The sequence below is a fragment of the Ambystoma mexicanum genome, chromosome 1q (genome assembly GCF_040938575.1).
Source record: "Ambystoma mexicanum isolate Mex_15411 chromosome 1q, UKY_AmexF1_1, whole genome shotgun sequence".
NCBI lineage: Eukaryota > Metazoa > Chordata > Amphibia > Caudata > Ambystomatidae > Ambystoma > Ambystoma mexicanum.
The window spans coordinates 713,766,546-713,838,634 of record NC_090922.1 but is presented as its reverse complement, the minus strand read 5'-3'; positions in this window follow the sequence as shown (position 1 = coordinate 713,838,634).

Below are 72,089 nucleotides of genomic sequence, written 5' to 3'. Positions count from 1 at the left end.
GGACAAGATGGTACCTGGCAAGATCTCCGCATTTATAATTGGGCGAAAGATAAAGTCTGAGGGTACCTTCCACTCTTTCCTCGTTATCTCTGGCACCACTTGTGCTAACACCCTGATACTGAACATATCCATGTCAATGGGTACCCCTTTTACTGCAACTTCATTTGTCATGGTGCTAATCATCAACATCACTCGTACGGGGTACACTCCTTGGGTCGAACACACTATCCCCCTTTCAGTAAAGGAGATTGTCATGTTTAATTTGCTCAAAAGGTCTCTTCCCACCAAATTTATTGGCGCATCTTCATGGTACAGTAGAGGTGCGTGCACCGTTTTTACCCCCACTGTTATGACAAGGTCTTTTGTGTAAGGAACTTTTAAAATAGCCCCAGAGAACCCCTGCGTTTCCAAATTTCTTCCCGAGAGCGTAAACCGCCCTTCCATGAAACATGATTTCTCCGCTCCTGAGTCTACCATGAAGATAAACTGCTTGTTTCCTATCGCTGCTCCCACTAGTGGTTCCTCTTCTGCACGTAGGGTAGTGGATAGGACTGGACATGCAAGCACTCTCAGTGGGCTTTCCTAATCGGCATACGTCTCAGTTCCTGGCACTGAGAAAACATTATCTCCTACCACCGCTGCGCTGCGAAAAGGTGCAGGTGCACCATTAGCAGATGTTACAAAAATGTTACTGTTCGCATTCCCTACTGTATTTTGTCTTGCCATAGGTTGCTGTATACCCCTCTGTTGTGGCTGCTGCTGCTGGGGTGGCTGTCTTTGTGGCATCTGGGGTTCATTGTAATATTGCTCATTTTGTCCGCCCCCTCCCATAGGTAACCCGATGGGACTACCCGGGTGTGGATGACTGTATTGTTGTATTGTTGTTCATTTCCCATAGGGGGCTGTCTTTGGAAGTAACCCATAGGCCGCATTCTACATTCTCTTGAATAATGCCTCCACCTCCCGCAGTTCCAACATGATCCCTGCGATCCTCCTCTCATCCCAGTGCCACCACATCCTCTATTTCCCATTCCTCCAAATCCCCCTCTTTGTCCTCTGTACCCACCTCATCCTCTTGCTGATCTTCCTTTCCATTGGGGCCCTCCGTATTGTTCTTCTCCGTCCCACTGTTCTTGTCCTCCTGCAGCCCCTGTGGCGGCCATTCTGTCTGGTGCGTTTCCTACTCTGTCATCCCCTTCACTGCTCCTATCAGTTGATGTTTCTGCATTCAGCGCTGCAACCTTCACTAACTTATTCTGCAACAACTTTGCTTCGTCTGCCAACCTTTCCTGTGCTATCTCCTTTTCTCTTTCTTTGATTCCCCCACAATGGTGCACACTTATGCTTTGGATCTCAGGCCAGCCCTTGGCTTCTGTCCCAGCTATTTTATCCAAGGCCTTCTGTACCTCCTCGGGAGCCCATTTTTAATTATGAAATAGAACAAGGCAGTGGATTGATCCCACACCGTACCCGTTTCACTTCTCCACAGGTCTTGTACCCGGAGGATGAATTGCGTAGGCTCCTCCTCCTCTCCCATTGTGCACTGCATCACTATGTGTAAATCTGGAATGTCTGGAAACGTTCCCCGCAATGCATCCCATACCTGTGCTCTAACGTTATTGAATGGCGATCCATCATGGCGGTCACAACTCATTGTCACTCCTGGGAACCCCGCCTTCACCCACACTGCGTCTGCTTGATCACCAACAGCGGACACCAACAAACTTTTCACATCCCCTATTGCTAATGGAACCCCTGCTGTGTTCTTTTCGAATGTGTGTATCCATTTCCCCGCCCGCCCGAAAGTGGGGGGAGAAGTTTCAATTTGTTCTTATCTATTGGAGCCCACGGAATGTAGTGTGGCCTTTGGGCCCCTGTATGTATTAGCGGCATTTGTAGTTTGTGTTTTCTTCCTGCCTTACTTACCGTTCCCTTCTTTGTCTTACTCACAAGCATATTTCCTACTCGTCTTAACCTCCCTTGCAACCTTGGTGCAGCCCTTTCATCTTCTTGGCTCATGCCGTTGCCGGAGGGGTCGGGGAGGGGAACATGGGCACATACTGGGGCTCACTGTATCCCACTGCAGGCCTTGTCATCAGTGGGTATATTTTAATAGTGTCATTTTCTGTTGTGGTTGTTGTGCATTCTCCCCCCGTGGCCCCACTTCCCTCTTCCGGCACCTTCTCTTGCTCAGCTGTCGTATCCTTACTTACCTCACTTGTGCATGCTACTTCCTTGAACATTCGCCACAGATCGAACACTTCCCTTCTGTTCTGTAACTCTTTTCCATTCCTTATAACTTGCCAGCAAGTGTGTAGACACTAGATCCAGTACCCTCTTGTCAAAAGACCCACCCTCCGGCCATATGGGTGTTGTGCTGTCTCCTTTTATTTCTGCCACCCACTGGTCATGATACTTCTGTATCTTCTCACTGTACAAAGGGAGCTGTTGACAAATATGTGCCAATGGTGTTGTACCCCCATAATAATAAATTTACTATTCTTATTTGTGATTACTTAATCTCCTGGGTACAGATACACAGACACTCAGTTAACAATTTCTTTGCTGTAACACTTCTTTTCAACTCATCAACTTTTGGTGCTAACAATAATTCAACAACCTTCTCACTTACACCACTTTACTGGTACTGCTAATTTTTTCAGCTGTGAATGTTCATCATTTACAGATAACCAAAATATTGTTCATTTAAGTACATATTGCATTGTCAGTTTTCTTAATTAACCTTAAATTGTTTTCAATTTACAGACACATAAACATTTACTAAGAGACCAACATGTATCACTTTTACGCATGTAAAAACATAAAACATGTACAATTTAACATGGGCTACCTGCACGCTTGACTCCCTCTTTTAATTATTTCAGTTTGTTACCCCTTGCTCTAACTCTCTCATTCACTCCCTACCTCTTACTGGTTGCTACCTCACCAAGAATTCTGCTCATACGGAAAAAGAATATTCTAAATTACTACTCCGAGTCTACTAAATATACAAGACTCCTACTTTTTTCTCTTTATCTTCACTTATTTACCTGCACTGGACGAGACAATGCTACACGGCTCCGCCTTCTACCCCTTTCGGGCTAGGATCCCTTACTCTTCTTTTACCTCTTTTATCTCCACAAAAACCTAGTGGCCATACAAAGGATAGATCAGAAAACCTCCAGTATCATTCAGACAGACCCTACCTTTCGTGTTGCTCACTCTGTTACCTGTTCTCTTTTTCCCCAACCCCTCCTTTGCCTCTTGGAAACTTTCGCAACCAGTACTCACGTGTTCAGTCGGGTGGTCTGAAAGTCACCGTTCATGGTCTACCCACGATCTGGTCCACACCCCAACCAAGCGAGACCCGCCTCGGCGAGCAGTTTTTTTTAGTTGGGTATTCGGTAAACTGGAACCCTTGGACCCTTCTCGTTGTACACACAGGCTGGTTGACCGCGGAGGCGATGGTTTTGCTGGGGGGCGTCCCGGATCTCGCCGCACGGCATGTGTCTTGGGACACCTGTCCCTAATCACGTCGCGGGGGTCACCAAATGTAAGAGCCTATCCCTGTTTTACCAGGTGCAATACAAATAAATGAGACACACCCCAGGTGGGGAATAAGGCTAAGAGGACATGTTGCGAGAGTTTGAATGTTATATCTAGAATTGGCATCCAGAGGACTCTGCTGCCCGAGAGCGCTCTGGCAAACATTACAAGTACATGACAATATAAAATGAAACATTGTCATAGATGACACAACTATCATTGTAAACCTATAAATTTCATTTGTGTTTTTACATCATTACTTATTGGGACTTATATGGGGTACCAGGTTAAGGGTCTTGACCAGTATGATAACATTGATTATGCCGCAGGTCTGGATTCATCAAAGAGGCTGAGGCAGGTTGGCGTTTGTTAGTAGTGTGAGACAATATATTGTGACAGAGGTCTGATTTTAGCTAAGGGCATGCTTGGATGGACATCATGACAGGGTCACATATCTGGTACATCAAGAGAATACCATGCAGGGACACAGGGTTATACTGGCAGTAATCTTCCAATAGTGAGGGTGAGGGAACATGGGCAGGTTTGTGGAGATGGATGAGCTACAGGGCCTGGCTCAACCTGGTTCGCACACGGGACAGTGATCTCAGAGGAAGAGTGAGATGTTACATTTGTTTTTGTTGCAATTATCTCCGGCTCGAGCATGAGAATGGAACTGCGATGCGTTCAGACACATTGAGAAAGGGTGGGGGCCCTGTGCGTGGTGTGCGCGGCGCTGCTGAGGGGAGAGAAGCCTTTTCGTATTATAGCAGTGAGGCCTAGTCAGAAAGGATGGAGTAGAGGGTGCACAAAATGGGTGCCACATGTCCTGCGCAACAGCCCCATCGACGCAAATTCCAGCCAATGCTGGTATTACAAAATGGCGATGGAGGCATTCCCAACCATTGGAGGCACATGGTTCAAGCTGTACTGAATGAATAGAGGTATGGGGGGTCTAACGGCCCCTCGCTCCCACACACTTCCCAAGGTTTAAATACCTTTTCTGGGACTGACTACTGTCTCCCAGAGCATGTAAAGTTAAATTGGCTTGACTAGTTTCTTTAAATTTACAGACCCAGCACACACTATCTTCCTATAGAGTGCTGGAGGGGTTGCCTAGCTTCTGCTGAGTCAAAACACTCATGTATCAGTCAAATGTTACCCTTTCCTACTTTAAGGGGCTGGTGGCAGCGGCTTAGATCAAATTACCAAGAATTTTCCAGACCGCAAACAACGGTAGCTAAAAATCGGTGCCCAAGACCTATCTGTAAAAACAGACTCCAGTCATCTTTTTTTTCCATTTCTTTTAGAAAAGATCCTTCTTGTGTTTGTCTCTGCGTGCCAAACCAGGTTTGGTCCCTTTGTTCATTGGCCTTTGGCTGGCTTCAGTGCTGAAGCCCTCCTCTGGCGCCTACGTGTCTGGGGTGGACAGGATGTGAGAGAGGTGCCCAAAACTCCCTGTGCTTAGTCTCCTAGGAGACCTGAATGCACTCTGGTGTGATTGCCCGGCTGGCTTTCCGACATGGACAGCCACCCTGCTGTGTGATCGAAAGCCAAGCTGGAATGAATGGGGGAAAACTAGGACTTGGAAAGTCCTGGGACTTGGAAAGCAGTCGACCACTGGAACGAAAGAACCGAAGACGAGCTGAAGGAAGAGGACTGCTGCAACTCCTGGATGACCGGTGAAGCCCTGCTGCAAGTCTGAATTGCCTGAAACTCCATCGACAGAGAAGCCCTTCAAGGTTAACTTCTTCCCTTGAGTTTGGTGGGAACAACCAACTCGTAAGCCACCTGGACACTGTCCCCTCCTGGTCAAATTTTCTCCAGACTGCTGAAAACCAGATTGCCAGTGGGAAGGATACTAGTTTGTGGAATTTAAGGCACTCACACCTTAAAACCAACATTTTGCTAAGCTTGTGGCCCCATCCCTGGGCAGTGCAGGAACCCCCTGAGGTCCTCCTTCTTGTCCCCACAACTGAAACTCAGGAACAGCGAAATATGCTGGAATTTCCAGGAACAACTGCCTCAGCTACAGCTCTTCTTCAATACAAAGGACTGTGCAACGCGGTACAGAAATCTTTTCAGCCATCGTGAAAGTTTGTGGAACTTTCCCAACTTCGAAGGCTTTTCCTTCCCTAAACAGTCATCAAACTATTCGCCCAGCCAAATTCTTCTAAACTCTGTGACAAATACTTAACCAGCTAATACCAGATCTGTGCTATCCTATACAAAGACTCTGAACCATTGACTTTGGCCCAGGCCTATGAACTGAATTTCTGGTTGTAGTTTACTGAAACCCTTTGCCCTGCCTATGAATGTATTTGGGCTGTCTATTCTTATAACTTTGTCTTTTTACCCCTTTTTAAAGTATCTGAAGTGCCACTTTGCTCCCACTTCTTGGGAGCTGAACTTGTTCAGTAACTTATTGGTTGTGTATTTGTAGTATATTAGTGTCTGATATTGAGCTGCTCTTGCTAGTGTAATGTTTTCAAATTGACTGTGTAAATAAATGTATTTTCTTTTACCAAGAAACCTTGAGTAAGTGTATATTTGAATCACTATATTTGTTGGTCCTATGCGTAACTTGTTCTATTGCTCACTCAACTCTTGAGATAAATCTGGCTGCTCTGCCACTACTACCACATAACTGTGTAGTACAGGCTTGTACCAAAGGTGCAATTGTACTGACACCTGTAGTCTTAATTGCTTGTAGTGTTCACAAAGGATACTGCATGTCATTCTGCCTAACGTGAGTAGTGTCAATGCCATGGGATATGAGAGGCGCACAGCTCAGGATTACTACAAGTGTTGGACTGACTTCCGACGCTGTGCAAAACAAAAGCGGGCCTCTAATTACTCCCTGACTCTGGTGACTGGCAGTGGGCCACTACCAGAGGAGGATGAACTCACTCCGCACGAGGAAATCGTTGCGGAGTTCATCGATTAGGGACATATCCAGGGAGTCAGAGAGATGACGGATTATGATGCAACGTCCGTTGAGTGTTGATGCTTGTGTGTCCAGCCCATGTGTATGTAGCTTGTGTGATGTGTTGTGATTTACTGCCAGTTCAGGCTATGTATTCATGAGTGCCATGTGTGACACATGCAATGCTTGACTGATGCGTGCTTGTAGTGATGCACCCTGCATGCAGGCCATGTGCTGCATACGGGGGCACTCCTCATCAGCACACATGCACCCTACTTACATGCAAGTCACTCGGCGGCCTCTCCTGTCCATGTTCAAGCTCACTGACATGTTAGCATATAGCCTGTTGTGTAGTTCCACTCAACACTCAGCCTATGTTGTCACATGACTTTTGGCTTTGTGAGGTCCCTCTGCAAGCTTCTCCTCCTCACAGGCATGCTTCCTTGCCTCTCCACCACCTTTTAGCTCACTGTCTCCATGTTAGCGGTGATTTCTGTGTTGGACTACTGCTATGGCCTGTTCCCCATTCCTGTATACACACTTCCCTCTTCAATCCTGCCAAACCTGTACTGTGGGATACTTCCTTTGTCCTTGATGCAGGGTGTCTCACTTGGACTGTGCAGATGGCACAGCCTCAGAGTGGACATGAGTGTTCATTCATGGACCATGTGAATTCCTTCCAAGCCCCTATGGGTCCGTGGCAGGCTACTCATTGTACTACATCTCCGGTATTGTATCTGTCTCATGGTATTTGGACATCCATATGATGCTCACTCAAGGTCACTTCCTCATCACGCACATGTTTAGGGTGTCCTTGTCTGTGTGGGGCATAGGCCTTCCTCTGTTACAGCCACCCTGCCTCCAGGAAACTGGTGTTGTGGCTTCTGCCTGTATAGATGTACTTTTGATGGTTCCTCATGCGTCCTGCTTTCTGCCCCCCTCTCATCTATTGTAGTCTCAGTTAACTCAGATAATGCAATTGACACCTGCCAACACTGTCTGCAACTTCACAGTACTGTCGTCAGCCATTCAGAGCCATGCACTGGCTCCCTGCCATTCCCCGGGTGCGAGAGGCGGTTCAGTGCATCCCTACAACCCAGTGGCAACACTTTGCACATGATGTCTGCACTTGTCCTTACAGTGCCGTCATGTCACAGGATTGACATCACTACGTTTTTGGTTCTGTTGATAGTTGAGGATGTACACATGTGCTGCACTGCACCCACCACTTCTGAGCCATGTTTCACCCTTCAACATGCCTTTTTCACTTGTGTGATATAATAGTGACCTGGTATGTATGTATACATGTGCCTCCCTTCACTGTAATTGAAAGCACTTGCGTTGTTTCATCCTGTGACACGTGTACTTATACTGATAATCATTTTCTTGTAGTGCATGTTGACATGCATTTTACATGTGTCATGGACACTTCCATTTGACTTACTGCTGTGGCTAATTGTGAATTGTGCCATGGCTATGCTATGTGCCATCTCTTTTATTGCCATATGTAATTTTTGGCTAGGATCTATGCCTGCCAGTAGGTTGTGTGTGATGCAGGTGATATGCAATATGTAGTACATATGCAGCCTTCACATTTGACACGTATCCATGTCTGCTTTCAGGGTCCCCTTCCATTTCATTGCTCCTGCATGCATGCCGGAGTGTGTGTTGTGAGTGACATGGCTGCTTCATGTGTTGGCTGTCAATATTGTGTTTACTATGCGTGTGGTATGTGCTGCTGACATGTGTGCTCATGTGTTTTTTTTAATTTTGTTACAGGTGATGAGGCACCGGAAGCAGAGGAGGAGGAGATGGCAGACAGGGTGGAGTGTTCAGCTCAACAACCATGTACCAATGGTGGTTGTGGGGTGGTAGGCCACGAGCATCCCTCGGTGCTCCAGGCCATCCTGTTCAGGCCTGCCTCTGGGCACGGCTCTGAGGATCTCTCTGACTCTGATGTTGAATCAGATGCTCATGAGTCTGGTAGGAAAAAGTTTAAAAAGGACATCCTGGTCTCCAACCCAGGCCTCCCTATCGCCAACACCTACATCAGTGCCTCCTCCAAGGAAACTCTCACCGACATCCTCTTTGTTGTTCCTTCGCCAGATCTATGGACCCCCCTTTGGTCTCTGTTCTCTCTCCTTTCGCCTCCTCTCCCATTAATGGTGGTACCCATTGGGACGCCCTCCTGGCCTCCTTCCTATCCTCTAAGGTCATCATTAATGTCTACTCTAATGGGACCGTCTTGGTCCAAGGCCCTCAGGCCAACCTTCATCTCTTTGATAGACGCTTTCCGCGCCTCATCAACTTCCTTTCCTCTCCTGCTGTCCCCCCCTCCCTTTCCATGGCTACCTTGCCTTCCCCCTCCCTCTCTGCCCCCTCGCGGGCGCTCTCTACACTTCCACAGGACGTACCTCTGATCTGTAACCCTCCTCGGAAGTCCTTCAAGGTGGGCAACCTTCTCTACATTGCCACTCTTAACTCCCGCTCTGCTGTCAAACACTTCTCTGATATTTGCCGCCTTCTTGAAGAACTTGACCTCGATGTCCTCGGTCTCACCAGCTTTGACACGCACCTACCTGATGGCTACATCCTCTCTGCGCCCAGGCCCAATCGCTCTGGGGGTGGCGTAGCCATTTTCTTCCCTGAGTGGATTCCTGCCTCTGTCATCCCTACGCAGGCCTACTCCTCTTTTGAATGCCTCATCTGCAGGCTCTCTCTTTCGCCTAGCCACTCCCTCACTGTGGCTACCATCTATCGGCCACCTGGTCAGGTTTCTTCCTTCCTCTCTGAGTGGGCTGACCTCTCCTCCTCACTCCTGGCCTCAACTCCTCCTTCTTGGAGACCTCAACATCCACCTGGATGCCTCCTGTCCCCCCTCTGAACTCTTTCGTGACCTCTGCGACTCTCTCTCACTCACCATTCTCCCCTCTGGCCCAACTCATTCTGCAGGGCACACTCTTGATGTTCTGATCTCTTCAGACCTCCCCCTCTCTGTCCCTCTCTCCACTCCTCTCTCTTGGAGTAATCACTTTCTCCTATCCTCTCACCTCACCCTCCCTACCCCGCAGGCCAAGCCACCTCCTTCACTGCCACCCACCTTCTCGGTCACCCGACCCATGAAGCGTGTGTCAGTTGAGGCTTTCGCCGCCACCTTCTCATCCCCTTCTCCTCCCCTGGCTGACTCCCACCCTGACACAGCCCTATCCACGCTCCACTCTTCTATATCTGATACTCTCGATATCCTTGCCCCTGTCATGAGAATCAGCCTGAAGCCCAAAGCCAAGCGTAACTCCTGGTATGACTCAGACCTCGTCACCCTTAAATGCAAGTGTAGGGTTGCCGAGAGGAAATGGCGTGCTTCAGCATCATCCTCTGACAAACTGGCATGCCGCCTGCTGCAAAGGCAATACCGGCTCTCCGTCCTCACCAAGAAGAGAGCCCATATCCAAGCCTGCGTCTCTGCGGCATCTAACAACTCGGCTGAACTCTTTAAAATCTGCAAGGAACTGGCCAATCCTGCCGCAGTCTCTACCTCTCCTGTCCCTTCCCTGGCCCTCTGCATGGCACTGGCTTCTCACTTCATTTCAAAAACTCAGGACATCCTGTCCTCACTCTCCCTCTCTCACCCCCCTCCCTCTATTCCCTGCTCTTCCTTCGGCCCTTTTGCAGCCACCCCTCCTCCCTCCTTCTATGCCTTTCCCCTTTTCTCTCCAGATGAGGTTTCTAGACAAGTCCGATCTATGAAAGTCTCGTCGAAACAGGTTCACCCCTGTTCCTCCAAAACTATCAAGGATCACATTGTCTCCCTGGCGCCTGCCCTGGCAGATTTCTGCAATCACTCCGTCACCACTGGAATCTTCCCTTCCACCCTGAAGTACTCCCTTGTGCACCCTCTTCTTAAGAAACCCTCTGCCGACCCCTCCTGCCCGGCTAACTATCTCCATCACTCCCTTCCTGGGCAAGCTCCTGGAGAAACTGGCCATCTCCCAGCTCAATCTCCACGCTGAATCTGTTGGTTGTCTTCATGACCATCAGTCTGGCTTCAGAGCTGCCAGAAGCACGGAAACTGCTCTCTTAAACATCCGTGAAGACCTTCTCACCAACCTCGACTCTAACACCCCTTGCGTTCTTATCTTGCTTGATCTCTCTTCTGCCTTTGACACGGTCAACCATGCCATCCTGCTCAACCGTCTCCGTGATAACCTGGGTATCACTGGTCAGACTCTGGCGTGGCTGACTTCTTTCCTATCTGACCGACCCTCCCAGGTCCAACTGGGGTCCTTCCTCTCTGACATCTTTTTCTCTACCTGTGGTGTCCCCCAGGGATCTAAACTCTCTCCCTGGCTGTTCAACCAATACCTGCCACTCTTTGCCCACCGCATCGCCACCCTCTGTCCCAACTTTCAGTGCTATGCGGATGATACCCAGATCATTTTCAGGCTGCCCTCAGCCTCCTCCTCTCCTTCCCTCATCTCTGACTGTCTGTCTGCCATTCAGGAATGGTGTGCCGCCAACGACCTCTGTCTTAATGCCAGTAAGACTGAGATTCTACTCATCGGCTCACCCACTCCCTCCTTCCCTGCAGCTCTCTGGCCGGCCTCTCTTGGCCCTCCTCCCACTCCCACCTGCAAGGCTAAAAACCTCGGGATCATCTTCGACTCTGCACTCTCCTTCTCCCCTCACATCTCTGACGTCTCCAAGAAGTCACACTACCAGCTGCACCTCCTTAGAGGTATTCTTCCTTTCCTCTCCTTCCCCCAGAAGCTCACTGTCTCCAGAGCCCTGGTCCTCTCCAAGCTGGACTACTGTAACAGCCTCTATCTAAATCTGCCTGCCTCTACTCTCCGCCCTCTGCAACTTATCCAGAACAGGACTGCGAGACTTGTCCTTGGCCTCAAGCCCAGGGAACGTATCTCTCCAGGATTGAAATCTCTGCACTGGCTCCCAGGTGCTGCGAGGATTAAGTTCAAAACTCTCATCATTGTACACAAGGCCTTCTGGGGTCTGGGACTGAAATACCTTAAACTCTCTCTACCTAAATATCTCCCTTCTCGAGCTCTTCGCCCATCTGCCTCCAACTCCCTTAGGGTCAGTCGCTTCTCCAAGCAACGAGTTGGTGGCAGATTACTCTCTTCAGCAGGAGCCTCTCTCTGGAACAGCCTTCCTGCATCCCTAAAACTTGAGGAGAACCATCTCCGGTTCCAGAAACACCTCAAAACCTTCCTCTTTGCTTCTGCTTTCTCTCCTCCTCTCCCTTGCTGAATTCCTGACCGAAATTGCACTGGCTACCTGGCCAACCTTTTGATCTGTGGCCCAGGCCCCGTCAATTACCCACCTGCACTGCCTCCCTGGCAACCCCTGCACTTGGGGACCTTTTTCTGTATCCCTTCAGTCCCCCCCTTCTAGCACTTACGCCTGCACTTCCTTGCACTTGCCACTAGCTGGCTATTTATGTGTCATATTTATTCCACTTCCCATGTACTGCACTTCCCCTCTCCCTTCCCCCTTCGCACTTTTCCTTTTCCCCCCTTCCCTTGCACTTGCGCGATCTGAATGACACCTGGCCTAGTAGGATCGTTGTTTGTCCTCCCATTGTCCCCCCCCTTGCCTCGTCGCGCCTGAAACACTTGTGTATAGGCGCTTTATAAATGTCATATCATATCATATCATGAATCCATGGTGTCGACGGTGGATGATTCTGCAGTAGATATTGTTCTGTCTGCCACACCTGCAGTGGGGGTTGAACCCTCAAGGGGCCAGTCAGTGATGGAGTGTCATCCTGTGGTGGTTACGGGTGCAGGGTCATATTCCACACCAGTTGCTCCTGTTCCTGGGGCAGCAGATTGATGGAGGAATACAGTCCTGCAGCTGCAGGCAGTGCCGGCACAGCAACGACCAGGTCTCCTTGTGCCCAACAGGCGTGGTGTCCAGCAACGCAGTGGCCATGTGCCACCAGGGAACACTAGGTGGGAAAATTACATGTATGCCATTACACATCAACAGGGGGCAGCGATTGAGATGTTTGCTCAAGGCATGGAACGTGATTCCAATTCCAATCTCCCCCCTGATAGGCAGGTGGAGCTCCAGCAGCAGACAACCCAGTCCACGTGCCGCTCACTCAGGCTGGGCATGACGACCTCCAACAGGGCCCGCTGGGCTGAACTGGTGGCTCTGAGCTCAGCTATTGACGAAGAGGAACAGGCCCACAGGGAAGCCCTGAGGGATGATAACAACTCCCTCAGAAGTACTCTGGCTGCATTCATTATGGGCCAGGGGACACAGGCAGAACAGAGGATGGAGCAGCTGGAATGCACCCTCTCAGCTGAACTCCATGCAAGCCGGGAGGAGGTCCGTCTGTCACGTGAGGCCTCCCTGGCAGAACTCTGTGTAACACGTGCGTCCTTGCAGGAGGAACGCTGTGTAACACGTGAGGTGGTGCATGGGTACCTCTGTGCCATATTCCGCCAGAACCAGGCTTACCAGGCCTGCATGCTTGCTGCTGTTGAGGGGCTTGCTGGGGCTATGCGTGGTCATGCACCTGTGCCACGCGCACCTCCTGATGTACAACCAGGGTGTGATGACAACAATGACCTATCTCTCACTCAGGTCGGCCCGTGAAGACCATGAGCCCATGGAGGATTTTTTTTAGTCTCCACATCAACACATGTGGGTGTTGATGTGCACCCTGTACCTCCTCCTTCCTGGGTGCCCCCCTGCCCACTATGGCCATTTTCTATTTTTTGTCTACTGTGCATTTATGTTACAGTGTGGTGCTATGTGGCATCCGATGGCATCCACTGTGTGTTCCAGCTGGGCCAATACAGGCATGTCTCGTGCTTTTGTTTGTGGCTTGGGGTCCGGACACATATGCCACTCCTGCTTCCCCTTTCCATGGGCTCGCAAGGATGGCACCGTGTGACAGTAACTTATACAGAGGAATTGGACTTCCGTCATATCTGTGGCCAGTCTGAAGTCCAACTTCTGTATACACCCGTAGTGGGGATTCATGATGTTTTCTCCAGTGCATGGTTGGACTGTATTTTGGGGAGTTTATTGTTGACTGTGCATTATTTCATTTTTCTTATTCATGTATTGCCTTGACTGTATGCATTGTTGATGCACTTCATGCTATATGCGGTCCCATGCCCCCTTTAGCTGTCGAAGCCACTCTCATGATGGTAGGGGGACGTGTGGTGGCAATGTCACATTGAGGCACTTGTGCTATGGTGTTTCCTCACTGTCTTACATTGTCACTGTTGGGTCCTGTGTGCAAGATATGTTATGCTAGTAAATTAATAGTCTTGTGTTGGTTTTGCTTATGTTGTGTCACGGGATTGTCAAAATGTTTCCATTGCAGATGTGTCCAAAACGGAGTAGTTCACATGGAAAATGTTTGCTACACTGTAGGTTCATGCATTTCTCATGCTCACATGCACTGAATCACCCTGCAACCACACGCCCACAACACACACAACACACCCCCACCCTCAACATCACACCAACATCCACCCACGCACACACTACTTGCCTTCTGAGACATGCTGTGTCCCTGTTGCACAAGTTCACATTGACTTTCTTGATTGTGAACTGGCGCCGCAGGCTCATTTTTATGCTCTTTGTTTTCATGCAGGGGTTTCCAGGCCGCAAACACCACTCACTGTACTGTACTGTGTTGTGTTGTGAGCAGGGTATTGTGAGGGACAACCCCGCAGCACCCACATTTTCTTTTCTTTTTTGAGATTCCCTGAAATGCATGCCACCAAAGGTTCCAGGTTTTGGTGTTCACACCTTTGGTGGCTTGCATTTACGTACTTTTAGTATAGGTAGGATGTTTTTCTCACTCTTTTCTTCAGAGTCTGTGTCTGAGGGGATTGTCTGTGGCCTGTTTCCATTTGTGACGGTGCACTTTGTGACAGTTGTGTAATGTGTGTTGATATTTTTATTGTAGTTTTCACATTGCATGCCATGGGATGGTGTGTCGGGTGGGTGACATGGAGTTGAGGGAGGTTTAGGTGACATACAAGCATTTGGATGTGCTATTTTGCATGGGGGGTATAATCTGTAGCTTGCATGTATGCCATTTGGTGACACGGGATTGTGTTTGTTTAAGTGGCTAGGAATGCACACAATGCTGTAATTCCAAGGACACATTCTCAGAGTGTTAAGGTTGTGACAGTTGACTGTCCCTTTGTCATCATCGATTGTCACCTGGAATGTGCCAGGCCTGTGTGCACTCCGCAGGGGGGGGAGTTTAGGTGAAAAATGTAGCCACAAGCTGGGTACGGGCTGCCTCACCATGTGCCCTTTCCCCGCCCATGTGAAGTGGTCGTGCCTGTCATGTGAAGTGGTCGTGCCTGTGGTACGCCCTGCCAGGTTGCAATGTTGTGCAGGACACATGCTGCCACAATGATCCTGCACACTACTGGGGGCACATAAGTAGCTGCTCACCAGAACGGTCAAGGGAGCGGAAACGTGACTTAAGCACTCTGAATGTGCCCTCCAATATGCCTAGGGTTGCAATATGGGTTGCGTTGTATCTTACCTGGGGTGGGGTGGTGGGGTTCCGTATTGGTGTCATCATGAGGTGCTCGGAGGGTAGGCACTGTCCCCTGGGGTGGTGATAATGGTTGTCATTAGTTGGGTTTGCATATTTTTCTGTGTGTGACATGCATGCATGTGCCCAGGAATTTGTACTCACCGATGAGCCATGTGTTGCCATGCCTCCCAGCTTTCAGGTCCCAGTGTAGGGCTGACATTCTGAATATGAAACTGTCATGAGTGGACCCAGGATAGTTTGCATAAACAGAGGTGATGATTCCCTTGGCATCACATACAACCTACACATTGATGGAATGCCAGTGCTTGCGGTTGCGATAGATGTGCGCAGTGGCCCTAAGTGGACGTAGGGCCACATGAGTGCAATCAATGGCACCAAGCACTTTGGGGAAGTGTGCCACCCCATAAAAGTCCTGGACCATGGCCTGCCTTTCTGCAGGTGTTCTGGGCATGTATATGTACCTGCAGACTGAGGGGCGTGTAGTCATGATTGCCAACACCTGGTGTAGGCAGCGTGACTGCGTGGCCTGTGAGACCCCCCCAACTATGGCAGTTGTCAGCTGAAATGACCCAGTGGCCAAAAAATGCAGGGCATTGAGCACCTTTTCCAAGGGGCTCAGTGCTTGGGAGCACAAGGTGGGTGATGTGAGGTCAATCTCCCACCGAGTGACCAGGTCTAGGATGATATGAGGTGGAAGCCTATACCTGCCATAGACCTGGTTATCAGGCATCCCAAAAAGGCTGGCCCTAGGTAAGAAAATGCATGGCCTGGCTATCCTCCTCCTTCTGCGGCGTCCCACGATCACTGCTGAGAGAAATGGGACATTCATTGTAGCTGTATATGCTTGTTTGTTGTTTGCGTGCACTTTTATGCTGCACGGGGGCGCTTCCACCTGCTTTCGCACGGCAGACGTGTTTCCGGCCTTGTGCGTATTTTGCTGTGTGCAGGTTTGCCCTGTTCAATTCCATGAATACGTTTTGTTAGCGCTTGTGGACATTGTGGGGATTTCGCTTCTGGACTTCTCCAGTTACTCCCACATTTTTGCGTTGTTCCCCATTCCGCATGTTCCACCTCGTTTTTAGGTGTGTGCACTGGATGTTGTGCGCCTTCACTGGGCGACTCGCGTACAGCATTCGGGATATCGCAGTGTCGTGTGTGCCATGGGCGGATTCAGCGCAGGTCCCAGGTCAGCCAGGGGCAGGACCTTCCATGAATCAGGAAACGGGCGCAGGCATGCGGTTCGCATATGTACGCTGCGTTTCTCACACTTGCTCACACTTTTCGGCACACAATCCTTCCCTGAATCACCCCATTAATTTAGAAAATGCATATCAGTGTGAATAAATCGCAATAAATTGCATGCTTAAAAAAAGAGGATACTGGAAACAAGAGCACATGAAAAATACAGCAAAGGAAAATATCACATTTTATACACATGTATACATTTCTTTTTGCAAGGACATGTCATGACATATTGGTGAGACACGTTCCCAATTGTCAAGGTCTGTAAACTTCAGCTATTTTTAAAGGGCACAAACTGAATATGGGCGGAGTGCTCAACAGAGTGTGGTTTGCCGTAGTGTGGAGAGTGGAGACTGGAGTCTTTCTTCATTGACTATCATTTTTGGAGGCAGAACTTCCTTTGCTGACCTGCCTTCAACCTACAAAAACTGTCCCAGGCACGATAGCGTGGCGCAGAGTGGAGCAACAGGGTGTCGTTTGCCGTGGTGTGGAGAGTGGAGACCAGAGTCTTTCTTCATTGACTATCATTTTTGGAGGCGGACCTTCCTTTGCTTACCTGTCTTCAACCTACAAAAGCTGTTCCAGGTGCGATAGCATGGCGCAGAGTGCGGCAACAGGGTGTGCTTTGCCATGGTGTAGAGAGTGGAGACCGGAGTCGTTCTTCATTGACTATCATTTTTGGAGGCAGACCTTCCTTTGCTTACCTGCCTTCAACCTACAAAAGCTGTCCCAGGTGCGATAGCACGGCATGGAGTGCAGCAACAGAGTGTGGTTTGGCGTGGTGTGGAGCGTGGAGACTGGAGTCTTTCTTCATTGGCTATAATATTTCGAGGTGGACCTTCCTTTATTTACCTGTCTTCAACCTGTAAAAGCTGTCCCAGGTGCGATAGCGTGTTGCAGAGAGCGGCAACAGAGTGTAGTTTGCCATGGTTCACTGGGGGAGCCGTGGAGCCAAGGACCTGCTGCCTCTGAACTATCCGGTACTGTGTCAGTAAATTTACTCATTAAAAAAACACTCTCTTCCCTCATTTGCCCAAGTTTAGCGTCACAACTGTCTGCCAGTTTGGGCCTTTGAGTGACTCATACTGTGCATATTGTGTTTACCGTTCTCTGGGCTCCCAGGAGCGTCCCTCTCTGACTGCTCGATCCCTCTGGCCGTAGAACAAGGAGACTGTTTACTCTTATTTCCTTTGGTCAATTTGTAATTTCCCTTGCTATTGGCAGTGACTGTGGGCTATTTCTGCCTTTGAGCTGCCTGCTTGGAAACACACAGTCCTTCATTCTCATTTTTTGAGCTGTTTTCAATTTCGTGCTTGCTGTTGGATAGAGTCCATAAGATGTCCTGCATGTACAATTTGAGTAGTCGAGCGCTAGGGGATGAATTAAGAGCTCCTGAATTCGACGACGCTATATGGCTGGAATAAATATCACCATCAAACTCACACAAATCAATATTTAAACTACATCAGTTGAATTGTTTCCGTTTTAACGCCCCTGAAAGCAATTTTGCAGTGGCCGATCAGATCCCCACAGGCTCAGGTATGAGGGCAATATGGGAAAATGGTATTGCTGCAGCTACAGTCTCAACTCCCAACCACGGCCAGCTCTGTCACCAGCTTCGACACACTCCTACCTGACAGCTACAAGATCCCCTCTGCGCCGAGGTTCAACCGCTCTGGAGGGGGTGTTGTCCTGATCTTCCCATGTGGATTCCTGCCTCTGTCATTCCTACGCAGTCCTACTCCTCTTTTGAATGCCTCATCTGAAGGAACTCTCTCTAACCTAGCCATTCCCTTACCACGGCTACTATCTATTGGCCACCTGGTCAGATTTCCTCCTTCCTCTCTTAGTGGGATGACCTCTCCTCCTCACTCCTGTCCTTGACCACTCAACTCCTCCTTCTCAGAGCTTTCAACATTCACCTTGATACCTTCTGTCCTTCCTCTGTACTCTTTTGCAACCTCTGCGACACTCTCTCACTCACTATTCTCCCCTCTGGCCTTACTCACTCGGCAGGGCATACTCTGGATGTTCTGATATCCTCAGACCTTCCCCTCTCTGATACTCTCTCCACGCCTCTCTTCTGGAGTGATCACTGTCTCCTATCCTCCCACCTCACTCTCCCTACCCCTCAGGCCAAGCCACCTCCATCCCTGCCACCTACGTTCTCAGTCATCCGACCCATGAAGCGCATGTCAGCTGAGGCTTTTGCCAGCACCTTCTCACCCCCACCCCCCTTTGACTGACTCCCATCCTGACACAGTCCTCTCCATGCTCCACTCTGCCATCTCTGATACTCTTGATATCCTTGCCCCTGTCATGAGAATCCACCTGAAGCTCAAAGCCAAGTGCAACTCCTGGTACGACTCTGACCTTGTCACCATAAAACGTAATTGTAGGTTGGCAGAGAGGAAATGGTGTGTTTCATGTACATCCTCTGACAAACTGGCCTGCCGCCTGCTGCAAAGGCAATACCGGCTCTCTGTCCAAACCAAGAAGAAAGCTCATATCCAAGTCTGGATCTCTGCGGCATCTAACATCTCGGCTGAACTCTTTAAAATCTGCAAGGAACTGGCCAATCCTGCTGCAGTCTCTACTTCCCCTGTCCCTTCCCAGGCCCTCTGCACAGCACTGGCCTCACATTTCATCTCGAAAACTCATCTTGTCCTCACTCTCCGCCTATTCCCTCCTTTCCCCTACTTCCTGCTCTTCCTCTGGCCCTCCTGCAGCCACCTCTCCTCCCTCCTTCTCTTCCTTTCCCCTTTTCTCCGCATACAAGGTTTCTAGACAAGGCTGATCTATGAAAGTCTCGTCAAAACAGGTTGACCCCTGTTTCTCCAAAACTATCAACATCGACTCCTTGGCTCCTGTCCTGGCTGATTTCTGCAACCACTCCTTCACGGCCGGTGTCTTCCCAACGGTTTATATTCATAATGTCGACAACAAAAATGTCGACAGTCAAAATTTCGAAAAAAAAATGTCGAAAAAAAAATGTCGACTTTTTTTTTCAATGCATTTTTTTTTAAATGTGGGGGTTCCCCCCCAACCCCCCTTTTTTAATTTTTCCCTTTTTTTTAACTCCCGAACCCCTAAAATAAATATATAATTAAAAAAACGAAAGTCGACATTTTTTTTTTCGACATTTTTTTGTCGACATTTTTGTCTGTCGACATTTTTCTTCTCGAAATTATGACTGTCCACCCTTCCCAACCCCCCTGAAGCACTCCCTTGTGCACCCTCTTCTTAAGAAATCCCTCTGCTGACCCCTCCTGCCCGGCTAACTATCGCCCAATCTCCATTACTCCCTACCTGGGCAAGCTCCTGGAGAAACTGGCCATCTCCCAGTTTAACCTCCACACCGAAGCTGTTGGTTGTCTTCATGACCATCAGTCTGGCTTCAGAGCTGCCAGAAGCACGGAAACTGCTCTCCTGAACATCTGTGAAGACCTGCTCTCCAATCTTGACTCTAACACCTCTTGTGTCCTCATCTTGCTTGATCTCTCTTCTACCTTTGACACTGTCAACCATGCCATTCTGCTCAACTGTCTCCGTGATAATCTGGGAATCACTGGTCAGGCTCTGGCGTGGCTGACTTCTTTCCTCTCTGACCGACCCTCCCAGGTCCAACTTGGGTCCTTCCTCTCCGATACCTTTTTCTCTACCTGTGTTGTCCCCCAGGGATCTAACCTCTCTCCCTGTTCATCCAATACCTGGCACTCCTTGCACACTGCATCGCCGCTCCCTGTCCAAATTTCCAGTGCTGTTCATACCCAGCTCATTTTCAGGCTTCCCTCAGGACTCCTACTCTCCTTCCCTCATCTCTGACTGTCTTTCTGCTATCCAGGAATGGTGTGCTGCCAATGACCTCTGCCTTAATTCCAGTATGACTGGGATTCTACTCATTGGCACACCCACTCCCTCCTTCCCTGCAGCTCTCTGGCTGGCCTCTCTTGGCCCTCTTCCTTCTCCCACCTGCAAGGCTAAAAACCTCGGGGTCATCTTCGATTCCACTCTCTCCTTCTCTTCTCACATCTCTGACGTCTCTAAGAAGTCACACTATCAGTTGCACCTGCTCAGAGGTATTCTTACTTTCCTCTCCTTCCCCCAGAAGCTCACCGGCCCCAGAGCCCTGGTTCTCTCTAGGCTGGACTATTGTAACAGCCTCTATCTTAATCTGCCTGCCTCTACTCCTGCCCTCTTCAACTTATCCAGAACAGGACTGCAAGACTTATCCTTGTCCTCAAGCCCAGGGATCGTATCTCTCCAGGACTGAAATCTCTGCACTGGCTCCCAGAGGCTGTGAGGATTAAGTTCAAAACCCTCTGCATTGTCCACAAGGCCTTCTGGGGTCAGGGCAACATTACCTTCAACTCTCTCTTCCCAAAAATCTTTCTTCTCGAGCTCTTCGCTCATCCGCCTCCAACTCCCTCAGGGTCAGTCGCTTCTCCAAGCGACAAGTTGGTGGTAGATCTCTCTCTTCAGCAGGGGCCTCCCTCTGTAACAGCCTTCCTGACTCTCTGAAAGTTGAGGAGAACCATCTCTGGTTCCGGAAGCACCTCAAAAGCTACCTCTTTGCCTTCGCTTTCTCTCCCTTTCTCCCCTGCTGAATTCCTGGCTGAAACTGCACTGGTTACCTGCCCACCCTTTCTGATCTCAGGCCCAGGCCCCGCCAGCTGCACACCTTCACTGCCTCCCTGGCAACCCCTGGGACTGTTTTTCTGCATCCCTACAGTCCCCCTACCAGCATTATGTCTGCACTTACCTCGCACTTGCCACCAGCTGGCCGTTTTACTATCTTATTTATTCTACTATCCTTGTACTGCACTTTCCCCTCTTCCCTCCCCCTCGCACTTTCCCTCTCTCTCCTTCCCTGCACGTGTGTGATTTGAATGACACCTGGCCTAGTAGGATCGTTGTCTGTCCTCCCGTGTTCCCCCTCCCTTGCCTCATCGCGCCTTGAAACACTTGTGTATAGGCACATTATAAATGCCATATCATATCATATCATAACCATCTGGATCTGACTAAGGCCCTACCAATGAACATAGAATATACCGTCACAGCTTCTACACTCGAAAACACCATATCAGAATGTTTTTCTGCAAGACGGTCTCGCAGTCTGAATGACGTTCCACAAGCTGAAGCCAACAAATGCTCTTGGCTTTGGAGGGAGGGAAATAATGCATACATTGCACTTTGACCTGATTCACATGCACGGAGCAGAGAGAGCGAAAGCAGCCCAGACTACCACACTCAACTGGACTCCCCCTTTTAATGAAATGCTATTCCATGCATGAGACATGTTATACATGGGAATCCAAATGTTAACAAATCATGGGAGAAAGAGAGTCAGCAAACTCCACTAAGTACATCCAGGTGGCCAATGCAATTGCAGAATCAACTCCAACTGTATCCACCTTGAATTTCGTTTTGACCTTTCTGGTAAAAGTCTTTGAAGCACTCAGGGGTGAAGTCCAGTGACACACAGGCATTTTACTAGAAATTACCAAAGACATGGACGAGAATGAAAGTACACTGGTGGGTTTAAAGTCAGCAATAAACCTAACATTTTTGGAGTCCCTGTCACAGATTAAAACTAAGAACAAGCTGCAATCAGAAAAACTGTGTATTCTGTGTTGGCAATGGGAGGGAGTGAATGCTAAGTTGTCCTCATTGAATGAGACACTAAGGGCCAAAGCCCAGGGAGGCCCATGTCCGTGTCTCAACAGGGGCGCGCGGGACAATTATTGCCCTTCTCAGGAAGTCTCTGTGAATCCTTTTGACGATACACCACTGTCAGTATCAACATTGGAGGAATTTGTTTGTCTGGCTCAACTTGTAGCAGATGGTCACAAGGAAATCCCAAACGTTTGCCCAAAAGTGTCTAAAGATCAAGATCCGGTAAAAAATATCCAAACTAAACGCGAAGACAAGGAAAAAGTGGAAAAGACAGCAGAAGGATTTGACGGGGGAGACGCTCAGTTCACAAACTGGGGGACAACAAAAAATCTAAACACCAAAGCAACAACAAAACCAGGAAATCTGAGGTAGCGCACTTTGTACTTAAAATAAAATCAGCTCAGTCCAGTGAAAAAGGCTTTACCCAAAAGGATAAGGGAAGTGAATGTGCTGGTTTTGTGGGAAACTTAGAGAAGGGGCAAGAAAAGGATAAAGAAGCAAATTTAATAAGGACAGACGGAGCCAGAACTAGAGACCATGGTAACTACTGTTGGGGTTCAAACAGACAGACCAAGTGAACCAAGAAAAATTGCCCCAATTTTCCTGCGAGGGAAAGCAGGGAGTAAATCCAGAAAGGGGAAACAGATCCCCTCTGGTACTCTGGCCCATGTTCCAAAAGAACCGGAAGATAAAATCTATGTGGGTAACATTTGCAAATTAGAGAATGGCTCCAGAAAATCTTGTGCATCTCAACAACATGCGGTCAGTCCATCTAGTGTGACTTTCTCTGATCAAGAAAGGTCTAAGGTTCTTGTCCCCTCTCAGGATTCTGCCATAGCATCCAGGCAAGGCTGTGCTAACTGCAATTGTTTCATCAATCAGTCTACGCAGCATACCAATGACTCAGAAAGAAGGCCTTGGAGTCCTCAACACAGATCGGTGCCCAAACTCTGTATGCACTGTGCGGCAGAGGCAAGAATTAGACAGAAGCCACTAAATAGGAGTTCGGTCCTGTCTATATTTAAAGAGGCACCTGATTTGTACTATCTATCTGTGGTTGAATTGGACTACATTTGATTCCCACATGCCCAATGCATGGACATTGCTGAAATTGGTGTGAAATCAAGATTGGTTGTAAGTGTAATTTTGGATGCCAGTAAGGAATTGATGGCCCTAGGATACTAAATATCTCCAGATATGCTCCACAAGGTTGACAGTAAACCCACCAACAGATTGGATGGGAGAGTTGATCTCATAGAGGATTATACCACCAAAGACACTATTTGCAGAGAGCATACCACAAAGGGATCTGTCTCATTGAAACTGGATGTAAACATATGTTTTCTGGCTTTAATGCCAGAAATCAGGTTTTCAAGAAAATGGGGATCTGTGAGAAATCTCTATAGCTGGAAATGCTATTAAACTTTTAGGGTGGAATACAAGGGTTCCAGCTCCTTTAGTAATACATTGAGGAGAGAATATATTTTTAACCAGTTCTACTTAATTATTTTCCAGGAAACCTGGCTGAAAACAAGCTTCAAGGTTGAGGGATTCTCAGTTCATAACCAGTTTGCAAATGGAGGGGGGGTAGGGAGACCATCGGGAGGGCTACTGATAGCTTGTAGAAATTCTATATTTGGGGTCTCAGTGATGCTATCTGATTCTGTAAAAGCCATTCTTGTGGTGAAATTTAAAATGGGGTCAGGCACTTCCCAGAGAATTTGAATAGCGGTAAACATCTATTGGAACTCCTCCTGTTCCACGCTCACTGATTTCTTGTGGTCACGTTCAGCAAATAATTGAATATATCGGTCTATTTTCCCTCCTATAGTCTTACTGTCATGGGGGACTTAAATTCACAGTGCCTCCAAATACCACCAGGCTAAGTTGCTGTCAAAGAATAGGTCTTGGTGCACTTTCATCTTGGAGTGGAATCTACTGATGGCAAATGGGAACATTGAGGGGGATGTCCCTCCGGCTCCGGCATGGAAGAGAGATGATTGTAGCTGCACAATTGACTATCTTTTCCTCTCTAAGGATCTGTTTGAAAAATGTATGCATTTTCTGTGAATGGCAACTCTCCTAGTGATCATGAAATTCTGGAGGCTTCTTTCGATATGCCCCTCGAGATTAATGAGGATATATTTTATTTACGTTTTTATTTTGGGCATGATATGATGGATTGTTGTTTCAATTTGTTTTTTGTTAAGTTTACACACATTTATTAGATTTATTGTTCTATATCTTTTACAAATGTTCTAATTTGGTTATGAAGAAAACCTTTTGAAAGGTTGATTTTATCAACCAACCAAATAAAAAAAAAGTTTTAAAAAATGAGGATTTCTATCCACATGCTGTACAGGTCAATAGTGGGATTAATAGAGTGGTGATCTTTTCAAGAGGGGGAAGGGATCTGATTAAATAACTCAACTATATTTTGCCCCCATGAACGAGCATGAATTATAAACAATCTGTAATACAGAAACATTTGTAGAGTTTCTTTGGGATGTTTATTTCTAGCCGGGCACAGCAAACAAGTTGTTTTTAAACATACTCATCGATTTGAGGAAACAACTTGGGTTAACAAAAAGGAACTGGGAAAAGCTCTGATGAAGCTGGAGACCAATAGAACACATGTTCCTGATAATTTGAGGGAAGTCAAAAAGCTAAGAAATAACTACAAAAATTGGTCTTGCTCAAATAGCACTTGCGGCTTCAACAGGATAGGGGAACTATGTTGTGAGCAATGGCTGAGAAAGCGTCTTGCAATTTTTGGTCAATAATTAAGCCCACAGATGCTGCACAATGTATTTCTCAGACATGGGTTATATAGGAAAAAGTCTGGGTGGCCCATTTTTTGCAAACTCTATGGGGCGGTGGACTCCGTGAAAGCATCAATCTCAGAAAGAGTAGCACTTAACATCTCGCAAGAAGAAATAAGTGAGCTAATAAAAAAATCATCAGTGTCCCGGGCTGCTGGTCCAAATGGACTAAGCAATAAAATATTAAAATCTGATCCTTCTTTTTGGTCTCGATTATTGGCCTCACTCTTTGGGCAGATAGTGTTTATAAAGCTCCTTCCAAATACATGGAGGAGGGCAATCATTATTCCCATTTATCTAAAGGGGGATCATTTTGATCCCTCAAATTATCATCTGATTTCACTGCTGGATGCAAATGATAAAATCTTTGCCAGCTTAGTCTTGAAGGACCTGGAGAATTGGGCACTATCTAGGGGCATTTTGTTTACACATCAAATTGGTTTTCGTAGGAAACTCTCGACCATGCTGAATGGCCTGGTGTTAACTGCAGTTTTAAGCAAGACTTTTTGTAAAGGTGGTCATCTGCTGTTCAGTGCCTGGATAGACTTATCCCAGGCCTTTGACACCGTTAATAGGGATCGTTTATGCTGTAAATTGAGGATCTTGGGTCATATGCTGGCTCTAGTAGTGGAAATGCACAAGGATTCTACCCTCCAAATAAGACTGGATAAAACAGGGAACCTGAGAGGTGAAATTTAAATAGAGTGGGGGGTATGACAGGAGTGTATCGTTGCCCCTTTCCTTTTCAACTTGTAATTGGCAGACCTCTCAAAGTGGTTGGAAGAGTCAGCGTTGGCAAGTCTTATGATTGGTAAGGCAAAATTAAACTGGATTGGTTACGCCAAGGATATAGTCTTACTAGATTATAACCAGATTGGTCTGCAGTGACTTTTGAATGCTCTCAGAAATTATGCAAAATATAATGACTTGAGAACTAACCCGCTCAATTCAAAAATTGTTATCTTTAAGAGACCGCTCAAATCCACCAAGCACTTTTCCTGGTGTTTGGATGAACAAGCAATCCTGTTTGCTGCAGAAGTAAAGTATTTAGACTCTGTGGTTCATTCCTATCCCACAAAAGTGCATCTGACAGGTCTCTTGGAGATTAAAATCCTTCAATTGAGTGCTCAAATTCAGAAATTGGCTAATACATTTTGTAAATTCTCCCTCCTACCGGTCATAAAATATTTATTGGGAAAGTAATTCCTGTACTACTATTTGGTCTAGAGGATAAACCCCAGTCACATAACTAGAGTGGGATAGATTCGAAGGTCGCTTGTGTAAGAATGTTTAACATCTTCCCAATTGTGTACCAAATGCCAGTTTAAGATACGAACTAGACCTCCAGTCCATGAAAGCTTGGTTGCAATGGAAATAGAGCTCCCTGTATAGATTGATCTTGATCCCTCCCAAGTTAACTTTGAATGAATATGTTTTGCTTACTATGGAGGGCAATTCAACTCACTTCCTATATAACTTGAAATCTTTAGCACTAGAAATTCTTACAGCCTGTAAATGCACCGAGGCACTTCTGATTGAGAATCATGAGAAAGTCAAAGAGTGCATAAAAAGGGCCGACTGGATAAGAACGATAGCAGACATGCGGCCCTGCAGTGTCTCCCCTTCACTTAAATGCTTGGATAAACCACGAGCATGACTACCTGCATATTTGAATCTCCAGATCCCGTCAATAGGTCACACGTTTTGATATTTCGTATACATCTCCTACTCACTCGTGAAATACTGTTCACTAGACATAAAGAGGAGTTGGCAGATAACATCTGCCCCCTATGCAAGTATTGGAGCCCACAAACTTTCAGGATTTTGATGAGTTGCTGTACAGGGACACTTGAGAAGAGGGTGAGCAGGTTGTCTCGCTTCGCACCTCAGGTTTCCAATAAGCACCGGCTCAGGGGGCTTCACCTTCTGGTAACGGTCCCGGGGCTCAACATTGAGGTACCCAATTTGCTTGAGCCTATAACTTGGGACTCGTGGCTGTTACCACATGGAGAAGCTCCCAGAATGGGTCTTCTTTGCTATAATATCTCACCATGTATCATGAACATTGCATTTATTTAGCAATAGCCTTTAGAGTACTGTGCTTCTCTTTAAGACACTTTAGTGTTGCAGAGTTTGCATTGACTAGAGCAGCAGACAATGTATATATGTTTTTGGGGATTTATAAATTGCAAACCTAGCTGGCTAGCAACAGAGTGCTGTACGAAAAATTATACAAATGATGCAGTGCAGATAGGATGGGTAGAGGAAGCACAAGAATGTGGGGAGGGGGGCTCCAGACAGGGAGAAGGAGGGTTCAGTGAAGTTATCCGTGATTTATTAGATGCTCTTTGAAGAGAAGTGTCTTCAGGTCCTCCCTGAAGATTAGAATGAAGGAGTCTAGTCTTATGAGTATTGGTGACTTGTTCCAGAAACAAGGTGCATAGCAGGAAAGGCCAGTTTTCCTCTGGGTGCTCTTTGTTTCCACCCTGGCAATGTTGTGGCTTCTGGTGGTGTGCTTGCCTCTGGAGATGATTTTCACAGCCATGCAGTGTTTTGATGTTGACTGCTTTGTAGGTAATGCAGGAAGTCTGGAACATAACACATATCCAAAGGGTGGTGGGGGGGAGAGCCAAAGCAGCTCCTTATGGACTGCAGTGTTGTAGGTAACTTTTCTTAGTCCTGTAATGAGGCATGCTGTAGCATGCTCAATGGCTTTGAGAGGGGCCAGAGGGTATCTGGGACTCCTACAAGTAGGGAATTGCCCCCATCTAAGTGGGAGATGATAAATGTTTAGACACCACTAAAACTTGGGGCATGATCATCACATCATATGGCCACCTTGATTCTCCAGCTGAAGGCCTCAAGACTCCTCTGGGAACACCAATCAGGAAGTAATCACCCAATCCAAGCAACACCAGGGACAAAATCAGACAGACCAAGCATGATGAACTAGGCAATCATGTGACGAGAGCTGTGACATCAACTCCCTAGGGACGTCCAGCCAAGGGCGTCCCAGTTAAAGGTGGGGTGGTGCAGTGTGAAGACCAGCTGTTGATGAGCCTCTTTGCCTCTTTTCTTAGGAGCCTTTGATTTTGCCTTCCTCCCTGCTGCACCTGTGAGTACCCCTAGCGTGTTAATTATTGTTCTGTCTCTCCACACTGCAGTCCTCAGTTACAATGCATTTGCTCCTGCTGCTCCTGCTGATCTTCCTACTCACCTCTCCCTATGCATTTACCAATCACAGCTTCCTCCTTTCCTACCCTATCATAAAACTCACTTCTCAAAACTCCCACTTCTCCATCTCCATTCACCTGCTTCCAAAAAACAAAGCCGACTACCTAAAAATGCCTCACCTATCACCTTTTCAACTTTACTCTCTTCCTCTGAGACTCACTTTCTCTGCTCTTCCTTACCGCAACAACTGTACATTGCACTGTGGAATGCTCAGTCTGTATGCAATAAAACCTACTTTATTACTGACTACTGTCATGCCAGCTTTTCTCCTCTAGACCTCCTTGCTATCACTGAAACCTTGTTTTCTCCATCTGACACTGCCACTCTGGTGACCCAACACGACTCCAGACTATCCTTCATGCACTCTCCTTGTCTGACTGGCAGAAGGGTATGTGTGGGACACCTACTCTCTTCCGAACACAGTGATTTGCAAATCTCCAATGCCAATCCTCTCCTACTTCTTTTGAATTCACCATCTTTACTAGCACTTCACCTCAATCAGATCACATCATCTCCATCTATCACTTCTCTGGTCCCTCTGGACCATTCTTCTATGACATTGGGCAATTCCTTCATCCTCTTTCCACTAAATTTCACCTCATTCTCTTAGGTGACTTTACAATCCCTTGCCAACTACTTCTCAGACATGTGAACTTCATACTTTTCTTAGTGACCACAGTCCCTACTATCTCCATAACCTATCTACCCACACCAAGGGTAGCTCTTTGGATCTCTTATTTATTTCCAGCTCTCTCTCAGCCACAAACACTACTGTCACACCAATCCTATTTTATCACTCCACTGTTTCCACCACCATTTCCTTTCCACCCACTGACCTCTGTTCACCACTTGCCTCACCTATTTCTAAAAGATAATCTAAATCTTCTGTCATTCCTTCCATTCTCTCAGACCTACAGTTCTCACTCTCTTCCTTCATACCTGATGCCTGTCCCAATAACACTGCCTTCTCTAGCTTCCAATCCTACTATATGAGTCATTCTCATTCACTTCCCACTTCTAGCTTTCACCCCTAAGTCTCAGCATCCTCAACCATGGGCCACCTCATTTATGTGCTTCTGCTGCACAGACAGGTATCATCTGATGCACAAATGGACCTGAAACTTGACCGCTCTGTCCCAAACTCTCTCAAGTTCTCTCTTTTTATATGAAAACAGATTTCTACCTCACCCTCATTAACTCTCACTCCAGCCATCCCTGCCAGATGCAGGGCACCATAAACTCACTCTGAATACTTTGCTGCAAACATATCCAAAATTTACCTTTGTCATACTTCCTACGCCTACATTTTACACTCCACCTACTCTACCATCTTCGCTACTTCCCATTGTAGTCACACTAATACTGAAGGGATCCAGTCTCTAATAATGAGGGCTAACCATTCTTGCGCCCCCTCAGACCCTCTTGCTCCTCAGCTAGTCAAGCTTGTTGCCCTTTGTCTGTCACCTCGCTAAACTCTTCAACCTGTACTTCGACTCGGCATGCTTTGCCTCTGTTTTCAAAAAGGCCAGGGTCATCCCTCTCCTAAAAAAGTAAGGGATTGAGCCAAACCTACCAGCTAACCTTTACCCTGTGTCTCTCCTTCTCCACTACTTTAAAGGGCTCAAAAGGGTTGTGCTTGACCATCTTACAATTTTCATGGACATCCATTTTCATTCTGCACTTTTCAGACCTACCCTGTCTGCTGCCTTAAACCTAGCACTTGCCAATTGCTGGCTGCACTACCACTCTTTATTGCCTTTATTATTTATTTATTTATTTATTTATTATTAATCGGTTTCTCCTTTGTTTCGCACTTTCCACTTCTCCTCCCTTCCGTGCACTTTTCCCTCCCCCTCTCCCATGCACTTGCGCATTCTCAATGTCACTGGGCCTAGTAAGATCATTGTTTTGTTGTCCCCTGTTCCCATCCCTTGTCGCGCTCTGAAACACTTGTGTACAAGCGCGATAGAAATAAAATATCAATATCAATAAACATCGCGACCCCCTACATGCAGATTTCCGCTCCTGTCACTCCATGGAAATTGCTCTCATGAACGTCTCCAACTTCCTTGCCTCTACCAAGCACTCCAACCCATTCTCTCTCCTAATTCTCTGTGACCTGACATCTGCCTTGGACACTGTTGATTACGCTGATCTCCTTAGTATTCTCTTTTTTCTTGGGATTCGCAATCAAGCCCTTGCCTGGATTGAATCCGACCTGGCACCTTGCCAATGTTCTGTATTCTGGAGCACTGACACCTCTCAACTCGCTTCTCTAACAGCTGGTGTTCCACAAGGCATTGTTTTGGGTCATCTCCTCTTTACACTTTACACCTCTGCACTTGATGCACTGATCTCCCCCTTTCGGTTCCTGTATCAACTCCTTGTGGATGACAGCCACATCTTCATCTGTTTACCTGAACTCTCCTCTGATCTCTCTATCAACATTCTCTGCCATTAAATATTGGATGGCTTTGCACTCTCTGATGTTGAAGTGCACCAAAACAGGTGCTCTTCTTCCCTGACAAATACTCTCATCCCTTCCCCTGCCTATCTAGTTCCCACCTGGCATTCTCCCCTACTCATCTCCAGCTAGAAACCTAAGCATTATCTATGACCCTTTTCACACCTTCTCTAATTTCATCTCCAAAATTACAACAGTGGCTACCCTGTACCTCCAAAATATCAGGAAAAATCAGGAACCTCCTTCCTATCAACACCGGAAAGCATCTCTTAACCACTCTGCCAGCATCCTCTTTGGTCTCCCCAACTATGCTTTCTGTCTTTTTGACAAAATCATTGACTTTGCTAGCAGGACTCTCTTTGAACTCTCTTTCTTCACACCTACTTCCTCGTACCGTGACCAGGCTGGATGGCTGATGATGGAAAACATGGCCAGATTTAAATTCACAAATGTATCCATAGTAAGGAACCATTGTATCTATCCTCCTCTATCCAACTCATTGTATCTATCCTCCTCTATCCAACTCTACAAGTCTTCTATTATTCTTTTCTCTGCTGATTTTACTACAATTGTGGCACCTAGCCCCCCTCATACTCCTTCTTGCTGTCGCCTTTTCTCTCTTCTTGCTCCAATTGCATGAACTTCTCTTCCCCAGACATCTGAGAAACAGCCCACACTTATTTGTTTCAAAACCAAATTAAAAGATTACCTCTTTGCCGCCGAGTTTCTTCTCATCTGCCTTCTAGCTAACGTTTTTCCCTAACCTTTAACCTGCCTCTGTCCCTCACGTTCTCTGCTTCCACTCCAGCACTTGCTCCACAATGGTCACATCCCTACCACAGCTGGCAATATCGCCTGTTTACTGCCTGATGTTGGTTGTCCTCAACGTATATATGTCCACCCATGTATTTTCCCAGGTTACTGTTTCATGTACACCCCTCCACAAACTGGTCAAAATGTCACTCAAACTCAGCCCATTTTAAGAAGCTTGCTGATTTTCCTCGATTCTTATTTCTTATTTATTGTACATTCTGTTGATATCAAAAGAGCACTTTCCCTCCCTGTACATAAATAATTAAAAAATAAAATAAATATACATATATATTACATGGCCACGGTAGTGGCCATGTAGTTATGGTTAAGTTGGTGTTTCCATAGGAAGAGCACTTTTTGGGTGGCTTATAACTTCACTCCCCCTGGACGAATCCTCACCAAAATTTGCATAAAAAAAGTATATGGCCCACTCTGAATTTTTTTGCAAAGTTTGGTGAGGATTCGTCCAGGGGGGGGGAAAGTTATGGGGGGGTCCCAAAACTTTTTTTTTCCCATAGACTGAAGTAGGAAACCGAGGGTGTTACGAGTGCACTTAGCCCCTCCCCTCCAGCTTCGTGACGTGGCTGGCACGTCTTTAAAATCTGTGGCGCCAGCGCACCTGCGCGCGCACCGGGAAGTACAGCGAAGTGCTGTTTGCTGTGAGGACGCTCTGCCCTGCTGGAATTGTGCCTCGACTTCGCCGAGACTGCCGTGGGAATTCTGCTCGACGATATGCCTGGAGGACGTCTTTCTGCGGGACACTCCCTGCCTGACTCGGAAGTAGGAAACCGAGGTGACTTTGGGCTGATCTATAGCATGCACGCTGTATTGTAGGCATAGTAGTAGGCAGTCCACGGACGTGAAGGGCTAATTCGTGTTTGGACATGTACACGTAAATGCACATGTAAAGGTATACGTGTACACGTAAATGTAGTTCAGTAGTCCTACGTATTGATTGACTGCCTTGACTCTCTATGTGGTGGGGGCCTCGTATTGGATAATACTGTAGCTATTAGTCCCTCACCGACTCTTATTATCTCATTTTTTGTAGGGTGTTACGAGTGCACTTAGCCCCTCCCCTCCAGCTTCGTGACGTGGCTGGCACGTCTTTAAAATCTGTGGCGCCAGCGCACCTGCGCGCGCACCGGGAAGTACAGCGAAGTGCTGTTTGCTGTTCGCTGCGAGCGCACAGGCGTTTGGAGCCTCTTTTCTTTGGGGAGAGGTGTGCGGTGAGGGTAATTACCCTTAGGGGTCCGGCTTTAATACAATTTATGAAATTTGTGTTGAGACCTATTAAGTTGTCTATTTCACCCTCATAGGGAGATCGAATCCTGTCTTTAGGACCGCCCATAAATTACTGTTATTTGAACTCTAGGTGGCATTCCAGGGGAAATTATGGATTCTATTTTGAGAAATGGGAAAAAGCGGACGGAATGCCCTTCAAAAACGATCCCCATGTTAGAATCTTCAAAAAATCTAAAAAAAAACCAAAACCACAAAAAAAATGAGGTGTCTAGCCCCATTTCCTTGTTGCATGGGAAGACATCACTTTTGTCGATGTCTATGCATTCGGATGATTTGAGGGATACTCTGGATACGAATCGGCCATCAGAAATATATTTGGAGAGTTTAGCCAATATAGAAGTCTGTTCCATAAAAACAGCAAATGAAAACATTACGAATGATCCTTTTGCGGCTGCGGAGCAAACTAGTGAAGTGCAAAAAATAATCGTGGATATACATGCAAATAAATACCTGCCTATTTCGGATATATCAATGCTGGCTCCGGTGATCATGTCCGATCTTGACAAAAGAGCCAGACTTTCCTTAGGCCCCTGAACACCGGTCTCCATTAATGGCCCTTGGCGAGAACACGTACACTTTCATAAACCCAATGAGCTGCTGGCGGGATTAAATAATTCCGACAAGAAACACACGATAAATCTAGCCAGTCAAACGCCTATAACCAGCTCACCCCTCAAGAACCTTGCAGACACTAGTATCATGCAGGAAGGCTTAGGAGAACAAAAACCGGTCACTACGTCTATCCCCATATTTAACTTCTCAAACGTCCCTGAAGCGACCTTATTCAATTATATAAACGAAGAAGAAGGTTTAGAGCAAAAATTTAATGACCTACCTATTTTCACGAGAATCCTAAATCTACTCGATCGTGGACACGAACATTCACATCTCTTATTACAAGAGATGAAAAATGAGCTTGCAAGTAACAAGGCCCAACTTTCAAAAATTGAAGGATATATGCTAGCACAAGATTCTTGTCATGTATACCACTCCGATTGTCACATCCGAGCAGCCGCTTTGGTAAAAAATGAGACGTCTAATTCCACTCATTTTCTTGAGAAAAAAAATGCTGCTTCACAGACTTCAGACGAACAATTTTTTGCCAACGGAATCCCGATAACCTTTGCTCAAATCCTTCAACACAAAGAGATCAATGAAAATCAAAAAGGCAATTTCTCACCTATTAATAACATGAATTACTTGGAAATTGCTAAGCTCCAGCATGACAGACTCTGTCAAATCGAATCAATTTTGATGCAGCCTAAAACAAACAAAGAGCCTGAGAAAACGCTTGCGGAACATGAAGATACTGCACTAAACGCAAGCCTACCTGTCAAGTCACCTGACAGTCCTTCGGAATTGGTGGAGCTGATTACTAATGGAAATCTTAAAGAAGGTGGGCATGACACCCTCAATGCTCAAGATAAGATTTATTTTATATCGCGACGTGCTAAAAGAAATCATTTAAAAGCATTAAAAAGAAGACACAAAAACAAAGGCCATTGTGTTAACACTGCAAAAAAGATAAATGATTTAGCCTCTGAACTTGAAATTGAGAATGGAATAAATTTATCACCTACTAAAACATCTTCAGAGCTGATTGATCAAAATCTGAACTTGAATGAATTAGATGATGAAAGCAAGTTTGCATTACAAATTAAATCTACAAAATGCCAGAGAAGCGATACGTTAATAACGGAAAAAAAGTCTCTGTTGCAATCTCCCATTCAAAAATATAAAGTGGAAGAAAAAGTAAACATGAAGGAAGACGGGCTACAGCCTAGCATTGAAAACATGATTCAATCACAGGTAACAGCTTTCTTTAAAGACCTGTCTTCGGAAAAATCTGACAGCTTGGTGCGGAATACGCAAAATAAATGTAGCAACGGCTGCGTACCTTATGTGAAACCAACCGAAACATGCGATGGTACAGAGATAATAAATACGTGCGACTCTCTGGTGACAGATAAAATTAATGCAATAACGGAGGTAGTTACTAAAACCGAACCCAACAAATCAGAGACTCAAATGCCATATTCTCAGAAGATCATGCATGAGCAGCCGATAGCTATCATAGGCACCTCAACGCTAGAAGAATCGATACATGCATCGCAAAAACCAAGTACTACAAATATCCAAACGGAAGTACGGACTGGGCCGTCTAGCCATCATTGGGGGGAAGCTGAAGCCACTAAAAAAAAAGGAAACGCCGAGACTGAAAATAAAGTTCAGGATACAATTAGTGAAGATAAAGATTCCCAGATCATGCTCCAATTTCATAAGATACCCCCAGAAATGCAAACTATCGTGGGGTGGAAAAGTGACCCTCAGATTAACGGTACGGCACGAATTAATCGCTCATTTCTCATGAACGCACTTTATAAAATTCCATCTTTAAGAAATTTAGGGTCTAACGATATAGAGTGGATTCGCTTACCCGCGTCAAACAACAACAGAATGTTATCGAATATGATTTCACCCATTATTGCAAAACTGATATGGGAACATCGAAGTGATCTCCGGTCTCTGGGACTTGAAATGATGGGGTTTGACCACATAAAGACAGCCATGGAGTTTATGGAGTTCATACAGCCCCCGCTGATGGTGGGCTCTCAGCTTAATACTTTGAACTTGGGTGATAAGAAATCACACAACAACATGATAGAACATCTGTCAGCTCTTACGAACGCCCTTAACAGTCTAAAATGGTTGGAACCTTTGGTGAAAACAGTTGTTAATGTAACTCCACCTACAAATACATTATAAAATAATGACTTAGTTATCATGTCATGGAATTGTTGTGGCATTGGTAATCTTCTAAAATGGAAAGATAAGCTTCAATTAGAACATGCTCCAAATATTCTGCTTGTTCAGGAAACGATGGCTCTTACAACCATTGAAATTGAGGGATTTGCGGTATGTTTTCACCACGCAAAGAAAGGTGGTGAAGGAAGACCCTCAGGGGGTCTAATGATTTTGATTGATACCACGTTAAAATTCACTATCAATAACATATATCACAATGATTTGCTTATTATGTGCGACATTTGCTTTGATGTGAACTTACATGGTCATCTACTCTTGATTTCTCTTTACTGGAATCCATCACAACTTTCCATAGAACAAGCCTCTGAGCTTTTCGGTGAGACTCTCACCACTGCGCTAGCCAAAGCACCTAATGCGGAAATATTTATCGGAGGTGACTTCAATGCACTATGCACCGATGATAACTATAATAGGAACGTCAGTTCCCCCTATCTGCAAGCCTCACTTAATAAAGGAGACAAGTGGATTAGGCTTCTTAAGGATTGGAACATATTTCTTGTTTTAACTTCTGCACTTCATTGTCAATTTACATGGAAACGAGGAAATAGTCAATCATGGATCGATCACATGTTTGCATCCAAAGAGCTTTCAGGCAGATTAGCGCCAGTTAAATCTTTGAAAATAGTGTTTGGGGATCATGCTGTGATTTCTTCTGCTATAGTAAACTACTTTGCACGCTGCGTACCCTTGACTCACTTAGGTCTTATTCAATGTGATAGACCTACGTTGTCTATCAACTGGTCTCGTTCCACATGTCGGAGGTTTACGGCTCTGATAAACAGAGACCTTTGGAAAACTCATACTGTTAACAATATTGATAATGCAATAATCTCAAATTGGAACGGTAAGACAATAGCGGCGCACCTTGCAAAGTTGTCTACGGACGATTCCTCGAAGGAAAGGAGAATAGAAGGGAGTGATTTGTATTGTCATGCCACTGCTGAACTAAAAATAAAGAAAACTCGTGAGCTACGTAAAATAACGAATTCCAGGCTCACCATGACTCAGAGTGAATATCGCTTCGAGAAAAAAAAAATATTGTGGCATTACAAAAAGAACCTTAAAGAGTTACGTATGCTAAAAAAAATTCAACAAAATCAACGAATGGTTAACCTATTATGTAACAGGAAAAACAAAGATATTTGGAAAACAATAAGATCTTTTGATAAAGAGACTCCTCGAGGTTTCGAATCTTGCATAGGCAGCACAGCATGGTACTCGTTTTTTCTTTAAAAATTTGCTTTACCTGTTGAATTTATGGAGTATGATGATGCACCTGCGTCGCAATTAATTCCTGATAGTTGTCCTTGGAACAAGAACGACATTTGTGCCGCAATTTATAGACTAAAAAGCTCCAAATGTCCTGGGCCTGATGGCCTTCCACTTTGCCTAATTAAAGACGACCCACTGTTCTGGGCTAATATATTTTATGGCACCTATCAGGAGATATTTCGAACCAAGGCAATTCCAAGCTCATGGCTTACGTCTATCATTATTCCGATACACAAAAAGGGTAATATTTCAGATCCCAATAACTTCAGACCAGTAGCAATCATTGATGTAGCGGCTAAAATCTTTGCTGCTTTAATTCTTGAAGAGCTTGAAAGTTTTGTTGCTATAAATAGTATTCTGAGTCCCTCGCAAGTTGGCTTCCGTAAAGGGATGGGAACACCGCTTAATGCGTGTATTTTGGCGCATATTATTGCCCATGCTACTAGTCCTAACAACACGCCTGTATTTGTGGCATCGATAGACTTAAAAGCAGCGTTTGATTGTGTAATACGAGGAAAGTTATGGGAAAAACTTCATAGAGCTAAGATACCACAATATCTCATTATATTGATAGAAATGCTGCATTATCAAACAAATTTTAAAGTAAGATTAGATCGGTTGGGTTCCCTTACAGAGAAAATACCTTCACGAATAGGGGTTAAACAAGGCTGTAACCTTGCAGCAATGTTATTCAATCTTTATCTTGCCGGAATCGACGAAATTTGGGATAAGGAGAAATCTTTTCCGATTCGCATCGGAGCACTGACCATATCATGGTTGGCATATGCAGACGATATTCTGCTTTTCGACCGCTCACAGGCTGGATTGCAACATAAATTAGAAAACTTTTTGAGCTACTGCAGATCTAATAATTTGAGGGTAAATCCCCAAAAATCAAATATAATAGTATTTGCGAATAGGAAAAAAATCCGTCATTTTTCATGGAGATTTGATGATGACTTGATTAAGACAGTTATGGAACTTCCTTATCTTGGCCTCATTTTGACAAAGAATATGTTGTTTCGAAAAATCAAGGAAATACTTACTATAAAGGCGACTACTCAAAAATATCAAATGAAAGTGCTCCGAAATAAGATCTGCAAATTCTCATTAATTCCTCTCTTAAGAATTTTATCTAAAAAAAGTAGAGGCAATATTACTCTACGGAGTGGAATTATATCTCAGTGACTTGGGCCCACTTTTTGACCAACTACAGAGGCAGATGTGGAAATACACTCTTGATCTGCCCCCATCCATGCCTAACGCGATTGTTATACACGAATTAGGCCTGAATTCTCTATCCGCTAAATACAATTGGAGATTACTAGTGAACTTTGCGAAAATGTTATACCCGCCAAAAAATTCACTATACTTAGATCTTCATACTATGATGTTGAACAAGAATCCTCTCTCCATAGTTCAATACAAAAAACGTATGATAGGAATTATGGAAAGGATTAATTTAACAGGTGATGATTTAGAGCTCTTTCAGGAAAAGAGTAAAAAAAAACTGTATCAAACTGATTGGGCGGATATTTGCACAAAAATAGCTAATTACTCCTCTTTTTTAGAATACAACAAATTCGTGCATAAACAAACACCTCGCATGACGTATCTAAATCTATGCCCTTGTCCCAAGGTGCGGCAAACTTTTATGTTGTTTAGGTTCGACTTGCTACACACACGGGTTAGACAGAAGCATTGGTTCAAGAAAGATGTAGCTGATATATGTATAATCTGTCGCTTTTGCAAGCAGACGCCCGAATCCCTTAAACATCTGTTTCTGTATTGCACTTACTTCGAAAAGGCACGCTGTAGATTGATAGAATCACTTGTGGAGGCAAATACTATTGAATCAAGGGAATGGATCTGGACTAGTAGTATGTGGGGGGCGACAAATGCCTCGATAATTCGAACTACACGCTTAGTAAAGACCATTGAGCTAGAGCTGCTGATGGGTAATTAATTTCATATTTGATGGACAATTACTGTTGATGAAGTGTTTATACGTCTGGATCAGGATGTTTTAGCTTCGATATAACGGCCCAAGCTATTTAGGGGGCAACAAACGGCAAGACCGTGGATCTTGTCTCTGACGATTTTTGTACTTATATCTTTATGCTGACTGTCATGGAGCTATAAATGTAACATGCACTTGTAGCTGTTCTTTTTACCTTATATAATATATGAATTTATATGTAAGTTCTTTTTATACTCAGAAATGTATTTAGTCATGATTTGTAAAGGTCTTGATGTTTCTTTTTTTTAATTTACATCTCGACTCAAAACAAATAAAACTTTAAAAAAAAAAAAAAAAAAAAAAAAAAACTTTGCGCACGGCTACAGCCCGAACCGCTGGACGGATTTACACCAAATTTGCGGCAGGAGCAGCGGCCTGGTCCCGAAAGCGTGCTTTTGCAAATTTGGTGTAAATCCGTCCAGTAGTTTTTAAAATAATGACCAAAATGTAAGGCAAAAAAATTAGTGATATCTGTGTTCGCTTTGCGGACGGACTTCCCTGTTCGCTCCGCGGACAGCACCCCGATTGGCCTAGCGGCTTGCGTCATGTCCGCGGACATGCGACGTGTTCGCTGACTGGGCAGCGTGGTGCGTGATGCGCGTCAGATTTTCTGTTGCGCCCGGCATCTTGCATTTGCAGACGTCCGCAGACAGCGCGGTGAAAGTTTGTTCAAAATGTATATTTAGTAGAGTGTGTTGGTGTGTAGAAGTCTTTGGCGAGTACGGGGGAGTATGAGATAGGTTCAAAGTTGTATTTTATTTATGTGCTAGACGCTTTTGTTGTGTTCGATTTTTCTGCGGACAACACGGCTGTTCTGGAATGTTCGTAAATAAACAGAATGGATTCGGTGTCAACTTGAAAGTTTTCTAAGAACACTTGTGGCGTCTTGGAATGTTTGCAGGGGGTGTCCTGGAGACGTTGTCTGTATTGTTCGTTGGCAAGGTGAAAATATTTTAAGAACAATCGCGGTGTCCTGAAATGTTCATACATAAAGAAAATGGGGGTGTCCTGAGGACGCTGTTGTATTGTATTTTATTGTCCGCGGACATAAAAATGGTTGCAATGCTTGCATCTATGGGTGTGATATGCTGCGGTGGTTGTGGCCAGGGTATAGAATGTTGGGTGCATGGCCATTTGGCCATGCACCCATGAGTGTATGCCGTGGCCTCAACCTTAGTGGCTTTTAACTTTGGGTCAAAAACTAATTTATAAGTGTCGGGGGGAAATTCTGCCGGGGTCGGCCTGGCCGTCCGCAGACCTCCGGGCAGGGAGGCCCCAACTCCTCCCGTATATCCCAAAAGAGATAGAGTATGAGACACATGCAAGAAGCAAGGTGACTCTGCTGTTTATTAGACAAAACGGCAGGGATGGGTCAAGGAGCGTACGCGTCCGTCCTGACACACACAATCGCGGGGCTCGCAGGCCCCTTTTTACCTTAGTATGACGCGCTACTTGCGTCACTTGGAAAGTTTTAGCAAAAACCTATCTCCACTCTGGATTGGTTACTCGAGTGGTAGGGTTAGTATAGTGCACATATAGAGAACGGTGTTATTGGCTGAGAGTTAGTCAGGTGGTATACCTGGGCTGTCCCTTCAATTTGATACATGAAAATTGTTACATGAAGACCTCTGAGGATTGGTCAATGTGAATGGCGTCAGTGATAAGAACCCCAAGTTCTAATTGGTCCGCTCGCGAGCCTCCCAGTCTGGGACTATCGCTGTTCCCAGTTTGCGGTGCACCTGTCATTTGCAACAATGTTTTAATATGGGTAGGTGTAAACAATGTGAGGATTTATTCATATGTTGGGAGGTCGAATACTCCCACTGCTGCAGATGTCCAAATGAGTCTTTTAATTGTATCTGCCTGTGTCTTGAAACGTGGGATTCAGGCATCTCCTTCCTCCTGGGCTTGGCATCTTGTCAGGTTTGACTTTGTCACGTCGCGTGGGACCGTGTTTGAGGCAAAATTCAACACAATTAATATTGTTTTTCCTACTGTGTGCCTGGTTTATCTTGCAGGTGCGACCTTGGCGTTGGCTTGCAGCGTGTGAGATTGCAACATCGTGCCCTTGGCGGTGTGCTTTCGCCGGGCTCATTTTGCAGGGTCAGCAACCCAGTTCTTGCTCATTCAATGTTCATGGAAGCTTTTGCCTGCGGCCTACTTGGGCCTGGTGCATAGGTGGGACCGTTTGATGCAGAGCGCTTTAGGTTACGGTATCATATTACTTTGTCCTCAGTATCGTGTCCCCGTTATATTCTTCATTATGGTACATGGCTCTTTAGAAGAAGCGTGAGCAAGCCTTTTTTATATAAATTCATGATGCGTCTTGCGTTTCTGCATTTTGAAAGCCTATGTGGAAAATAATAAAGATGTACGTCCGTGAGTATGTCTGTCGCCTACGTCATAGCACTGAGTATATTCTTCGTGTAGATTGGTGCGGGAGTGTCCGGTGTGTATATTTGCACAGGTGTGCTGACCGTTGGCTAAGTCGTCATGGCATCTCTAACGACGTGTAGGTTTAGTCGAGTTGGTCCGTGCCGCAGGTGTCGGCATGGACAGGGCGGGCTGTTGGGCAGGTAGATGGGCACATCTGTATGTTCCTGTACCAGGGTATTTGGTCGTCCGGTAGATAGGCAGACTCCTCTCGTGGCGGGTGTCTGGGCCGTGATCCTCTAGGCCAAGCGCGAGAGGGGAAGGGCGGGAGCCTGTTCTTCCATTCTCCCACTTCATAAGGAACAATGTTATAAGCTTGTATGGGTGTGATATGGTGCGATGGTTGTATTTATCTTGTTATACGTACTATTTGGTTTAGTAACGGGAGTCCATGTTTTTCTTGTTCATTTCTGTAATAAAAGAAAATAGCATGTTAGTATTAGTATTTTATAATGACTTATTACATTGTACAATCAACATTTTCTTCTTTTTATTGACCCTCATATTTAGTAGATTACAAACCAGAGTATTGTGCAATTTGCAAAGTTTCTGTGTTTGTTGCTAAAATCCTTGGGTCTGTGGGAGAAAAAAAATCCACGTTGGATTAAAAAACAAAAACTTTTTCTGTTATGCTACAGTTTATTTATTTGTTTGTTTTCCGCGTTTACATGTTCTTTCTGCCTAATGCTTTATGCATTGGATTGTTTCAGTTTTTGTGAGCAGTAACATATTAGGTATTTGTTTGGATATTGTAAAATTTTGGCCCAGTTATATACCAGTAGGCGTATTCTAACTGTTTATGTTTTGATATAATTTCGTGGTATTGATTTATCTGTTTGCATATTTGTAAATTTTGGGACAGTTAGATACCAATTGGCATATTCTAACTGTCTATTTTTTGCTCTATTTGAGTGGTATTAATTTATCTGATTAGTTGTTGTAGAATCTTTGGGCAGTTAGATAGGTTATGAAATATTGTGACAGTTTATATTTTTTTACTACAAGTGTACTTAAGGTTTATGTACAGTTCAGTTATCAAATTTTGGTTTTAAGAACATTAAATACGCGTTTGTAAGATTAGCTGGTAATCTCTGCTTTAGAGTAACGGTACTATCATTACATTAAAACCATCCACATTTTTTTTTATATATGCAGTCTAGTGACCTGAGTTGGTTGTGGCTCCTGCGTGGTAGATTCTACCTATTGTTGTGAAGGTTTTCCTACCAAGTGATATTTGACCATGTGTGAATCCAGTCAGCTTGCAGTTGTTTTTCGTACCATCTGCATTGTAACTTAGAAGCATTAGTATTACGTATTTACTGTGTGTTTGTATTAGTAATGTGGAGCGATTATCCGAATTGCAGGTAGAACATAATCTACCGTGGTTTGCATTTTGTACAAGTTGCTGAAATGGAACAGATTCACAATTAGGTATTGATATATAGACAAAGTGCTCTTTGGGGATTTGTTCTTGTGTCACATTGTTGCAGAGGGTGCATGTGTGTTTCCACATGTATGAAATCTGTAAGATTTAATTTATAGGTATGTTTTTGTTTTCCAGTACTAATAGTAAGTACATTAGAAATTCTTGTGGATCTTCCTGTGAGTTTATAGTGAATTTCACCATTCCAGCACAGTAGTCCAATTCTTGTCTTATTCCATGAACAGGATTGTCAGGATTGTTTTTTGAGTTTCTATGAAATACTTACATTTGCATACACAATGGGTCTCTAAAGAGTAAGTAAATGTTGTCAACAATTGCTGGTATTTGAAATAGAATATTGATTGCTACATTTGCGTAGCAACTTACACCTATTTCATTTATAAGTTTAAATGGACCAGGTAGTTCTGTATCTGAGTGATTTTATTTTAGTTTGTCTTCCTTCTTTGACGAAGTACTTGGTTTACTTTCCCTAATTGGTTCTTTTTTGCTAGTGGTACTTGATGAAGTTTTAGTTTCTTTTAGTCTCTTTGGAGGATTTGCAGTGACATCCTGTTGCATTTCTGTTTGATTTAGTTTTCTTTTAGAACATTTAACTTTTTGTGGAACAGGATATGTTTGTAGATGGGGGGTGTATAGTGAACGAAGTCTATTGTATTCTAAAATGCAAGGAATATCAGCGTTTACTTTACTTGCATCAAAGTTTATTAGAAATAGACCGTCAATTGTACGTAGGCATGACAGTGCTACGTAGCTCATGCCTTCTTTAAAGACTGTGTTACCAATGTCTATCATTGCTTTGTCTAGAGTAAGACCTTGTGATTTATGAATGGTGACTGCGTATGCAAGAGTTAGAGAAAATTGTTCTCTGCGTACATGCATGTCTTTGAAGAGAAGGGATCAAGCTGTTGAGCGTCCTGTTCTTTTACTTCTGAAAGTTTGTCAAAGAGAATATTGACAAACTGAATTTTGTTGTCACGTGGGTATGTTTGAAAGCCAACAACTGTACCCAGTGCTCCATTAACTAGTCCTTGGTCCACGTCAAGGTTACGTTTAAGCATTGCTCTGCAATTTAAGGATAAGTTTAATATCTTTTCCAAGCCTGCTGTGTTTGAGATTGATTTTTCTAAACTATTTAATCTTGCTGTGGCTTGGTCACACATGGGTAGTGTCATTCCATGTACATCTAGTTTGTCTGTGGCGCTAATTTCCATAATTGGGTGCATTTCTTTGCTTAACATTATTTCATTGAATTTGAAACAGCTTGGCATTAAGGCCATACAATTGACATTTTTGTGGGCTAATTGTTCCATAACATCTGTAGCACATGCATTATCACCATAAAGTGCATGAATGTGCCTCATTTGTTATTAGTGGTTCTCCCAGTGGTTCTTGGCTTCCTGTGACAGAAGGTTGACTACTGTCAGGAGTGTCCTTATCTAGTTGGGCCTGGAGTTCCTCTTTGTGTTGCTGTTCATTGTGCAACATTGTTTTGTACTGTGCAAAGTTTACATCAGTTATACAGCTTTCATTGGCTTTGAAAGCGTCTTCATATGAGTCATGGGTATCTAGTATGTCTTCTTCTTTTCTCCATGGTTTGAAGAGTTGTAGCAGGGACATGTAATATATTTCTTTATGTTGAGGAGTCTTTAATGACAATTTGATATGATTAATTAAATTTGGTTTGGTGAGTTTTACTAAGCTGCCATCACAGTTTGTCACTTTGTATTTACGGTTTTGCTCATCAGGTTTTATATTATTTTTGTATGTGTAGTTTTGGGCTATGTGGTATAGACACATGGTTTCCAAAGTGGTACTCCTGTTTGGGTAGTATGTGTCCAATAAATTGTTTATTAAAATGTCTTGGTTGTTGGGATCATGTTTGGCTATTGTTTCTATATGTTCGTATATCTTTTAGAACTCTTTTTCTAGATTTAGCTGGACCAAGACTTAGGCATACTGTATTTGCAGATTTACCATACAATGTAGTACCAGTTAATTGATCAGCCGCTTCATAGGATCCACATTCTCTATGGGACAGCATTTTTATGCCCAAGCTGTATAATGTCTGAGACACTGTTTTATCTGATGACAGGTCATTCCAGAGGTCTTGGAGCTCTGTCTTTTCTGATTTGGTTATGTATGCTGTGACATATCGTGCAACTGCAGTAGAATTGTCTGCAATGTACTGCACATCTATGTTTGCATTCTACAAGTGGGCAATGATTGCATTGTAATCATTGATATATTTTTCTTCTTCTTTTCTTTTTATGCATTATGTATGTTTAGGTGATTTACCTTTAACACTATGGGCCTCATTACGACCCTGGCGGAAAGTTACCGCCAGGGCCGTGACTTTACCGCCATGGTGCTAACTACGTTAACACCATGGCGGTAAGGGGATTTACCGCCCCATTCCGACCTTGGCGGGGCGGTAAATCCCCAATCCCCATTTACCCTTCCCCATTCCCATTTTTGCCCCATAGGGCATAATGGGAGTGGGGAAGGCGTTAATTACGCCACCGTAAATTACGGTGGCGTAATTAACACCAAGTTCCCTTACCGCCATGGATTTTTACACCCGCTAGAAGCAGGTGTAAAATCCGCCATGGCGGAAAGGGAACTCGTGATTGGCGGTAAGGGGTCGGCGCAGCTAACGATGGCGCTAACCCCTTACCGCCAGGGTCGTAATGAGGCCCTATGTCTAACTGAAGACATGAGGTTGTTCACTTGACCTGTATTTGTAACTGGTCTAGGGAAACCAAATCAGCATTTGGTGTAGTATTTCCCTTTGTTTTTGTATTTGCGACGACTATATTTGCCACATTTGTGTCTTTGGAATTGTACGATTTTTGCATGAAGATCACTATTTGTGGATTCTGACGGAATTTCAAAAGTGACATATTTTTCAATAAACTGTAAAACAGTGGTTCACTGTCTTGACCAAATTTAGGAGCATATTTAATCCAAAAAAGCATGTGGACATGCGGCGCTCCTCTGGCTTGGCATTCTTTTCTCCAAAAGAAGTGTTGCACTTCTCCAAGGGGAGGAACAGTTTTATTACAAATAAAATGTAGCATAGCAATGAAGCGATGGTGAAAATATCTAGAAATATTAACAGGATCCTGAGAACAAAGTTCTCCAGGTGTTAGTATATCTATGTTTGTTTTGTTTTCATTTGATATGCGTAGGAAAGCATGTAAAGCTTCCCATGCATATTCTGCGCAACTTAATGTAACAAACCAAGTGGGTGGGCCAAGGTTTCTGATCATACAACGTACATCTCCATAGCGTCGAAACCAGTACTCTTTAGTACCTCGCATATTTGCTAACAGATTTGTAAGATTTGCCTGTAAAACCTCATCTTTTTGTTGAACTTTTTATAATAATTGTGTGGCTGTCATATTTTGAAAGTGTGATCCTGATTTTAATATGTGTGCAACTCTGTAACATAAAGTTGCTAGTTCACTTTCAAAGAGTAGGTGGAATATGTATTCCATATTTTGTCGAAATCTGGGATCTTCAGAATACATTCGTAATGAGCGATATTCTGATGCTGATATTTGAACAGGTCTATCATCGTATCTTCCTCCTTTGCCAGTAGGAAAGAGTAGAGGAAAAGCACGTGCTTCTATACTTTTTTCCCATATGCTGATTGGTGATCCTTTTGTTTGACGCATTTGTTATGTTTCCAGTGCATCTTCTATGGTGTCATTAGAGTGCAATGGGTGAATTGTATAATGGTCTAAAGTGTTTGCTATTGTAGCAGGATCTAGGAGCTCAAATTGACCAGTTTCTTGTGTTTCTTGAATTATATCAGTTGTATCTTTCAAGTTTTCTTCGATATTAATTTCTTTGTAATAATCATTATTCTCTTTGAGATATTGCAGGGCTTCTCTAACTTTATGTAAATCTACCAGTTGTTGCCAAATTCTTTTGTCGTTTGTAGGTACTCCATTTACCACGATAATTAAAGAATGTTGCATTGGACGTTGCACTCCTAGAGTGTGCACATTTTCTTTTAGATCTAATGGTAAATACACTACTTTTCCACGAATACCTCTCACTAATTCAGAGGGAGGTAATTTTGCAGTTTTTGGTTGAAGGCGTATTATTGCTTGAAATGGATGAACTGTTTGAATTATGAATATATTCAAATATGAATTATTTGAGATAGCACATGAAGGAGTTTGGTTGTTGTCAAGTTTGGTAGTGCAGTAACTGCAAAGTATTATGGGGTCAGTTATTTCGTATTTGTTTTCTGCTATAAGGTAGAGAGCTAATTCAAACCATTTAGAATCTTCATTGTCTTCTATTTTGTATGAAAGGTCTATAGTTGTTGTGTTACTTTTATAACACGTTCTGCGGCAACATACACACACGTGGTTTGGTACTTCAGCTGAAGTGCTTTGAAATGTTAGTATTTCTTTTTTATATGTGTGTAGTGAAAGGTTGCCATGTGCAGATTTGTTACGAAGTTGGTTGACACCTAATTCATCTTGTAAGTGGGTTTCATTTCCAAAATATTTTTTCTTTATATACTCGATTTCTTCTAGTAGGTCTTTTGGTGTACCATGTAGAAGAATGTTATTTAAATTGACAAGTGCTAAAGCAGGATTTTTTGCATAATACAGTTTATAAACTAGATTTCTTATACTTGCATGATGTGTTGATATCCTTTTGATATCATGGAAGGTTGTTTTGCAAGTAGCTCCTGATATGCAGGCCAACGTATGTCCTTGCAGTCCTGTGTGCTTGCGTACTGGACAAGCATCCATACTTTGCAGTATTTTAATTTTGATTTTGTCTTTGCTTTTCACATATTGATTGAGGAATAGATGTAAAGATTTGAATTTTTTTTGGGTATTGTTACACATTAACGTGCATGGCCATGTGTAAATTAGATGTTCTGATTCAGTCAAATGGAGCGGTAAATCTAAGTTTTCAGGGCATATTTTTGTAAGGAGTACTTCTTGTTCCATTATGCTATTATTAACTTTTCCATAACCTCAACCACTTCTATGTATGGCAATTGTATTTGTTTGCTTTTGTTTGTACGCTTCTTCATTAAAGTATGGTTCTGTGCTTGTAGTGTGACTCCATTCACCTCCACAGATATTTACGAAGTTATTTCTGTTCACATTTCGTTTATTGAGAAGTCTTTTTTGAAATTTAGTTATTAGTTTTGTTAGTGGTTTAATTCTGTTTAACACAACAATAAATACGTTTCTTTTGAGAAGAATTGCACTGTCTATCAACGTTTCTAAGATTACTTTCCTACGATAGGTTTGAAGTGTTGAACCTGGTTTCTCTCCTGTTTTTATCAGATTCTGAAGGACTTTGTGATGGAACATTTTGGCTAATATACTTTTCTTGGTATGCTTACTTTGTACTATATAAAGATTTATAAAAGACGTTTTATTTGTAGTGATAGTTGATTTTCTGTTAATAGTTTTTTGGGTCATTTTACTTTGTGATAGAGGAGGCAAAGTTTTTGCACTAGAAACCTCTTCTGTTTCACAACATGACTGTATTAGCTGTTGTGTTTCAATGTTTTTTACAAATTCTGCTATAGATGTGTGTTTATGTTGGAGACTTTTCTTTTCATTTGCTCTACTTCTGCGTCCCTTTCTATGGAGTTGCTTTTTGGTGGGCATTCTTTAGCGTCTGTTGAAAAAAATACAGAAGGTATGGGTTGGGGTTTTCTGCAATGCATGTGTGTTGTGTGCATGATTGTTTGAGTAAGATGATAAAGATGTATGTAATGGTGTGTGATTGTGAATTGGGAAGTTGAACTACTAGGGATGGGTATTCTTCAATTAGTGTGTTACTAAACTGGGGTTCGGATGACAGAAAAAAGTAAGCCGGTGGTGTGTAGAAGAATAAATAATATAGGTAAAGCTATACAATTAAAACAGTTGTTTGTTCTACAACATCTACATTCTAGCGGCTGAGCTGGGTAATTTTTTGTGCCGAAAAATAGGAATTTCAGGGCCATTCTGACAGGAAATCACTGTTTAAGACGGGGGGGATTTTTGGTCAGAATGGTGCAGAATCTCTATTTTTAGGCACAGAAATACCATGAATGCACCGTACAGTGCGTGTGAGTTATAAATCAAATATTATGGTAACAATCTACTTACTTTTTTTCAAAAATGAGTAGTTTGCTTCTTAGTTGTTCTTTGTAAATAAAAATCGGCTGCTTCTATTCAGGAGAATGGGCTTCACTGCAATTGTAAAAGAAAGAAATTAGTAATTTGGTTGCTATATAGCACTGTTTTCATTTTAGACATAGATTTTTTTAAATTGAAATGTCCAGCGCCTTCCTGAAAACCATTAAAACTATATTATGACTAAGAGTAGGAAAGAAAATATCTTTACTATGGTTTGTGGAATTCATAATCTACCAACGTATACCACTATTCTTGTAACTAAGCTTTTCCACGTAATAGTGAGTCATTGTCATCATAGCTCTCAACCATGTGTGTCGCAAAGGCGGGTGAAATCACCTGATTTTGTTTTTGGTGGGTGAGAAGCCCATTGGAACGAATGGGCGTGCAGGAGCCTTGGCGGGTGAGTACGTCCTTTACAAGACGGGTGACACCCGGCAAAAGCGTGTGAGTTGAGAGCTATGTGTCATAGCCTGCTTTTGCACGTAACAGTGAGTGAATGTCATAGTCTGCTTGTCCTATATAAATGTATGTACTTATATAAACGAACAAAAATTAAAACCAATTATGTGTTTGTACAAATATTATTGTTTGAGATTTGATCATAGAGTGTGTATGTTATTGTGTGTGATTATATGTCGTGTATATATTTTATTTCAAAAATGTTAGTTTAATAGTATTTGTATTTGTGTGTGTGTGTGTGTGTATGAAGAAATTAAACGATATAAAGGTTTGTAAGTGACAGGTCATTTTAGGACAATGAAACAATGATCGTCCATTCATTTTTCAGATTATATAAGGTAAAAGTCGGTTAGAAAATGTGTTCATGTACTGTGTAGAAAATATGCATACCTGTACTTTCTGTTCATGTATATGGATATGGACCAAGCTGCAAGTAGAAATATTGGAAATTTGTATAGTATTTCTCGTAGATCGTGGTTGTCAATGGTATGAGACTTGCACTCCGAGAGATACACCATACATTTGTAGTGCTGCTCTATGATGATGCAGTTACATGTAGAGTTATTGGATTTGATTGGTGGATGGTCATGTGATTGCTTAGCTACATCCAATGAGGGAATGGCACAGAGAGTGAAATCGAAATGGTAGAAGGGCTGTACATGTTACGATACGTTCGTGGACATGGCGGTAGTTCTTGGACACTGCGTATTACATCCGGGGAATTTGGGGAGGGGAGGTATGGAAATGAGATTGGATGAAGCAAGGGATTGGTCAGTAAAGTTTAGTGAGTGTGTTGTGCTAGGAGAGGTTTTCTCAGATATTGTTTTTGCAGAGAGAAGAACAGATAGCTATGGCTGAGTGTTTCAAAACACAGATTGTATGGATTTTGGGAGACTCGTGGATTCATTGGTTGAAGGTGCATGCAGAAAGCTGTGGAGTATCTATAGATCTTGTATTCCCACATGTGGAAATGCACTGGCATGGAGTGCGTGGAATGAAGTGGTTGGACTTGCTACCTCTCTGTGCAACTTTGAAGATAGAGGAACATCCAGACATAATTGTAATTCATTGTGGAGGGAACAGTTTAGAACATGTGTCTGGAATTTCTTTGCAATTTGCAATGAAAGAAGGACTTCAGAAGATAATGGACATGTTTCCAAACTCTAAAATAATTTTTTCACGGATTGCGCAGAGACAAGTGTGGCTTCGTTCTTTCTCATGTGGTCCACAAATGGAGAAAGCAAGGCGTAATGTTAATAAGGCTGTTTGTGCCTTCCTAAGAGATTTTGGCATGTCCTCTTTTAACAATGAAAATATTTTGTTTCGTAGTACATACATTTTTCGCAAAGATGGAGTCCACCTTACATATGCTGGCAATCAGATTTTTCTGAGAAATGTACAAAATGCATTGCGACCTTTTTTAGAAATACAGCATTACTTTTGAAGTACGTCTCATGTAGTTAAAATGTTTTACATTCAAACACCTCCCAAAGGCTCTTTTCAGAGCCACCACTTCATGTTAGAGAAAAATGCATTGGTTTCAATAGGGTAGCAATGCAATTGTTTTTCTGTTCGCGGACCGTCCGCGGACTTTTCACGAAATGGAAATGGCTATGCTTTATGTATCTTCACTTCTATTTTTTTAACTGTGAAAGGCGGCTCTGAAAAGAGCCTTATTTTTTTTTTGATTTTTGTTATTTTGTATTTTTTTTGTTCTTTTTTATACACGACACACTAGGAGAGGAGGGAAAGGAGGGTAAAGGGAGGGGGACACCAACCAAAGGGATAAGAAAGGGCGAGCTGAGAGAGGAAGATGTAGAGTGGGTTTTATTTGGGTAGTGAGCAGGTCTTCTGGTGCTCTGAGACGATCGTCTCAAAAGCACTCCGAAGTCGCTCCCCCCTGCAGAGTACTGTGTCACAGTACACACATACAACTGTGACCCTCGATAGGTAAGGGTCATCAGAATTCTGTATGGCCTGTGAGGCAGCTTGAGGAAGATGCTGTCCCACAGAGGTGTTCCTTGTGGTGACAGGATCAGGAACGGAGGATGAAGTAGATGCAATCAACCTACTACGCTTCTCGCAAGGTACAACCTTGCGAATGGCCCCAGTGTGGAATGAGTGCAGGTGTCGCTTCATGGTAGTGGTCCCAAAGCTATACGAACCATGCTTCCCGTGACTGAGTACCATTTTGCACTCATTACAGGTGACACGGTTCGCGTGAGACTTAGGACCGTTTCCATGAACGGTAAACAACCGCCACACCCAAGATTCACGCCGATGGCGGGCAGTAGGGATTTCCTCTACCTCATTCTCGTCATCCTCTTCTTCCTCCTCTGTATCCTCACTCCTGTTCCCCTCTTCAGGCCCTTGGGGAAATGGTGGTGGTGGAGGGGGTGGGGGTGTTGCTGAGGCAGATGTAGCACCATGTGGTAATAGTCGAGCCATGGATGTCATAGGCTTGGAGATGGAAATCTCAAAATCTGCAAAGTATGCAGCAAAATGCAGTGTGCTCTGTTGAATAGTCAGAAACACAATGAGAATGCGCTCTAGGGCATGGTCTTATATCGGGGTGCTTGTGCGCGGGTCGCAGACATGCGCGCCGTCCGCAAGACAGATCGAACATCAAAAAAGTTTCAAAAAGTCACAAAAACTATGTGGAAAGTTAGGATTAGTATGTGGGTTTTGTGGTATGGTGATTTTTTAATGAGAAATATTGTGGATTACTTGGAAATGTACTTTTAAACTGGTCGGGGACACGAACAGTGTCCGCATTTAGAGCACGAGATGAGCGTGGGCACGGTCACATGATTGTTTTGTGAGCATGTTCGCTAAGGTAGCGGTCGTCCGCAAGACACCCAATGTACGGACATTGTTTTGCGCATGCGTGTTGATGTTCTGCGGACAGTGTTCAGGTCCTGAACTAATTAAAAGTGCATCAAATATAAAACGAACAGTTACGGACAGCCGTTTGTTCTTAGCACAGTTTAATTTATTTGCTAACAATATGGACAGACATAGCGTTTCAAGCACACCTCCATTTTCTTTTATTGATGTCATCAATGACATTTGTGATGTCATCTTTGATGCCCTGGGTGTTAATGTTAGCAGTGCACAGTGGCAGCGCGAGTTATGGTTGCTTATCTTACCATAACTGCCGAATTTCAGGGGTTTTTCGGTTTTACTTTGAACCATAACGTCCCTTTAACAACATTTTTTCACTGAATTTTATAGGGTTTTAGTAGCACAACTTAACCATAACGTCCCTTTAACAAAGTTTTTTTACTGAATTACATGGACGCTAGTAGTTATGTATGCATGTAGTTATGGGTAAGTTGGTGTTTCCATAGGAAGAGCATTTTTTGGGTGGCTTATAACTTCGCTCCCTCTGGACGAATCCTCACCAAACTTTGCAAAAAAGAGTATATGGCCCACTCTGAATTTTTTTGCAAAGTTTGGTGAGGATTCGTCCAGGGGGGGAAAAGTTATAGGGGGGTCCCAAAACTTGTGTTTTTTCCTATAGACATAATGGGAAAAAACTTTGCGCACGGCCACAGGCCAAACCGCTGGACGGATTTACACCAAATTTGCGGCAGGAGCGGGGGCTTGGTCCCGAAATCGTGCTTTTGCAAATTTGGTGTAAATCCGTCCAGTAGTTTTTTATAAAATGACCAAAACGTAAGGCAAAAAAATTAGTGATATCTGTGTTCGCTTTGCAGATGGACTTCCCTGTTCGCTCCGCGGACAGCACCCCGATTGGCCCATGGCCTTGCGTCATGTGCGCGGACATGCGACGTGTTCGCTGATTGGACGGCGAAGGGCGTGGAGCGCGTCAGATTTTCTGTGGCGCCCGCCATCTTGTATTCGCCGTCGACCGTGTACAGCGCGGTGAAACGTGGATAAAAAATTGTATTTAGTGCCGTGTGTTGGTGTGTAAAGTGTTTGGGGAGGGTGGGGGAGTATGAGATAGGTTCAATGTTTTGTTTTTTATGTGCTAGACGTTTTAGTTGCGTTCGATTTGTCCGCGGAGAACACGGCTGTTCTGACATTTGTAAATAAACTAAATGGTGGGGTGTTTAGAGGACGGAGTATGTGTCATTTTTGTTCACAAGGAAGTTAGAAATGAGCTATGAACACTTGTGGTGTACTTAATTGTTCGTAAATACACAAACTGGGGGTGTCCTCAGGACGCTGTCCGTATTGTAATCTGTCTAGTTGAATGTGTTCTAAGAACACTCGCGGTGTCCCGAAATGGTTGCAATTACACAAAATGAGTGTGTTCTGAGAACGTTGTTTGTATTGATCGTTGTAAGGGTGAAAGTGTTTTAAGACTACTCCTTTTGTCCGCTAATAGTACAATTTCCTATGGGCGTCAACTGACTTTTTGTCCACTAAAGAAACGATAAATCCGGCTGGTGTGCGCCGACTTTATGTGATAATCCTATGACTGGCGCTATTGACCTGGCTGACTTGCTTTTGCGACACTAAATCATATCTCCCGCCCCTAAGCCTGATATTATCAAAGCATTCATATTCCCCGCCTCTTTCCGTGACGTTACAGGGTGCGTCATCAAACGCGCCCAGTCCTCTGCAGTCCTAAGTGACTTTACACAGAACCCGGAAGACAACACATATTATGTCACAACACAGCGCGACACAATTCGGAATATGAAACTGTGGTTTAAAAGTAAACAGCATGATTGTACATTTGGTACAGTATATTTATTTCACATGAAATGTTTAATGAATATTCAGCGATTTGCTATGGTCTCTGCTGTCGATCAGCAAAAGTTTATTTTGAGCCACGCGTTGTTCCTTTGCGGTAGATAGGCTGTTGGTTTATGATAAAAGCAGTAAATGGTCGCTCTGATAATCGGAAGGTTGCTCCAACAACGAGCCATTAGACCACCCTATTGGTTGGTATGTTGTTTGTAGCCGCTAGTACTGCGTAAGGGCATATTGGTCCTTGGCGATTGTCCCATAAAATGGTGAGGGTCATGAAGTTGCATATTTGTACCTGCACCTGGTAGTTGAAGACCCCATCCGCTGGAGTCTGTAAATCGTGACATAGGCAAAATGGGGCCACATACCTGTTTTAAAAAACATAAATTAGTCTCACCAGCCGATCTTCATTAAAAATCATCATTTTATTTATTAGGGCGTGAAACTATATGCTATCGAAGATAGTGCAACGGAGTATGTTAATAATAAAATAATAATATTTTCCCATTCATATAGCACTAAGAACCATGAGGTATCTAAGCGGTGCTTATTATTAACCACAGTGTGCGGTGCTCATTTATCGACCACGGAAGGATGAAAGGCTGAGTTTGGCCTTGTCGGGATTTAACTTGCGTTAGCAAGCTGTACACGGATGTCAAAGTGAGCGTTGTACTCGCTGTGCCACTTGACAGGCTACAGTGAAGTGGCAAAGCGAGTAGAGCGCTTGACCGCCCATAGACCGGTTACATTATTTCTATTAACCCAGCCTGTGTCGTCTGCCTTTTTCAGAGGCCTCTAAACGACAGGGGATCAATTCGGCGGTGATAGTGCGCGACTCTGCATATGCGAACGATCTTTCGCATAGTGATATAATATATAAAAGTGGTTTCGTTTCAGACATTTCATCCTTATCTTCTCTTACGTTTTAGCAACACTCCTTCATGAGAAGTCTTTCATCACAATCTCTGTCTGCCAAGGTCAAAACACAATACAACCTTATAGTCCGCTTCGTGAGCCTCTCCGGGGCCCGAGAAAAAAATGGAAGCATCTGACCTTCACTGTGAACGAGCATAAATTCTTACTTTGCAACATTCTGTGTAAAGCCATCTGTGAGAAGTTGGTTTTTGCACGCCATGTTTGTATATTGTTTGCGTGATATTAAAAAAAGTTTGCTTAAGGGACGTTATGGTTCTAAGTACAGCCGAAAGACCCCTGAAAATCGCAAGTTATGGTAAGCTATGAAAAATAACTTGCGCCACCACCGTGCGCTGCTAAGACTAACACCCAGGACATCAAAGATGACATTGCAAATGTCATTGATGAAATCACTGATGACATCACATGTGTATGTACTTTTCATGGAATTTGTGTACTAGGGATTTTTATTATAATGTTGCGAAAAAAGTGTCAAGGATATTGCAATAAATATCATACCGTTATAAGTGCTTTGAACGATGCATTGATATAAATAGCATTGTATTATGGGATTCTATCTAGTATACTGAGCTACTAATGGAGAAACATAGCATTGTGTGCAGAGTACAAGATGAAAGTATAATATTTGTAATGTTAATATGTTGAATAATGAAATGATAATTGTCCTGAAATGTTAGAAAATTCACAAAATGGGGGTGTTCTGAGGACGTTATTCATATTGTGTGATTGCTTAGCTGTATGCAATGAGGGAATGGCACAGAGAGTAAAGTGGACGCCGTCCGCGGACACCGCGGCTCTTCGTGGACAGGGCGTGCTACATCTGGGTTTTTCCAGGAAATCCAACATGGAAAGAAGACTGTACGGATCAGCCAATCAGATGTCGAGGTTGTGGATTTGTGTTGAAAGAGACTGTGTGTGGTGAAGATGGCAGAAGTAGAGAAAGTCAGGGTGTTGGTGCTTGGAGATATGTTTGTGTATGGTTTACAACAGTACGCTCAATGCAGGCATGTTGCAAAGAACTTTGATGTGAAAGGAGTGGAGGTGGTGTGGAGCACTGTGCCTGATTGCAATGTACAGGAAATTGTACAAGTTTGTGAGGATATGGCCACGATGAACAGTCCGCATGTGGTAGTTTTGCACTATGGTGCTTTCCATTTGGGCAACGTCAGTGCCCCTACTTTGTTGGCTGATTTGGAACACTTGGTTCAAGCCGTAATGAAGATCCTTCCAAATGCGAAAGTAATTTTTTCTGGATTACTACCTAGGGCAATATGGGACAATAGTTCAGTTTTTTGTCCACAGCAAAACATTGCTAGGTGTGTCATCAACCGAGGCATGTGTGCCTTCATGCTTAGAGCTGGTATGTTCTTCTGTAATAATGAGAATATTGATGCCAGTAATGCTGTTAATTTTAAAGAAGATGGCATTTCTTTATCTTTTACGGGAAATGCCTTTCTATTTTGGAATGTAAGGGTTGCTTTGGAGAATGTTATGTGAAGATTTTAGGAGTAAAGTAAGAAAAAAAACAAGAAAAAAAATACAAAATAACAGGTGTCTGTCAAGCATCTGTAAAAAAAACGGCTCTTTTCAGAGCCAACTTCAAAGGGGAAATGGGGCACAATATTTAAATTTACATTCACCACGCTCAGATTTTCGATATGTCCGCGGACATGGCGGTAGTCCGCGGACATGAAAATCACTACGAGGGGGTTAGTATGTTCTATGTTACATGTATATGAAGTCAGGGATATTATGGTTAAGTTGTGCTACTAAAAACCTATGAAATTCAGTGAAAAAACTTTGTTAAAGGGACGTTATGGTTAAGTTGCGCTACTAAAAACCTATGAAATTTGTGATGTCACCTTTCATGTCCTGGGTGTTAGTGTTAGCAGTGCACGGTGGCGCGAGTTATGGTTGCTTATGTTACCATAACTGCCGAATTACAGGGGTTTTTCGGTTTTACTTTGAACCATAACGTCCCTTTAACAAAGTTTTTTCACTGAATTTCATAGGTTTTTAGTAGCGCAACTTAACCATAACGTCCCTTTAACAAAGTTTTTTTACTGAATATGTATATAAGTAAGAATGAAAGGCTTGACTTTAAGGAGGAGCAGACGGTGTATGCTGTTTTGTATCTTTGCTGATCTGTGTTTGGATGAAATGAATTGAAAATCTGGCAAAAGCTGCAGCTCACAGCCAAATATCAGCTTAGAATATCATTCATTTGAAAAAAACAATTAATGCAGCTGTGAAAAACCTTCCAGTGACAGCTATCATAATGGTAAAAGGCTGTAGTATGAAGGCTGTGAAAACAAAACTGTTCTACAGACTAGACACACCATGCACAGCTTGGGCACATAATTGGAGACGCCTTCCTGCTAGCTGTGCCTTTAATATGGCTGAATATACAAATTGGAAAGAGGTTAATTGTATTTATCTTGATATCTTTAACTATTTCCGTATCTACTGCTTAGAATAAGGCTCCATCTACTATGCTTTTCTTATGTATTTTGTCTATTTATTTGATTACCCGTGGTTGGATACATGACCTTTGTAGATGAGAAGAGGAGCCATGTGCAATAGACAACTGTAGGAGGGAGGCATTGTCATAGAGTGAGGGCACATCATTGACCTCCGGTTAGTGCTTCAAAAGCACATATCACGGAATGAATAATTCTAGAAGACATGATTATCATGTGCAGTATGTACACATATTTATGAAAGTTAAAGGGCACAGGTAATACCCCAGGAACAATATTTATTTTTCTCTGTGATTTAGAAGTCTGATAGATTAGGGGACAGACTTGCTGACTGTGCTACAGTGTTACGGTGCATTATAATGTGAGAAGGGTTGACATTAGTATATTAGGCAATTAGTACAGGGTTAATCAGTTATGTATTTCTAATGCAGTTTGCACCTGAAAACATCCAATTTATAAACATGTGCACCTTTTTATTTTAAAATGACAGCACACTTTGCCTGCTGGCTGTTACTGAAATAATGTCTGCAATTTGAAAAACTGGGCGTGGCTGCATTTCCATGCAGCATGTTGTATGCAGACAATAAAACCCCATGCGTTTCCATGCTGCATGTTATATGCTGGCAATAAAACCCCATATATATCTTTACATATACCCTCCTTTTTTTGACCATTCTGGCTAACAAACCCATAATTGGATGAAATGTTTTAAAATGTACATCTCTCTTTTTCCATTGTTATTAGATAAACCACGATTGAAATAATAGCATCTTATTAAAATGAATATTTAAACATTTCATAACAAACCATTGCTTAATCAGAACAAAAGTAACAGATTCCAAATGGGCTCATTAGTCCTCACACACATGTGCATGTGCATGTATAACGGAATATTGTACACATATATTTCCAACCGAAGTGTCCACGTATGTTTGAATGTCTTTTCAATCATAGTATTTATATATGTGTGAATTCAACATATCTTATATATGACAACAAAACAATAAAATAAAATAAATAGATAGAACAAATGACTAACATAACTAACTAAACCAATTAAATAAAATAACAAACTTCTGAGGCTCTATTACTCCCATTTTCAGTCACATAGGATAATACTATGCTCCACCAGCAACGCTTCAGAATTAAGTTCAATTCACTACTGTTCCATTGATGGCATTCACCATCTTCATGACCGCACCTCTGCGATGTCCTGATCACCAAATTTCCATTACATCATCCCTTCGGTGGAATTCTTTCATCCTGGCGCTCTTGATGTTTTTTTACAGAAATCACCTCTTTTGGCATCCCAGTCTCTTTGTCTTCACCTCCGTACTTTAGTCCGGATGCTTTACTTGTGCTTCCTCACGTGGACTCCAGGAATCCATCACCTCTCACGTCCTCCGGTCCAGCGATCTCTGACCCCTATCAATATGTCAGTTAGTTGTTTCTAAATCAAATAGAAAAGGAACAGATTAAGTACATAACACAATACCAACTTTAGCCTTTCTACTACTTCGCCAAGAACAAACATGTGGCCCAAAATATTATGATCTATTCTTCCGAATACCTGCAACTAAGCACATGTTAGAGAGAAAACAATAATATTTATATTTCACATTATTATACATCACAAACATGTGCATGCAACTTATTTTAGCATATTGTACAATAGTAAGTTAACCTGATTGCGCACCTTCCATCAATGCATATTACCAGACTTTTTCCAAATGTGGTACTTTCATTTGCATTTATCTCCAAATTAAACAATATATCCGGTTTCTCATGGCATGAGGCATATCCCACCCTATCATTAGGTTACATGCATTATGAAATAGTCAACTGCATCTTTCTTTTCCCTGTAATCAGTACACATAACCTGTCTCTACCTGCTCAAGTCTTGTGACTTCATGTTTCGGATGACAGGACTTAATTTGGTTAACTTGAACAAATAGTTCTGTCACCATTTCACCCTCTGTCTTTAATATTTTATAGACTACCGGGGACACTTTATCCACTATTTCAAAGGGACCTTGCCAAGCTGCAAGAAAATTTGAGTTTTTATGTTTGCCTTTCCTAAAATGAAACTTATATACCCGATCACTTATTTTATACTCTTTCACAGATATCTTTTTATCGTAATATGACTTTGCACTATTAGCAGCCCTTTTAAAATTCTGCTGCACAAATGCAAATGCATGTTGTAAATGCTTTCTCAGTTCTTCCACATATTAATGAACTGTAGATGCAGTCACAAGTGTCAGCTCATGTGTCCGCTATAATAAATTTTGTGGCAGAACCATTTTCCTTCCTGTCAACACCTCATGAGCACTGATACTTGTCACTTTAGCAGGAGTCTAATGGCCATCAATACTAAAGGTAATCATAAATCCCAACTAAAACCTGCCTCCGCTACAAACTTCTTTAGTATCTCCACGACAGATCTGTTCCAACGTTCAACATTCCCAGAAGTGGCGGATATGTGATATGCAATTTCCTTTTTATCCCCAATATCTGCCACACCTTGCTCATTAAGGTGCTTATGAAATGACTTCCTCTGTCTGACTCTATTCTTTGTGGTAACCCAAATCTTGAAAATATGTGATTTACCAGCAATGTAGCTGCTGTTTGCGCACTACAATCTGGTGCAGGAATACATTCTATCCATTTCTATATCAAACATACCACTGTCAAAAGATAACAGTTTCCCGTACTCAATCTCTTTACAGGCCCTACATAGTCGATTTGTAAATCCGCCCATGGAAGAGTTAAACCTCTTTTCATCAATGGAACACTATGCATTGTTGAAGCAGGTTTAAATTGTGCACATACTAGACACCCCCTGGCATATAACTCCACATCTTGGGACATGTGTGGCCAGTAAGCATAATCTTTCAGTATCTCCAAAGTGTTGTGTGAACCTCTGTGTCCTGCAGTTATTGCAGCATGTGCATGGTGTAACATTAGCCCTCTGAATGAAAGAGGTACCACCCACTGTATCTGCCCTGTTATGGATTCCCTGATCATCAGCCCATCCTGTAGTTTAATTTGTTTTTTGTTTTTAAGAACTCTCTTAACTCTTCTTTTCCTGTACAATCATTTTCAGTTCAAGGATTTTTGTTCGGGTCCATCAAATAATTATAATAGGCCCCCAATACTGGGTCATCTTTTTGTGCATTAATCAGATCCTGATCTGGTGTATCATGACTCTGTTGCACTACGGGTTGTTCAATTTCTTTTGGAGCTTTAGAGTGTGTAACTGCATCTATTTGTATTTCACCAGTTAAGTGTTCACTGGGCAACAATTCTCCCATAACAGCCCCAATCTTGGCCAATTGACCAGCTTTATCATTTGACTCCTTATCCTCTCATGAAGTTTTGAAATGTCCATGAATGTTCCCCCAGTATACTGTTAAATCATTCTCTTACACTAATTTGTCTATAGCTTGTATAATTTTCCCATGTTTGAGGGCTTTTTGTTATAAGTGAGCATGCCTCTTGCTTTCCAGCCAGGCAGATATTCTACAAAGCTATTTGGTGCATAATCAAAATCAGTCACTAGGACAATTTCACTGAATTTGTTATCAACTGCAGTAGTAATTGCTTTATAAATGGCTGCCAATGCTGCTACCTGGCTACTCCTAGCCCCAATTCTCATGCCTATACCAGGAATGTCCTCACATTTCACCCAAACATTTCCTATCCTTGACAACAACTTTTTATTGCTGTCATTTTCAATGTGAAAAGCACATTCATTGACATATACAGTTGGTAATTCGCTGCATGTATTTTAATTAAACGCTTTGTGTAGTGATTGTTCAAACTCCTGCACACTGGACTCCACCTCTACTTCACCTGATACACATTCAGCTGCACAATCATGTAGATCTGCCAAGCCTTGAGCAATTGGGCTCTTTTTATTCTGGCCATATCTCACTTCTACAGGATAGCCCTGCAATGCCAATGCCAATGAAGTAATTCTGGACTGTACTAGATTGCCTGATCTAATCCTCTTACTCTGTAAAAACTGCAATGGTTGTGATTTGTCTCAATGATCACCTTCTCCCCTTGGATAATGGGATGAAAATGTCATAACACCCATACAGTGGTCAGAAGAGCCTTTTCACATTCACTGAATTTAATTTCAACCTGAAAGAATGCCTTACTCGCATAAGCAATAGTTTTGTGGTTCAAATCATGTTTTTGAGATAACACTGCTGACATAAAATGCTCAGTGAATCCTATTTATATAAAGAAATCTTTGTTCTTTGATAGGCCAAGCATGGTACCTTTATGAGGCATTCTTTCAATTTAGCAACTGCCTTAGATTGCTCCTTTTCCCATTTCCAGGGTGTATTCAACTTCAATAGTTTAGTCAATGGTTGAGTGATTTCAGCATAATTTTCAATACATTTTCTGTTATATCCTGTCATTCCTAATAAACTTTTTAAACCTTTTATGTTTCTAGGATCTTTCAATTTCTGTATGGCCTCCACTTTTTTCTTTTGTCGATTTAACCCATGTTCTGTTACCTGTTCAGTTACCTCATGACCTAGGAAATTCACCTTTTTCTTGCACCATTGAGCTTTCTGTAATGATACTTTGGCGCCCACCTTTTGCAATTGATCAAGTACATGTCTAATTTCATCAAAATGACTTTTTAAGTTTTATTTTTTATCAGGACATCATCTACATAGACTATGGTCCCTCTTTCCGCTGCATCTGGCATAGCTTTTCTCACAAATATGCCAAATTCGCTCCCACTATTGACATGCCCAAATGGTGTTCTAGACCAAGCGTATTGCGTTTTATGATATGAAAATGCAAATACATTCTGAATGTCTTCTGCCAATGGCACACACCAGTACCCAAAGGTAAGATCTAATGTAGTAAATACCTTTGACCCATGCACCTGAGCAAGACCTTGATCAATGAATAGCAGTGGACATCTAGACACTGGCACTCTTTTATTTAATTCTCTCTGGTCTGCACACAGACGCCATTGACCATTTGACTTCAATACACCCAAAATGGGAGTGTTGGAGGTACTATGAATAGGTCTAATAATTCCCCTATACTTCAATTTTTTTATTATCTCTGCCAATGACTCTAATCATGCCAGTGGCAATCGATACTGGCGCACAAATAGTGGATTTCTACCACACCCCTCTGGTAATGTGGCAACATGTAAATCAGTTAGACCGCAATCATATGTGTCTTTGGCAAAAACTTCCTTAAATTCCATATATATTTTTCTCAATTCATTCTTATCCTCTTTGCTATCACAGACATCTGCTAACAGAATCTGCTCCTCTGCCATTTTTGAAAATTCCGGCAAATCTTCCAATGGAGGAACCTCTTTGCTTTCTTCCAACTGTGTGGCTGTATCTCTCTGCAAAGTTGCCACCTTTAAATATTTTGGAATATCAGCCTCTATTTCAATGTGCTGAGCTCCCATTTCATTTTCATTTAAGTCAAATACCATATAATTCTCCTGGTGACAGCATACTGTCTCATTGCAATCATAAGGGTACACAGAATGAATGTTGAACACCCCTTTGGGTTGAGAATCCAGATATTCTGGCAACACACCCTGTGCATCTACATATCTCACAGGTACATTTCCAATCACCATATTATTGAAATCTGCAGTATAATGTGATTTTTGTATGGCCAACCTTGCAAGGAATTCGCTTCTAAATGAATATCTTGACATCCTCTATTATCCACCATGATTTTGATGCCCCCCGCCCAACATCTATCAATGGGGTATATTCATAATCCAGCCCGTGCTGTTTCAGGGATTCATTCAAGCACACAAATGCATCAGAATCCTTCATTTGCTGTCCATTCTTGCACTTTAGTGTTATAGCAACCTGCCTGGTGAATGCAGGAATAGTAATATCCTTCTTCACTTGTAGTTCAATTGCATATGCCACCAATTGTGCATAATGATAAGTCCTTCTTTTGTCTTCAAATTCGGGAGCAGGCCCGCCTAGCCGAGACCATATTTTTGTTGTTAAGGAAATCTAACACCATGCACATCCTGTGCATGTTATCATTGCCCAAATAAAAATCATTTTGTGTTCCACTCACTATCCACACATTGTGGTAAATGGTTTTTTGTCCTACATTAATCTTTAGCATACACCTTCCTGTAATTCGATTTTCAAAATCTGGATTGTCCAAACCAGAGATGTATTGTTTTTTAATTCTAAATTTCGGGATCTCCTCCCTTTCCATTATTCTCTGCAGTAGTCTCTAATTAATAAAACTCCTTTCCTGTTCAAGCGCCAAAATGGCTTTTATCATTTTGGAATGGCCATTTATACCAATATGAATTCATGGCTGCTCATCTTCTATTTGTATTTCAGCAAGAGTGGTGATGTGTTTTTCTCTGTATGCTTTAGGGATGGTGTTCTGTTTGCACTTCTTCTCTTTTAAATAGAAGCACAATGTGTGTTCATCTATTTCAGTTTGCCAGTTCTTCCTAGGATCCACATACATCTGCACAGATTGTTTCTCCTGACACATCAAAATAACAGTGACACTAGGTACACAGCTATTCTGCTTGTACACTTCGACTGCATCATTCGATTTTGCAACAGTATGGCATTCATTTACGCTGGTGTTTTGTGACTTTATTTTCTTAGACCTTAATGGTTTAAAGACCACAGAACCCCATTTACCCCATCAATGAGAGGAGACAATCTTTTCAGGCAATCTGTTCCCATCAAGAATGGAACTTCACAAATAGATGTGATCAATACTTCCTGTTTCATTCTGTGTTTTCCTATCTTTATGTCAACTTTAGTGACAACTTCGATAGGCACCTCCTCACTTTGAAAATGATGTACTGGGCCTTTACACTGTCTCACTTTGATCTGATTCTGTGGAGATCTCCTTCATTGATACTTTTTACCAATTCTTTGGACATGATTGTGGCCTGTGCACTTCTGTCAATCATTGCAAATGTATTGCACTTCTCTTCCACAGTAATGGGAACATAATTTCTGTCTTCAACTTCCTCTAATAAACACAAAAAGTGTGAATTTTCACCGATTTCAGGACTCACTTTTCTTAGACCCTTCTCACTCTTGGCTAAGCACATCGGTAAATGTTAATGTGAAAGGACATTTGTACCATGCACTATCACCACCGGAGTGGTCCGCTGGTGCTCTTGCAGCTCTGAACAAGGAAGGGAAGGGGGATTAGTGGGAGGAAGCTGGAAAAGTGCAAGAGAGCAGTGATGTGATGTTGGCGGCCTCTGACCTGTGGGTCTGTTAGCTGGGGTGTTTGAGGCTGGTAGCCATAGTGTGCTGTTGTGCAAGTCTATATGTGTTTTTGTTTTGTTGTTGCCATGTAGTGAAGTTTGTGCGGTTTGTTCTGCTGTAGGTTTGTGGATGTGTCTGGTTAGAGTTTGAGAGGTGTATGCAGAGGGGGAGATTGTTAGTGCAATTGGTTAGTTGGCATCTCTATCCTGGATTGAGGTGCTGGGTTTGTGTAATCTACCCAGATGGGGTTCGGGAGCACCCCTGCGCCTCTGTCCTGCTCTGGGCCCATTCGGCCTCCAAGGTCACTTTCACATCTGGCCCCTCCTTCTCCAGCCTCCATTGCAGCCCTGCGTGTCTTCCTTTCCCACTCATACAGCCCGTGCACCTGCCAAGGTCCCTTTCACATGTGGCCCCTCCTTCACCAGTCTCCATCGCTGCCTTATCTATCTTCCTTTCCCACTCATATGGCCAGTGCACCTGCCAATGTCCACAACTCAGCAACTGTGGTGATTGCTAATATCCTGACAATTCCACAGCACTGTGGTACCTGGTGGCAACTAAGGGGTGAGTGCGGGTGTTGGGTGGGATTAGGGTCGTTGTTGACTCTGTTTCCATGGGCGTCGCCTGGGTTCCGCTCTACTCGGCGTCACCCGTCCAGGTGCCGTGGGAGCTTCCCAGTCTGTTCTGGGAGTTGTCCGGGTTCGCTACAGTTTAGTCATCCCTTTTCCATACTGTTATTTCGGTTTTCAGTTTGAGTCTGTGGTGTTGAAGAGCCAGGTTTTTAATAATTTCCTAAATTTTAGGTGATCTTTGGTGTTTCTTATTTCTTTTGGGATGTTGTTCCAGATTTTTGTGGCTAAGTGGTAGAAGGAGGTGCCTTCTAGTTTTTTCTTGAGATATGGTTTGATTCCAGGAGGATTTTGTTGCTTGAACTGAGGAGTCTTGTTGGCTTGTTATTTTCTTTTGTAGGAATTCTGCTCCTTGTCCATTGATTGCCCTGTGCGTTATGCACATTGTTTTGAAGTTGATGCGATGTTTTACTGGGAGCCAGTGTAGTGTGTTTAGGGCAGGAGTGATGTGTTCTCTTCTTGATAGTTTGAGGAGTAGTCTGGCTGCTGTATTTTGGATCCGTTACAGTTTCTTCAGGAGGTATTCTGGTATTCCGAAGTAGAGGCTGTTTGCATAGTAGATTTTTGACATGATGAAGGCGACGATAGTGAATGTTTTGTGAGTGAAGGAGAGGAAAGGTAGGATTCTTCTTGCCGTGTGGAAGAGGAAAAAACATTTCTTGACTGTTGCATTTATTTGTGTTTCTAGGGTTAGGGTGTTGTCCATCAGGACTCCAAGATTTTTTACTACCTTTGATGGTGATGGTGCAGTTCCCATTTCCGTTTGCCACGGGATGGCGGTTTAGTACTCTTGGTCTTTGGATATGATCATGATTTCTGTCTTTCCCGGGTTGATTTTCAGGTTGTTGGCCTTCATCCAGTTGAAGACTAATTTTCAACACTCGGTTAGGGTTGAGTGATCGGCTTGGGTGTCTTTGATTTTGTAGATGATTTGAGTATCATCTGCATAGTTGTAGCATGTAATGTTGTATTTTTTGAAGATTCTGATAACCGGAGTCTATTAGATGTTGAAGTACATTGGTGATAGTGAGGATCCTTGTGGCACTACACAGTCGTTAACTCGTGGAGTGGATTTGAAGGGTTTGATCCATATGGATTCTGTTCTGTCTGCTAGGAATGATTTAGTCCAGAGTAGTGCTGTGTCTGTTATGCCTATGTCTTCTAGTCTTTTGGTTAGGGTGTCATGACTAACATTGTTGAAGGCTGTGGAGAGGCTGAGTAGAATAAGGGCTGAGGTTGTGTTTGAGTCTGCGTTAGATTTTAGGTCATCCCAGATGGATAGTAGTGCTGTTTCCGTTCCTCTTGTGAAGTCTGAAACCGACTTGAGCTTGGTCTAGCAGTGGTGTTTTTCTACGTGTTCTTGGGTTAGTTTATATACGTATGTTTCCCGGAGTTTTTCCGGGTAGGGAATGTTTAAAATCGGCATGTAGTTGGAGAGGTCTTCTACGTCGCCACTTGTGTTTTTCAGAAGTGGTTTGATATATGCTGATTTGAAGGTCCTCAGTACAGTTCCTGTTGCTAGTGATAGGTTCAGAAGGTTTCTGTGGTATTCTGCTGGTGTTCCTTGTGCAAGGATTGATTTGTAGATGTCTGGGGGGCAGGGATCCATGGGTGATCCAGCTTTCTTGCTGTGTTTTACCAGCTTTGTGAATGCCTCTGCTGATATTGCGGGAATGTTTTTGAGTTTGTGCTGAGGTTCTGTGATGGGTTTACTTGGTAGTATGCTGTGGTCAGTTGGTATGTTTTCTATGGTTTGTCGGATGTCATTGATTTTTTTCTTGAAGTGGTCAACCAGGTCGTTGCATAGTTTCTCTGAGGGGGTTGGGGTGTTGTCGCAGCCCACAGGGTTTCTCATCTCTTTAATGATGTTAAACATTTCCTTTTGTGTGTTGGTGGCATTGGTGATTCTGTTATCATAATGCCTCCTCTTCACCTTTTGAATTTCCTTCTTGTATGCACGGATTTGTCTCTGGAACACAGTTTTTTTGTCTGGGTTGTATTCTTTCCTCCAGGGGTCAAGTCCTAAAAATTAAAGAGGGGGGACTCATCAACAAATGCAATGGGATGTGACGTCGCCATAAATGAGCAAATCACGGTGAAAATTGCGCATTTCATTAAATTGGCTTTGCATAACCACCCACATTGAACAGGGCGTATGGCATTTGCCTTTCGTAAAATCAAGACACGCACAAAACCAAGACAAGTTATTTTCTTCTAATAGTGTTTTTAAAAACTTTTACATTTGTGTAGGTTTTAAACTACAAGAAGCTATACAAATGTTTTCCCTGGGACTTGCAGTACCGAAATGGGATATTTCACCTTTAGTTGTTTGTTATTTTTGATCAGGTTATATAGTGCAGTGGTGAAGTGTCCAGCCTACAAACCTCACGACTGTGGTTTGATCCCTGAAGTCTGCTTTAATTCATGAATACAAAGAGGACATCCAATGTGTCTGTTTTAGCTTGGGGGGACTGAGTCCACCCTCTGAATAAAGTGGGGGGACTCTGTCCCCCCGCGTGAACCCTCGACTTGAGCCCTGCTTTCCTCCATTCCCGTTCCATGTTTTTGTTTTCCTTTTTAATGGTGCTTAATAGTGGGGTGAACCATTTTGCCATTGCTCTTTTTTTTGATGGGGTGAATGGTTTTTCTGGGGCGATCTTGTCGATTTTATCTGCAATCCATTTGTGTAGTAGCTCCACTTTCCCGTCTAGGTTGGCTAGCTCTAGTTCTGTAGTTGAGGGTTTGTTTAATTACAGTTGTTCGATTAGGTTGCTTTCTTTGAAGTGTTTCCAGTTTCTTTTTGTGGTGGTTGTGAGTTTAGGAGGATGAATGCAGACTTGAGTAGGCTGAGTGATCACGAATGGTATGATGAGATGGTCGCTTCACAGTATTTGTATCAGTGGTGCTGTGGTGATGAGTTTTTCCTTGGTGGAAATTGCATCGAGGGTGTGTCCTGCAGAGTGTGTTGCCCCTTTGACTAGTTGCCATAGTTTCATGGTAGCGAGTTGTTCGATCAGTGAGTTTTGGGAGTTAGCGTGACTGTCTTTATGATACTGTCTTTAAACCAGATGTTGAAGTCCCCCAGGACTGTGCCTTTTGGTCGCTTTCAGACCACATTTGAACTGTGTTGTGCCTTTTGGTCGCTTTCAGACCGCATTTGAACTGTGTTGTGCCTTATGGTCGCTTTTTCAGACCGCATTTGAACTGTGATGTGCCTTATGGTCGCTTTTTCAGACCGCATTTGAACTGTGTTGTGCCTTTTGGTCGCTTTCAAACCGCATTTGAACTGTGTTGTGCCTTATGGTCGCTTTTTCAGACCGCATTTGAACTGTGATGTGCCTTTTGGTCGCTTTCAGACCACATTTGAACTGTGTTGTGCCTTTTGGTCGCTTTCAGACCGCATTTGAACTGTGTTGTGCCTGTTGGTCACTTTCAGGCCACATTTGAACTGTGTTGTGCCTTATGGTCGCTTTTTCAGACCTCATTTGAACTGTGTTGTGCCTTATGGTCGCTTTTTCAGACCGCACTTTTACTGTGTTGTGCCTTATGGTCGCTCACTCCTGCCGCCTCAGGCTAGGTCCACCCAACCTGACTATGTCCTCCTCCTCACACAGCCCCGCCCAGCATACAATCATGCCCACAGTGTCCTGCAAGCCCATCACTGCCACCACCACGCTGCTCACTCTCCTCGTAACACTCACCGCTCTGCAACTCTATACTCCCACCCATCCCCACATGCCCACAACACTAAGCCCACTCCCCTACCCCATGCATCCCGCTACCCCGGATACCACTCTAACAATGCCACCTCGCACACCCCCTGTCGCAATTATGCATAGACGAGAAAGGCTCAGAGCTTGCACACAGACCACAGAACGTAGCACACTAACCCTTCCCACAGAACACAGAAACTATAGACTGAGCTCCCGCACCAGTTCCAATCGCTGCTCCCACATGGGACCCCACTCTCCCACAGTCCACCACCCACTAACCATGCCACACCCCACAATACCACCTCACTTAACATATCAGCTACGACCACCACTCACACTCCCACAAACAAACCACACACACCCCACATCAAATGTGCCCTCCTCAATGTCCGATCACTCCCAGCTCACAAATCTGATATTCATGACCTCATAACCAACAATAACATTGCCCTATTAGCCATCACTGAAACATGGTTACATGAAGCATCAGGCCCCGCCGTTGCTCTTGCACTACCACCTGGCTTCACCATACTCAGACAAGACAGGCCAAATCGAATAGGAGGCGGAGTAGCCTTCATCTACAAGGAAAACCTCCAGCTCCGACCTGTCAGTCACCCCTCGACCAACAACTCTGACCTCTTATCGACCAAACTCACACTGTCACCCAAAAGCACCATCAACATCCACCTACTATACCGCCCCCAGGCAACACCACAGACTCCCAGGATAACATCATTCACATCCTCAGCAATAATATCAAAAGCTCCACCAAAACCCTTCTACTAGGGGACCTCAATCTTGGATTCAACGATACTAAAGACAAATCTGCAGCCACTCTCACCAAGGAACTTATCGACCTGGGTTTCAACCAAAAAGTAGAATGTCCTACTCACGCCAAAGGCCGCATTCTTGATTGGATTGCAGACCATAACTGCCTCTCCACTATCACCTCTAACTCCCCTTTGCCCTGGACTGACCACAATTGCATCGAGTTCTCTATCTCTATCACCAAAAACCTCAAAACGCTGACCCCTGCTAGCGCTGCACAAGTCAGAAGCTCAAAAAAACTTGCAGAGGATAACCTGTGAAAATAGAAAAATAATATGAGAGCGGGAAGCCCAAAAGGAAACACACCAACACAGGTTACAAAGAAACATACAAGTACTTTATTTAAAGCTACAACAGTTACCAAGTCAACTGAAAAACGGATAGCTATTCGGCTCTCAGTATAACATAACGAACTTCAACGAGGGTTCGATGTGTTCAGTGAGAGACCGCACATTGGCATACCCGGGCCATTTATACAATTTGTCCAGCCCTTGGCCAACCCTCTTGTGGGTTAACCATTCTGTGAAATACAATACTGGTCTAGGGTTCCTTGCCAGGTCAACCTTTAATATATGCATTTTGATTAGTTTCGCTGATATAAGTAGTACATTTACATACAGGTCAAAAGTAGGACAAGGTCTCAGTTCACGACCCCGACAAGTAGCCTGTGGGCATATTAATCATTCAGCTGTACAAAGGTCACAATGGCCAGAATCTATTCAAAATGTCATTTGGCCTCCATTTTGATGTTCGGGGTGACTTCTATATAACAAGAGAACCTAAAATGGCGGCTTAATTCAAGATGACGGCTTACATTGATTTCTCTGAGGTCAAGACCTTGCCGTGGAGTTTGTTCGCGCATGATGTTTAGACAACTTGGCGTAGGCCAATATACATATAACTATTACAATAGGAGGCATAATATTATTTCTATTCCGATAAACCTGCGTCCATACCTCAATACCCCCGAGCTAGCTCCCCCATTCACTAATGACCCCAATGTCCTAGCAGACATCTACAAATATGTCATCACCAAAGCTATCAATGAAATAGCACCACTCGAATGGAAAAAAGAGAAGAAATCTTTACACACCAACTCCTGGTTTACTGAAGAACTGCACTTAATGCGATCCAACAAAAGAGCAGCACTAAAAAACTGGCAATCTGACCCCTGCACCAGCACCAAAAACAATTTCAATCTAATCTCCCACCAATACAAGATAGCTATCACCAATGCCAAAGCCAACGCTTTCAACACCCGAATCTCTAATGCCAATTCACACTCTAAAGAGATCTTTGTCATTTTTAAGGAGCTTATCCCCCCCCAATACTCCAGAAGAAATAATCAAAGATGAAGCTTGGTGTACCAGCATTCAAGCTGCCATGCTACACAAAATTGACCTTCTCCAAAAGAAAATCAAAGACCACTGCAAAGCACTTCCTCAACAGACAGGAACCAAACCCACCAACACCCCACCCATCTCGTCCAAGCCCATCATACCTGACTTCTCCTTCAGAGATGTCACTGTATCAGAAGTCATCAACCTACTGAAAAATCTCAAACCTTCCCCCTGTAAAGGCGACATTTGCCCACCAAAACTCGTCAAAGACTGTGCAGACTGTTTTGCGCCGCTCTTTACGGCATTCATCAATGTGTCCTTTAAAACCGGCATCATCCCACCTAACCTCAAAGAGGCCTAGGTCCGGCCTCTCCTAAAAAAACCTACCCTCGACCCCTTACAACCAAACAACTACAGACCAATAACCATGGTGCCATTCCTCCTGAAATTACTGGACAAAGCCGCACATTGCCAAATCCAACACTTTCTGGAAACCCACTCCATCCTCGGGACTAGGCAATCAGGCTTCCGGAAAGGACATGGCACAGAAACAGCCCTGGTGGATCTGAAGAGTCAGATCACCCAAATCATGGACACAGGCAAGCCTGCTCTTCTGCTCCTTCTAGATCTCTCAGCCGCTTTCGATCTGGTTGATCACAAGACCCTCACTTCACATCTCACACACTCAGCCAACTTCTCTAAAGAATCAGCTCTCTGGATCACCTCTTTCCTAGAGGGAAGAGCCATGAAAGTCTTCTTGGATATCGCCAACGCCACCCCCACGACAATCCACTGCGGGGTCCCTCAAGGATCATGCACTGCACCCACACTCTACAACTTGTTCACCAAGCCCCTCTTTGACAAACTCGACTCATACGGCATCACATACACGAACTACGCAACGACACACAAGTACTTCTACCCCTTTCAGGATCATACAATGAAGACGCCACGG